This window comes from Nerophis lumbriciformis, linkage group LG12 (genome assembly GCF_033978685.3).
Source record: "Nerophis lumbriciformis linkage group LG12, RoL_Nlum_v2.1, whole genome shotgun sequence".
Classification (NCBI taxonomy): domain Eukaryota; kingdom Metazoa; phylum Chordata; class Actinopteri; order Syngnathiformes; family Syngnathidae; genus Nerophis; species Nerophis lumbriciformis.
In genome coordinates, this window is record NC_084559.2 from 24,633,917 (window position 1) to 24,706,005 (window position 72,089).

Sequence of the window (72,089 nt, forward strand, 5' to 3'; positions counted from 1 at the left end):
CTTCCGCGTCTGTGGGAACGCTTCCCGCCCACACTGCTTGGTGCCTCGTCTGAGCTGCTGTGACGTGGATGACCATAGTAACTAATTAGATGACCATAGTAACTAATTAGATTACCATAGTAACTAGTATATCAGCCATAAGCGCAGATTCCAACCATTGAAATACTTTGTATAGTTCAAGACTTACGGTCATTAGAAAACATCACTGCACATCATAATGGCAGCTACACTTTCCATCTTAAAGATCTAAAAAAATTATTTGGAAATGTCCGGCGGGCCAGATTGAAAAGCTTAACTGGCCGCATGTGGCCCCCGAGCCTTAATTTGCCAAGGTCTGCTGTAAATGATTTAAAAAAAAAAAGCACCATTATTTGTTATGGTAAAACAACTGACAGCTCAGTTGCCAGAATTGCATCCATCCATCCATTTTCTACCGCTTGTCCCTCTCGGGGTTGCGGGGGGTGCTGGAGCCTATCCTAGCTGCATTCGGGCGGAAGGCGGGGTACACCCTGGACAAGTCGCCACCCCGTCGCAGGGCCAACACAGATAGACAGACAACATTCACACTCACATTCACAAACTAGGGACAATGTAGTCTTGACAATCAGCCTATCAGTTGCCAGAATTGTACCGTAAAAAAAAAACAGTGGTTCTGTTTTTCCATTTACAGTAATATGCTGTAAAAACCTCTGCCAAACTTTACCATAAAATCTAGTAATTTTCATAGCGTACAATTTGATGGATAACTTGCTTTGAAATTATAAGTCAAGCAGATATATATATATATATATATATATATATATATATATATATATATATATATATATATATATATATATATATATATATATATATATATATATATATATATATATATATATATATATATATATTTATTTTATTTTATTTTTTATTTTTTTTAAACTTTATATTGTTTGCAATGTATGACATGTTGCATTATTCAATGTTAAAGTTGGAAAGGAATGCAATTGCATGCAATACATGTATTTTTTCCCGTCAAAATGGAAATACGTTTAATAAGAATAGATTAAGTACTTTATTGGCGCAAATGCGGCGACGTGGCTCGGTTGGTAGAGTGGCCATGCCAGCGACCCGATTCCGCCATCCTAGTCACTGCTTGGGCAAGATACTTTACCCACATGCTCCCAGTGCCACCCACACTAGTGGGTAATATGTAAAGCACTTTGAGTTTCTGGAGAAAAGCGCTATATAAATATTTACTTTCACATACAGTATTATTTGAAGGCGTTTGCGGCCCACATAAAATGTCCCCCGGGCTTTGAGTTGGATACATCTGGACTAGAATCTAACTAGACTGTCTTGTTTGTTTTTTTTAAAGATAAACAAATATACAGTAAGACATGCCAATTTGTTTTTTGTATATGTGAATGTGAGTGTGAATGTTGTCTGTCTATCTGTGTTGGCCCTGCGATGAGGTGGCGACTTGTCCAGAGTGTACCCCGCCTTCCGCCTGAATGCAGCTGAAATAGGCTCCAGCACCCCCCGCGACCCCACAAAAAAAAGGGACAAGCGGTAGAAAATGGATGGATATACCATATTTTGTACAGCCAAACATTTGCCTGCAATCGTGTGCCCCAAATGAACAATCCCATATGTTGGTGGCTCACTTTCTGTGCTCCTTTTACTGAGCGGGACAGCAAAACATTCCACCACGGGGCCAAAGAAAGTTGTGAGTGGCATCACTTGGATAAAGAGGGTGAGAAACGCTATTAATAAAAATAAAAAAAACTTGTAGCAAAATACGAATGTGGCGTTCGCTTGGCTCTCCCCTTTCCTTTCCTGATTGTGTAGATCAGTTGGTCTCAAATTATTTATTTTTTTTACCAAGTACCACCTCAAAAACACTTGGCTCTCCAAGTATCACCATAATGACCAAGATTAAAATCCAGTTGCGTAGTAGACCAAAGTATTAATTAAAAACAAAGGCAGACATTTTATTTAAAGGGGAACATTATCACCAGACCTATGTAAGCGTCAATATATACCTTGATGTTGCAGAAAAAAGACCATATATTTTTTAACCGATTTCCGAACTCTAAATGGGGGAATTTTGGCGAATTAAACGCCTTTCTATTATTCGCTCTCAAAGCAATCCGCCATTTTCTCACTTTCGTCGGTGTGTTGTCGGAGGGTGTAACAACACGAACAGGGACGGATTCAAGTTGCACCAGTGGCCCAAAGATGCGAAAGTGGCAAGAAATTGGACGAAATTTGTTCAAAATACGAGGCTGTGGGGAAAGCCGACGAAATGGTCAGTCGTTTGTTCCGCACACTTTACCGACGAAAGCTATGCTACGACAGAGATGGCAAGAATGTGTGGATATCCTGCGACACTCAAGGCAGATGCTGACATCAACTCCAAAACTGGACAGATCAGCTTTCAGGAAAAGAGAGCGGATGAGGGTATGTCTACAGAATATATTAATTGATGAAAACGTTATTCATTACTCGCGGTTTCACGTAAATTATTATACATAAACTGTGTTTACCAATAATTTAGCTTAAAAACATTTATTTTTTTCAATCATTCGAGTACATTCGGGTAGTCTTGTGTAATGCAGTATTTTGTGTCTATTTAGGTATGGTTAACCTGAGTGCTGAAATCGTGGAAAAAATATATGTTCTTAGCGCGCCTGAAATGGGCTGTCTGCACTCTCAAAGTGCATGTTGTTGCCAAATGTATTTCATATGCTGTAAACCTAGTTCATAGTTGTTAGTTTCCTTTAATGCCAAACAAACACATACCAATCGTTGGTTAGAAGGCGATCGCCAAATTCGTCCTCGCTTTCTCCCGTGTCGCTGGCTGTCGTGTCGTTTTCGTCGGTTTCGCTTGCATACGGTTCAAACCGATATGGCTCAATAGCTTCAGTTTCTTCTTCAATTTCGTTTTCGCTACCTGCCTCCACACTACAACCATCCGTTTCAATACATGCGTAATCTGTTGATTCGCTTAAGCCGCTGAAATCCGAGTCTGAATCCGAGCTAATGTCGCTATACCTTGCTGTTCTTTCCGCCATGTTTGTTCGTATTGGCATCACTATGTGACGTCACAGGAAAATGGACGGGTGTATATAACGATGGTTAAAATCAGGCACTTTGAAGCTTTTTTTAGGGATATTGCGTGATGGGTAAAATTTTGAAAAAAACTTCGAAAAATAAAATAAGCCACTGGGAACTGATTTTTAATGGTTTTAACCCTTCTGAAATTGTGATAATGTTCCCCTTTAACAAGTGTATTTTATATGTTTGTCCACTGTAACATTACACAGTTTGAGCAGTAACACTGTGTTTGAATATAAGATAATAAAACATTGTGCTTAAATAATGACTCAAATCTTTGGCGTACCACTCAATGGCGCCCACGTACCACTAGTAGTACACGTGCTACAGTTTGAGAATCCCTGGCGTAGATGGTTCGTTGTGTTCGATATAAATTGGTGAACTTAACTAAAATGTTCAATTGTGGTTTATATGTATTTTGTATTTTCTGCATGCAAATCTATTATTATTCTCTAGAAAATGTGTTTTGTGTGTCGAACAAATTAATCAGATTTACATTATTTTTGGTGGGGATAACAGCTATGTTTCTGACTTTTTGAAACGAAAACCGAGGCACATGTGATTGCTCATAACAGAATTATAATATCATAATAAATGCATTATGTTGTAATTAAATTGTTTTAGGCCAAATGTTCCGCCATCTGTATGAAGGAGAGGCCATAGCGGTGCTGCATGGTAATGAGCAGAGCTCCTGGTTATCATTTAGGCCAGAGATGCTGCTTCCGAAGACAGCGACGGCTTGGCCAGACCTGAATGTGCTGCCCTTGCATCCCTTCCGGATACGGTTGCTCTCGGGGCTCATCAGCCCTTAGGACACAAAGATCCTCTTCACGCGCTTCTCTATCCAGCCCATTGTGAGCTTCTCCTGCTTCAGGCCTAAATGCAGCATCTGTCACTATAGTTGGCCCTGGAGCCAGTTCAGCTGCTGGCTGGTGCACTCAGGTGCTCAGGTCTCCATGCTAAATCACCAGAGGTTAATAAAGCTGGATTAACTTTGCAGCACAGGCTGAGCCTTAAAGGGATGTATTATGACCCCCTCATGCATTGGCAGATACATGTTGTGATTCAAATGTCATATTAAGGGTCTTATACAATATATTTGGGGATAGTGAGGAAAATTTACAACGAAGAATGTTGTAGGTTGAAAGTAATGGTATTGTTTAACAAGAAAAGAAAGAAAGCAGAGTCTATCCATTTCATGTTTAACTGTGGAAAAAGGTGAATGTGCTCTACTTTCAGTGAATGGTCGGACCACAGCCAATAGTCTGCTGCCCTCTGTTGGCAAGACAGTAGAACTACATCAACATTGGGAAAATGAATTTCAGACAAAAAAGAAAATTGTCATTGGTAAATAATAAAATAGTCAATTGCAGGTTACAATTTAGGATAGATAACTGAGTCAGTAAACAGAGACTTCTTCAATACAGCTATGACTTAAACCTTTTTTCTTTTTTTTCTTTTTTTCATATAATGACCTTTTATTGCCTAATGAACAGGTATCAGATCTGGTCTGGCACATCATGGAAATTATGTGCCTCAATAAAGGACTTAATCTATTCTTCCTAAATGTATTCCTTCTTTCAATTTTGAAAAAAATACATGTATCGCATGCAGTTGCATATATCACCATTTTAATGCTATACAATAATGTAACAAATATTATCAAACCATTCCAAACATTTTTAAAATGAAAAATTAAGATTAAAATTCTCAAGACTCAAAGCGCTTTACATAATGAAACCCATCCATCCATCCATCCATTTTCTACCGCTTATTCCCTTTGGGGTCGCAGGGGGCGCTGGAGCCTATCTCAGCTACAATCGGGCGGAAGGCGGGGTACACCCTGGACAAGTCGCCACCTCATCGCAGATAATGAAACCCATTATCTACATATTTAAGCTGTATTTAAACCAGTGTAGGTGGCACTGAGAGCAGGTGGGTAAAGTGTCTTGCCCAAGGACACAACGGCAGTGACAAGGATGGCGGAAGCGGGGAATCGAACCTGGAACCCTCAAGTTGCTGGCACCAACCGAGCCATGCTGCCAAAATGTTGTTTAAATGTAGATAAGCACTTTGAGTCACTAGAGAAAAAGCGCTAAATAGATATAATTCACTTCACTAATCACCAGAATTGGAAGAATTCACAACAATATACCATAAAAACGGTATATTTTACAGTAAAAAAAAAAATGGCAGTTCAGTATAATAATAAACCTTAAAAAACTGTGGTGCCATTTTTCCATTTACAGTAAAACGCCGTAAAAATAACAACCATATATTTCATAGTAAAAAAAACAAATTGTCAGCTTAGTCACCATTTTACCTTAAAAAAAAACTGTGGTACCGTTTTTGGCTCCACAGTAATAATCTGTGAGGTTCAAGGTTTAAGGTGACTTTATTTGTACCCAAAGGTCGATTTGTTGTGGAGGAAGATATCTATACGTTAAAACTTTTTTTTTTTTATTATTAAAACCAAACAAACCACAACATAACAAAGTACTCAACAGGCTGCCTGGGACTAGGACCGGGAAAATAAGAAATTAAGTCACATTAGGATAAAACAGTAAGATAAAATGAGCATGAATAAATAAATATGTGCAATATAGCTATATTTGTTTAAAATAATAGCTGTTCCTATACCGAGATATTTTGCATCTTGGTACCCTAAGCCACCAACCAGACGGTACGAGCTAGAACTCACCATAAAGAGGGTGAGAGACTTCTGCTGTAATCGAGTTGGCATTCCATTGTACCTGCCTGGACTCCAAACTCCGCTGGGGGTTAGTCTGTTTCCGTCCTTCAGGGGCAGAACTCCAAACCTTGACACCAGACAAAAAGATCAAGCCGATTCAATAAAAGCACGATAAAGCAAAATCGTCACGGTTTCATCAACATGAAAGAAGGAAATTTTCACTGGTGACCTCTTTTGCATACCGCATCACAGTTATCCTTAAAATTCTTAGTACTGTCAATAAAATTGCACACATTTGACGGTTTGTCCCTTAATAATGGAGTCCTCATATGTAATTCCTGCCTGCCTTCTATAATCAATAATCATATTTGGTTTTGGAACTGTTCACTTGTGGATATGAACCTTCACACCATTTGATAAAGTCATTAATAATGTTTGCTCTCATTGCCCTGAAGGAGACTGACAATTACTGTGTCGTCTGCACACTTTAATATAGTCAGATTTTTAAAAGTGCTCTGTAAAGTGTCCTAAAACATTATGATTTAAAATGTGAGGTAGAATCATAATAAAAGCAGATGAAAAATCAATGAATAAAAACCAGGCATTACACCCATTTCCCTCCAGGTGTTTAAAAAGCAAATTAAGCAAACTACATTGGATCATATTTAATGTTTTTTAAAAGTTCTGATTTTTTCTGACCGTAAATTATGGGGTTCCCCAGGGATCCATCTTGGGGCCTCACCTTTTTATCCTATACATAAATGATTTTGTAAACTCCTCCGAAACTTTTCATAAAATAATTTTTGCTGACGATACAAATTTCTTTACCTCACACAGGAGCCTACACGATCTACAAGTAACTGTCAATTCAAAGCTTGTGAAAGTGGATTCCTGGTTCAAATGCAATAAGCTCTCACTTAATGTAAATAAAACACATTTTATTCTATTTCGTTCTAATAAAAACCGGACAAATACTGAGCACTGCCATATCAACATCAATGGGCAGGAAATACAGAGAGTGTACTCCACAAAATTCCTGGGGGTCATCATTGACGAATACCTCAATTTTAAATGTCACATTAGCCATCTGTTAAACAAATTATCCAAATATGTTGGCCTGTTCTTTCACCTTTGTCATTATCTTCCTTCAACTCTCTTTGAACCACATCTAAACTACTGTAATGTCATCTGGTGTAACACCTTCCCTACCTACCTTCACAAATTAGAATCCATGCAAAAGAAAATCATACGGACCCTGTCATGGTCCAAGTTTAATGCCCCCACTCGACATCTATTCCATAATTATCATCTCTTAAGACTTACAGAGTTCAATATTTATCAAAATGCTTGTTTAACCTATCAAGTCATTTACAGGCTGAATCTTAGGCTTTGTAGCTTGGTTCTTATCTACCATCCTCAGCATGCCCACAACACTCGTAACTTAGATCTGATATCAGGTAAACATTGTTTACTGGCTTGTACCGCTCGAAGTGTTGTATGCAGGGGACCAAAGATTTGGAACCGGCTTAATGAGAGCCTCAAGATGCTGTATCCATTCTCCAACTTCAAAAAGAAACTGAAAACTTACCTATTAACCACCTATCTTTAATGCCTCATGTGGGGTAGACTACTGTTGGGTTTTGCATGGTTGAATGAATGTATGTATGAATGTGTCTGCTAGCTTTAGTACTATTATCTTGTGTAGCGTGGTTGGGGGCGTGGTTGGGGGCGTGGCTAAGAGGGGAGGGGTATATTTACAGCTAGAATTCACCAAGTCAAGTATTTCATATATATATATATATATATATATATATATATATATATATATATACATATAGCTAGAATTCACTGAAAGTGAAGTATTTTCTTATATATATATATATATATATATATATATGTATGATTTTAAAATCTCCTGATGATTGAGGGAACCCCTCATGAAACAGGCCTGTAGAGATGAAGTAGTCTTGTGATTTTTTTCCCACACATACATACATTGCACTCTACCACGGTATCGAGCACTATTTTTTGGATAACCTTATTAAGACATATATATATATATATATATATATATATATATATATATATATATATATATATATATATATATATATATATATATATATATATATATATATATATATATCAAGAGGGACAGAGACAGCGCACAGTGCATGTGGATCACATGTTACCATGGCGAGAAAACATGGAGAGACTGGAATGTAATAGAGTGATCTATGTTTGTCTGTTGCCATCTCCTGGTGAATGTTGGCTATAGTGTACTGGGGTTACTTTTTGGTTGGCCAACGATTTACGTGGTGTTGCGCACCTGACGTCAAGTGTGTGAGTCTGTTCTGAAGTCTACAGTAAAGGAACATACTTCATCCCCTCGCCTGTTTATTGCCTACAACTCAATATATTACAACAACATTGCTCCATGCATGCGGACCTGGAGGGGGCGTGGAATTTTGGGAGATTTTCAGGAGAAAATGTGTCCCGGGAGGTTTTCGGGAGAGGCGCTGAATTTGGGGAGTCTCCCAGAAAATCCGGGAGGGTTGGCAAGTATGGTGGTAAGCTACATTTGTAGCCACAGCTGCCCTGGGGTAGACCGATGGAAGCGAGGCTGCCAGTTTGCGCCTACGGCCCCTCCGACCACCACCTATCATTCATTCATCACTCATTCACCAGTGTGAGCAGCACAGGGGGCAAGGGTGAAGTGTCCTGCCCCGATCTGGATGTCAAGAGGCGGGGATTGAACCTGCAATCCTCAGGTTTCTGACACGGCCGCCCTACCCACTACGCCATACCGCCCCAATAAACGTATATTTTACGGTAAAAACTGTCACCTATAAATTTACCTTAAAGAAAACATGGTATTGCTTTTGTGTAATATACTTGAAGCATGAGGCAAATCCTTATGTTGTTTGTCACAGCATATAGAATAGAAATAGATAGAATAGAAAGTACTTTATTGATCCCTGGGGGAAATTCAGCACCACAGTTTGCTCACAATAGACAAGAATAATAATAAATAATATGATATATATACCGTATTTTTCGGACTATAAGTCGCAGTTTTTTTCATAGTTTGGCCGGGCTCCAGTGCGATTTATATATGTTTTTTTCCTTCTTTATTATGCATTTTCGGCAGGTGCGACTTATACTCCGGTGCGACTTATACTCCGAAAAATGCGGTAATATATTATATATAATATATAAATAATATAAATATATTCTACATATACTACATATACTCTACATTTAATATTTAATATCAATATTTGGATAGATGTGGACAGGCTTTACACTATTAGTGGGAGCTAGGTCAGTGTTAATTACGTGACACTGGGAAGGTAAAACCTCACCGTTATTACAGAAAGTGATAGTTCTCACACTTTTTGAGAACTTCCAATAAAATGTCGACTCGGGACATGCCCCAGAAATGACCCTAAAAGTAGTCCATTTGCAGGACTGGTTACAGGTCTCCATTTGTTTTTAACTGTAAGAGCCTTGGCAAGGTGTACTCTTTAGGGGCCCACTCTTGGACTAGAGCTAGACCTTATAGACCTGTTGGCCTTCCTCTTCACAAAGTTTTTGAGAGTAGGTGGTGCTAGGTCATTAGGAATGTTATATACAAGAACTGAATTAGCATACTTAATAAAATGTTCCTAATTGAGGAGATTGTATTTCTCGAGTATTCTGGAATGGTGATACATGATGGGCCTTTTAATGCTTTTTTATAAATAACTTTCACCAGTTTTAGTGTGAATTCATTTGTCAGTGTCCAGCTGGTGATACAGTAATTTAAATATGTCACAATCATTGAATTAAAATACAATTGTGCGAAGTTCGTTGTTAAATTATTTTTTATATATATGAAAATGTATGTTATATTTGATTTAATTCACTGGTTTTTAACATGCTGCTTAAAAGATAATTGTGAATTCAGCACAACTCCTGGATACTTAAAATCTTGAATGACCCTTGAATGTTTTGTTTCATTTGTTTGATATGTTTACAGTTGGGTCATTTAGCACAGTGATTCCCAACCACTGTCCTGCAGTATCTTAAAATTGGGAAACATTGATGTAGTGGTTCACACAACCTATTTTCATATTATATTGGACTGATTCCATCTCAATGACAATCAGTGTGAATGGTAGTTTGTCTATTGATGCCAAGGTGTAGTCAGATTTTTACCCACAGTCAGCTGGGACATGCTCCAGCTTCCTCTAAACTTATCCTAAACCATCATTTAAATTTCAGCGCCTTGTAAAAGCTACCATATTTTTTATATTAATATCTGCCTGGGGCTGCTGGGAAAAGGCTGAATAGTCAATTATTAATAGTGTGCAAATTTACACACTTGGACACATTTTCTATTTTCTGTAGTCTTTCTACATTTTTAAGCGACTGCAAAAAGATAGATCTGTCTCAAATAGATCTGTTGCCATGAAACACTTCAGAATGTCCAAACCATTAAACCTCTAATTTTCCAATTAAGTATTGAAATAAAAAATGTGTCGTCATCGTTCTAATATTCTTATTCGCTATGAAAAATAACCCTCACCTAAGGGCATTACTGTACTTTGTTCATGCAAATTAATCCGCCAAAATTCATGAACTGAATTACAAAATGGAACACATTTATGTAATTAGTAGATTTTTATTGATTTTTCATGCACAACATTACCAGTGCTAACAAAATAATGTAGAACTTGATATTAGATCACAAAGCAGATAGTTACACTTGCATGCAATAACAAAAACAGGTCATTATTTCAGTAGTTTCTTTCTTATTATTTCCATGGACTGCTATCCAGTCCTTCTCCTACTTTAGGTTTTGGCCTGATGGTCTTGCTCTGGTGCCACGGAGGGCAAGCAGGTGGGAGGGGCTTGCGATTCTGGTAAGATTTGCTCCCTGTTGACGAAATCACAGATCCTGTCGGCAGAATTCGAGAGTTTTCCCCTTTTGAAGACGTTAGAGTCTCTGATCTGGCACGTGGGCCGACAATGATAGACGCACATGTCTTGGGGATGATGGTGGTCATCGTCCGAGTCAGAGCCCGCCCTCTCCTGGACAGAGTCGTTGCTGGAGGCTTCTGTTTCTTGTCGTGACTTTTCCCTTCATGTTCTTTGAGAGTCGCCATCTGCATTTTGCATTCCAATTCTTTCAAGGCATGGTCCGTGTAGGTCTGCATCTCTTTACGCACCTGTGAAAGCTGCTTTTCAAACTCATCTCTTAGAGACATTTTGGTGTCTTCTAACTTCTTTTCAAAGATAGCACGCAAAGTGTTCTCTCTGGGATCCGCTCCATTCTTGCTCTTGCCTTCTTCGTTCTTCTCCTCACCCACGTCCTCCTCCAAAGACTGTCTCTCTTTGAGTCGGTTCACTAGCTCCATTATGCTGCTCTTCGAAGTCCTCACGCCCACTTGCGTTCGGATCTGGCTCCGTACCTGCTGGAAGACAGATTGCACCTTTGCCTGTGTCTCCTTGTCTGCAGCATCGCATTCATCCACACTTTCACCATAAGTGTTGATGTGCTCTTCCTGCACCCTTCCTCCTTCTTGCTGTTCTTCATCATTCATCTGCATTTGTGGATACATCTCATTTGATGGTTCACTCATGTCTCTTTTGCTGATGTAATGCTTCTCCCAGCTGTACTACGATGATATGAGTACTGTGGGCTTGGGAGGAGCCCGACTGACTGCCTTATTCCCAATAGGCAGGCTGAACACTTAGGGATTTGACACTACAATTGAGTGTAGTACAATATGTATTAAGTCAAATCAAACAGACAATAAGTGTCAGTTATGTAAGATTCATACAAGCACGCCTTTAATCAAATTGAGCTCTGCTATGAATAAAACACATCCAATATATATATGATTCCATCCATCATGTAATGCTGTTTCACCTGCATGCGCATGCAGTTGTGTAGTCCTGCATCCCATGACAGCAGATGGCCCCCTGGTAACAACGGGAAAAACAAAGATCCCAAAGGGACAGTGGAAAGTGTACATTGTAGAGTGGTTTCAATAGTGGTTTGTGTTTGGCACTGGGGCCAACCCAAATATTGGTTCAGTCCTGTGTCTGTTTCAAATTAACATACATGCATATTGTCTTAAGTGTATCTGGAAGAGCACTTTGGAAACTTGCACTACGGGTTGTTGCAACAGTGAGGTTGGTGTAACTTCTTCCTTTTTCACTATTTTCTTTTCAGCCTGACGGATTTTTAGAATGTCATAATTTTTTTACTGCAAGGGATATGAAAACTTGGATTTGGCATTTGACAAGTTTTGCTCAAACTAAGCAGGTGAGCAGCACAAATAAGGAATTTAGTGTCAAATTCATGAGCAGCGCTGTAATAAAATAAAGTCGAAAGAAGAAACATAAGAATCACAGACCATCTCAACATCGAAAATCAAACTAACAAAGTTATGACCGATGTCATCGATCGGCAACAATTTGCAGCATCTAACAAAAGCATTTGATACGCTGAATTATTAATATTTGAATTAACATGTTATGACTTTATTGATGTGGTTCTCAACTTGGTAAAAAGCAGCTTACCAAACAGTAAGAACTTTGTTAGATTAAGAGACCACACATCTGCATGCCAACACATATCTTGCAGAGTGCACGGGTCGTTTCTGGGACCAAAACTGTTTAAGCCAGTGGTGCCCAAACATTTTACCTCCAAGGGCCAAAGTGAAAATGTGCCAATGGGCCTGATCGGGTACGGCAGCAGCCTGGAGCCTCCAGTGTCATGCATTTCCGTCTAATGTCTGGACATGTCCCACAGTAAGCTCAGAGGGTCAAAAAGAAGACATTGCGAATCATTTTATGATCGAGTCAGAGTTAAAGGGAAACTGCACTTTTATTTGGAATTTTGCATATCATTCACAATCATTATAATAGACAAGACGACAGATGTATTTTATTAAAATCATTTTAGCTTGTAAATACATGTAAATAGAAGTCCACTTACAATGGAGCCAATGGGAGGTCCTCTATTCCACCCTTAAAACCCAATAAATAACCATCCAAAATCTGCGATCAATACTCCATTTACATTTCACGACTTGAATATAAGTATTTGTGATATTGTTATTATAAGCGCTAATGCAGACAAATGATTTATAGCAGCGCCGTGATCACTAGCGTGTGTGCCTATGTTGACATTGTCAGCTGGTGAGCTGCTTTTTTGCCTTAGAGCTTGTGGAAGTTTATTGTAGATCATAAATAATGCCTCTCACCTAGATAGTAGAAGGATGAGGACGTAATCCGACAAGTTGGTACACTTTGACAACCAATTTATACCCGAGAAAAACGAGAAAGACTAAGACGCTTGGTTCAAACCCTTTTTCTTTGCGAGGATTATGAGTCATTCTTCGTCTAAACGGGGGTATAACAAGATTCTATCAGTCGGCATCCTAATGACAGCAGACTTTTAAGGATTCAAGTATTCAAGGAGCTTTATCGTACACATTTTCACATATACGGTACGAAATTTGGACTTAGGTCCCGGCAAGTATTAAGAAAAACAGTAATAAACAGGCAATACAGAAACATTGTTTTAATATGTTTGTTGGCTCTCAAGAAGTCTGCAGTGAGCAGTAATCAGTGATGCGAACGTTGTGATGCATTTTTTCATATTAATGCTTCGCATATGTTTAAAATGAGTAAAATACGTAAATATTACATGTTATTGTGTGTGCGCCTGTTACTACATTACATATATGCTTACAGCATGTATATAGAACCTTAATGGAGGTGTTTGGATGTTTATTAAGCATTTATAGGCAGAATATAGTAACTCCTATAGGCTCCATCGTAAGTGAACTTTTGATCGCATTTCTTTTCTATTTAGAATGCATTAAAAAAACAAAACATATGTGTTCTTGTCTTACATAAGGATTGTGAATGATGAGCAAAATTCCCCAAAAATGTGCTGTTCCCCTTTAAGTTAATTTGTTGCAATCAATTTAGACAGGTTTCAATTGTTATAATTAACAATTTTGGCCGTACATAATATATGTACATATGTAGCTAGTGTGACTATGGTTAAACAGCGCTTGTTGCTGGCATTATGTGGCATATGCAGGTTGCTTTAAGAAACGCAAAGAGCTCTGAAGAATGCTGCATAGTGTCATTGGCATGCAATGTAATTTGAATTGTCAAAGATACTTAATTATTAAATGTTCATAGGCTGTTTGTATATTTTATTTTTACCACGTAGTGTATGCATAACAATTCTCGCTAATTGTTGTGAGCCCAAAACATACTTCAAGTGACAGTTTATAGACAAATGTGCACTTTTTCTGTATTAAACTCACTTGTAATTTTTGATGTAGTAATTAGACTATGCCTACACCCTAACCTTAATCTAACCCAACTCTATTTTTACAGTATTTTACTCATTCGTATGTAGTTTGCATTTATTTTCAAGACAGATATTCTTTAAATATTTTATTCATTTTTATAATTGCAGTTACTGTTTAGTTAAAAAACACCACAAGAGGGAAAGAGACTTTTACTTTTACTTTGAAAAGTATAGAATCTTGCAGAAGGCCCGAGTGTGAGGCATGAGACTGTAGACGTGACACGGAAGGTCTCCAGGCTGCAGGCCAGAATGGGTCACGGGCAGAAACAGCAATTATAAGCATATATTTGCACTATGAGTGAGAAGTTTATATTTTATATTTTAAAGAGTTGGAGATCATTATGTTCAATAGACTGGTTAGCCTTGCGAATATGCCGACAATGGACCCCATTCAGCAATAAGTTCCTAACTTTTCCTCTTATCTTTCTTCCTAAGTGATTTCCTAAGAGGAGTCCATTCAAATTCATGACGTGTTCTTAAATGGCCAAATTGTTTCCACCTGCTGTTCTTAAGTTGCTGAATGCCAAATGATTAGCGCGTGCGTGTCTATCATAATTTGCAAATAAATACGACCTTATTTCCCCAATATGCATATGTAAACACCCTTAATTCCGTAATTTGCATAGGTAAACGTCCTTAATTCCCCATATAAGGGCACAAATCCGGCGGAAAAGCCGAACATCAAACACACGGAGAAAACACAAACAGATTACAGAAGAGAAATTGGTATTATCCCGCGGGGGAAATACATAATGTCAAAATGTAAGTTTAAGAAAGGGGGGATTTCTGAGGTAGCCTAAAGCGTTCAAATAAATATTTACTTCGGGCAAATAAGTATACATGGTCGTGAAATATGTGCTCCATCCCCAGGACACGATCTGCGGCATCTTGCAGTAGCAGCAAAAGCAATGCCATTGTGTGAGTTGAGTTGCAACAGGGTGTGAGAGGCCTGTTGGTCTTTTAAAGAGTCACCAATCACTAAATCAACGCCCCGGTAATTGATGATCGTGTGTGTGTGTGTGTGTGTGTGTGTGTGTGTGTGTGCGCACATAGTATTTTGAAATGTTTATATATTGCTCATTTTGCTGTATGTCTGTCTGTCTGTCTTATCTATCTATCTATCTATCTATCTATCTATCAATTACATTAATTTAACATTAGACAATAGAAGTAAGGGAACTTGTCACACTTAAGAACAAATAGGCCACTCTAAGAGTGCTCTGGAGCACTCGTAGATTTTGTTCTTACCTACAAACAAATCCCAGCTAAGAAAACATTGGTGAATACAAAAATCTCCTTAAAAACTTCGTAAGTGGGCCTAAGAACAAAATGTGTTCATAAGAACGGTTGCTGAATGGGGCTCATTGATTGTGTGAGCTTCAAAGTGGTTAGCATGAGTATTACATTTGGGAAGCCATCCATTGGCGGGCCAAATGAAAAGACTCGGTGGGCCAAATGTGGCCACTAGTTCCCAATTTGGGCAACCCTGGTTTAAGCTATATTATATTTTAACTTATATAACCCCTTGTCCAGCCTTCCCTCATCACTGGTTCCCTACAGCTTGAGGTTAAGGTGTGTGTCAGACAATGCCAATAACCCCCTTCTTCCTGAACACCTTTGACCTCACCGGCTCTTTGATGTTCCTGAGCTTCGCACAAACGTGCTGCAGTGGTTCCCCACTTTGGTCTAAGTTTGCCTGCCATCCTTCTGTTTCTTGTTTCCCACCACACCTCATCAAGCCGCATATGTTGCTGACAAGACACCCCGCCTCTTGTCGTGGATAGCTTTTCTAAGTTAACTCATTTCCAGCTCCCTTCCGCCATAGACACTGTCGGTCTAATTGTCCATGGCGTATCATGACGAGTGGCTGTCCGACAGTGGAAACCAATTCTTCTCTGTCCTCTGCAGCATTTTTATATTTTGTAACATTTTCCCTTTGTATGTGTTTTATGTTGTTTGTGTGTTTCTGTTTTTGGATCATTACTGAGTCTGGAGACTTTGGTAGTTGCTGCGGCTGCCACTATCGGCCACTGGAGCTTTGGGGTCCAAAGACAGGACGTTCCACTGACAGTTAAGCGTGTTTTATTGAGGAGTGAGCTGCCGGCGAGCCAATGAGAGTGCTGAAAGGGTGAGCCTCCTCTCACCGCTAAACACAAACATATGGACTTCTACAAAAACGTAGCTGTAATTCTAATCCTGTCTGTACACCTCCCACACACAATATACAATAAAACATTAGCTTTTTGTTTTATCATTATATTGATATTATATGTATAAGTGTCCAAGGGACACAAAATATGGAGAGGTAATCTGCAAAATGTGTTTTAATTAGCTCTTATTTGCATATGGACTTTTAAAAATGAGGTCTTAATAAGATGATGCTATAGGGTCTCCAATTGGCAACGAGTGTGTGTTGACACGATTTCTTATTGTCATCATTGTGTAACACAGAGTGTAGCACTAAGCACTCTTCCTCATCGCCACTCCTCCTCTTGTCAATCTCCTCCTCTCTTTCTGGGTATGGGTTTAAAAAGGTCAAATCAGCTAACCTAAATTCACAAGTGCATCCTGACAACCTGGAGTGATCAGCAGGAGAAACATGGTAAGGGATTTTAGAATTCTGGGTTTATTTACTGTATTGTGGGGTAGTTTTATTTTGATATTTCATTAATATATTGCATTTGATTTGCTTTTTGTTTGCAGACAACATATACTGACAAAGGCGAGAAGGTATATAATGGACATATGTGGAGTTTGACTTTGCTTTTAAGATTGATATAAAAATATTTGAGAATGCGTTTAAAAATACTTGCATTTATGTCTTCTTCTCTGTAGCATGAGCAGGGACAGATGCTCTGCTTTGATCACTTGAGATTCTGGGTTGGGAATGCAAAACAGGTATGTCATAGGTATCAGAATCATGTTGTCCCAATTTGTTTCTCTAGCTGGAAGAAAGTTTAGTTAAACTAACAAACCATTTTAGGGTACTGTACTTTATACATCCAGCAAGATTATTGGTTCTTTCAAGGGGCGGGGGAACCCAACATGTTAACTTATCCATATAATCATCTCACCTGTCGCCAGCAGATGGCGCAATATGTCAGTATAAAATCAACTCACTGCAATCTTCTCATAAATGAAATATCATTATTTTCTTTCAACAGGCAGCATCATATTACTGCAATAAAATGGGATTTGAGCCCTTCGCTTACCAGGGTTTGGAGACAGGCAGTCGAGATGTTGTGTCGCACGTCGTCAAACAAGGAAAGGTCAAGAAACTTGGAAGTGCACCATCCATCACACCTGGATACAAATATGATATACAATAATATTGATTTCTTGTCCACAAAGTTACACTAGTCAGTTGCATTTATGTTGTCCACATTTTTTTTTTATTTGTGAAAGTACCAAGGCAGCTTAATATACACAAATATTCATTATTAAGTGTGATAGTTTTTCAATTTGCCTTTGTATCCACAGATCATTTATGTGTTCTCATCTGCCCTGAATCCTGGAAACAAAGGTACAACAACTGACTTTAATAATATGAATCGCACAACTATGTTTTATTTATTTGGCTTTGTTTAATGTCTGAAGTTTTTATGCACTTTTTTATCCAACTTTGATGAGATTGTATTGTGTTGTATTATATTGTAAGTATTCATTTTGGACGTGTTTGATAAAAAAAAGAAAAGAAGTAGACCAAAAAACAACAAAAAGAGTAATGAAAATAAAATAATAACATTATAATGATGTGTTTTGAACATGTATACAGTTACATTGTGTACATGGCATGTTTACAGTTACACATTCTAACATGTCCAAAAAGGAATAGGGAGCTTATTTAAGCCTTACCCTTTTTCCGTCTAGAAATAATTTCCACCAAAATTTTTCACTTTTTTTTCAACCTTCGACACAACAACAAATAAATGAATAAATATTAGTACAGTTTACATGACTAGATGGTTAAATTACCGTATGGTTCACAAATTCCGCCATGACATGAGGTAGTTTTGTTTTTGTAACGGTCAATTCTCTCACAATTAATAATGTACATTGTTTACTGGTGTCCTTTTAACAATTTCTCAGAGATGGGAGCTCATTTAGTCAAGCATGGGGATGGAGTAAAAGACATTGCATTTACTGTGGAAAACTGTGACTTCTTAGTGCAGGTAATGCAACGTTTTTTTTGTTGCAAGAGCATATTTTAACAGCCTAAAATGTTAACCTCACTGATATTTTTGCAGAAAGCCAAAGAGCGAGGAGCAGTAGTAGTCAAAAAGCCCTACAGTCTGGAGGACAAGCATGGGAAAGTCAGACTTGCTGTGCTGCAAACAGTAAGAGAACAGTCGTTCATTAGGTTGAATGATTCGAAAGTCTTCTTCAAACATGATACACTTGCTTGTTCTGCAACAGTACGGCGACACCACACACACATTAGTGGAAAGAACAGGATACAGCGGTTTGTTTCTACCAGGCTTCCAACCGCCTCTATTCAAGGACCCCTCGTTAGTCAAATTGTGAGTAGGGTAGTTATTACAGTAGTGTTGGACACAAAATACGCTGTTATATGTGTGAATTGTTTACTTGAGTTTGCTTTCACTACAGACCAGAGGGAAAACTGAACTTTATCGATCATGTTGTGGGGAACCAACCAGACAATGAAATGGTTTCAGTGGTGGAATGGTAAGTGATTATTAGAAAGTAAGACTTGTGGCTGAAGAATTATGCTTTCAGATCTGCAACGGCTAAAACTTTTTTCAACACCTCAGAGATCAGCATCATATGGTGTTTAGTGTTAAGAGCCTCCAGTGGTTCTCAACATCTGGACCATGTTTAGACCGTAACAAGCAGGGCAGTTCTCTAAATGAAGCTGGTGATTGGCTGCTCTGTAAAGAGGTGGTGCCACAGAGGGAGGCAGTTTCTCACATATTAAAAAGCCACAACTGCAGCCGTTTGTTTTAATCAAGTTGCAGCCAGGGTGGAATTCAGCAAGTTCAAAGAACCAAAAAGGCCTGACCTTACCTTATATCACTTACCACCTAAAAAGGTACCAGAAGAACCTCCTCTTTCACCGCTTTTGGTCAGTGGATGACAAGCAGCTGCAGACTGAGTTCAGTGCTCTTCGCTCCATTGTTGTGGCCAACTATGAAGAGACTGTAAAGATGCCAATCAACGAACCTGCAATGGGCAAAAAAAAGTCTCAAATCCAGGTCTGATTCATGAACGTGGTTGATTTAGAACCACAATGAATTCATGAATGCATGTTCTCCTACCTTACAGGAGTATGTGGAGTACTATGGAGGTGCAGGAGTGCAGCATATTGCCATGAACACATCAGATATCATCACAGCAGTGAGTTCATTAAAACATAATTGTGTCGCATCCCAGAAAAAAATTATATGAATGACATTTTTGCAGATTAGAAACCTAAAAGAGCGTGGAACAGAGTTTATGTCTGTGCCGGACACCTACTACGACCAACTGCGGGAGAAGTTAAAACACTTCAAGGTGGAAATTGAAGAGGATTTGGATGTCCTGCAGGTAGGATCAAAACATTTGGAGGTAATCAAACAAAAAGGTCATGTTGCGAGTTGCGCTATCTATCCAGGAGCTGAAGATCCTGGTGGACTATGACGACAACGGCTACTTACTTCAGATCTTCACCAAGCCAGTTCAGGACCGACCCACTGTCTTCTTAGAAGTCATTCAAAGACATAATCACCAAGTAAGGACGGATGGGTTGCAAATCTCCAAAGCTTCCATTTACTCATGCCTAAAATACATTGTGTTGACCCACAGGGCTTTGGTGCGGGAAACTTCAAGTCTCTTTTTGAAGCCATTGAAGCTGACCAACAAGCCAGAGGAAATTTGACCATCCTGACACCCAATGGTGTGACCAATATCATGTGATCCATTAACAAACATGTTACCAGTGAGTGTATTTGTTTTTTTTGTGTAATATATGTCGACCTCATTTATGGTTTACCCTCGGATAGTATCCAGCTCACCTGTGAAACTAATGACAAGCCGTACAAGGTACATTGAATGTACAGGTAGCGTTGAGAAGCGCAATCCAAACACACAGCCAATGTACACTTAACTGATTCTGGTAGTTGTCATGATGTCTTCTTACAATTTATTTTTAATATCTGGGATTAAAATAACTTTTTGAAAACATTTCTGAGTCTTAAAAAGGGTGTGTTATGATATCAGATCATACAGTTTTGCATACAACATTTTTTTGTTTTTTTGTTTGAGGAATACAAAAATTAAAAAATGGCTACATTATACATACTGTGGTGTTTGCCTTTACAATGTCTGACTGTATTTACTTTGATTAAATCATTGACAAAAGTACTCATAGTACATTCTATGATACAATAGCTTATAAGTGCTGGTTAGAAAAGTTCCTGATTGGTGCCGCTCTCACCTTTTGTCCAAGTCCAGTGAGCGCCTGCCTGCTCATGTCTGAATATGATTAAAAAGGTAAATCTTCAGTGTCTGTGTTTATTTTAAACAGTACCTCAGGCAGCACAGGTTCCTTTCTGAGATATAAGCAGGGCCTCTCCAGCTGTTATTAGTTCAAAGATCCCCGGCAGCTTTCAGCTCCACACAAACAAGGAATCTTTGTGTCTTCAATGGGAAACTTGTAATCGTACGTTATTTCTTCGTTGATGCGTATCGGCTGTCGCGAGTAAATCACTATCTTCTTCTGAGACTCTACCGTGATGATCTTTGCATAGCAATTGGGCTGCAGGACACATATACACAGTTTTGAAATGGATTTATACAATAATAAATAAAAACATGTCTTACTCACATTACAGCTGTGGTTGATGAATCTGGCTAAATTCCCGCATTTAGTGGCATCAATAATGGTGTCTTGATCGACCCGAAACAAATAGCTGCTGCCAATGCCCTGCTCCTCGTATCTGTGCTCTCTCATGTCAGCGATGTTCTGAGGAGAAAGATAGTACACACATTCCTCAGTACACACAGGGGTCACAAATCAACAGCCACTGTGCACGTTCATAACTGATAACCACTCTTTACAGCATTATGAAAGGTGACATTTGTAGGGGGTAGTAGTGCAGTGTTGTGAGTACACCTTGTTTTTGTCTCACCTGTCTGATAATTTGGCCTACGTATTCAATCACCATTTCATCAGCTGCTATTTGCTCCATGGCAAACAGACCCCAATCGTGGATGTGACTTCGAGTGAAGCGAATCCTCTTCTTTCGGAACTGAAAGAAGAAAAAAGAAAAAAGATACCATAATGTGGTCAGTATGTAAAGCCCATTCAGTGGTCCCATGGTTTTTGTTAGTAATCCATTTCAATAGGTCAGATAAAACTGAATCAGAGGAAAACCTATATAGGGTAATGATTTTCCAGAATAAATCTAATTAAACCGTTCCAGACAGACAGACAGACAAAAATATCAACAGAAATACTGTAGCACCAACCAAAACATGGTAAGAATGACACGGTGATTGATGACCAACTTGGAGGGCCAGATGGGACTAAATCAAATAACTAAATCGTTAAATGATTGGTTAAATGTGCCATCAATCAATTATAATTGGAATTAAATACATCAATGTATTATTAAATGTGTCATTAATGTATTTAATGTAAAATTACAATAAATTATCTTATCATTTAATTAATTATACATTTTGTTATTTCATTATTGAATTAATTATTGATTTCATTATTTATGATTATATGCTAAACTCACCTGTCAAAGTCAGTGGCCGGGACTAACACAAATCTGCAGTAGTGCAATCATTGCTTTGGTCTTAAAGTGGAACTGCACTTTTTTTTTTAACTTTTCCTATCGTTCAGAATCATTATGAGAGACAAGAACACAGACATCTTTTTTTTGGTGGGGGATTTTAAAGATGATCAAATATGCTTGGAAGATGCGGCAAATGGGAGTCACCGTTGTAGCCTTCAAAGCCCTCTAAAACAACTTCAAAACCCTCCATCAACGTTTTGTATACACACTGCAAGTATATATGTAATGTAGTAACAGACACGTTCATACCTATATGTAATATGTACAATATTTACCGTATTTTGGTCATTTTAATCATTGCCGGAACTAATTCTTCGCCATATTTATTTCCGTTTCCATTGCAGCGCAAGTCCGACAATGTGTGTTCCTACTTCCGGATACAGAATACTTGTGTGTGTTGTCATCATGTCAGACTTGGTAACAAACAACAAAGATGACTATTTTTGGACAATTATCTTTTTGAATCTGAATTTATGGAGGATCAACTACTGCTTCCGGAAGCCAGCACAAAGGAAGAGTGAGACGTTGGAGCAGACACAAGCAGACAGACTGAGGTGAAAGTGAATCAAAGCTGCAAAATGTGGAACTTGAAGCCAAGCTATTTCAACATAAATGCAGTGCTTACCCAAAGTTAACCAGAAAAAACGTCCCTGGCCAGTTGGATCAAAGAGACAACTGTCCATCGAGTGAGTCACACTTTATATTGATCATGATACATGCAGCACGTCATGCGTGTATCATGACAGACAGCATACAGGTTGGTTATTATACAGGTTACGGAATGTATATTAGGTATTGTTTATGGTTTTTGAATGGATTTTAAAAAAAAATGATTTAGTGGTATTTGTATTTTGCAACACATTCTTCCCTGAAGTGTATCTCACCTTTTTATCAAAGTGCTGACACTTGCATAGTTCTATAGCACTATGGCAGCTTATTTTGCAGGTGCACTCAATAGAAAAAAATACAGAATTTTTGTTCGGGCACTCAATTCCACAGAATGATATGGTATAACCGAAGCAGTATACAAAACTGGAGCATTAAAAAACAATCATACGAAAAACGATTTACTGCATATAAAAACAAATCATACAAAAAACGATTTACTGCAACTGTCTAATTCTCATTTTCCAATTAACACATCAAAATCCATCAATCCATCCATTTTCTACCGCTTATTCCCTTTGGGGTCGCGGAGGGCGCTGGAGCCTATCTCAGCTGCACTCGGGCGGAAGGCGGGGTACACCCTGGACAAGTCACCACCTCATCGCAGGGCCAACACAGATAGACAGACAACATTCACACTCACATTCACACACTATCAACTTATCCCCAGGTGCATGTTTTTGGAAGTGGGAGGAAGCCGGAGTACCCGGAGGGAACCCACGCAGTCACGGGGAGAACATGCAAACTCCACACAGAAAGATCCCGAGCCCGGGATTGAACCCAAGACTACTCAGGACCTTCGTATTGTGAGGCAGATGCACTAACCCCTCTCCCACCGTGCTGCCCCACATCAAAATCATTTATATATTTTTATCCACAAAATAAACAAACACCAATCACAAACAGTAAAGTCTGTTGAGATTTAGGGTAAACTTTGACCTCAAAAGATGCATCTTGTTTCAAACTTGGTGTTGGAATCAGCTCTTGCTTTATCTTCATATTAATGTGTGTTCACTAACTTTCAGCTGGTTAAACTTGACCAGGTCACTATCGCAGCTGAAAGATGACAGCAGACGACGCTGTTCCGACCTGAAGTCTGATCCAGAGCGAAGTGAGGTGGGCTGTGTCAAAAGTTCCTGCTGGGACAAGACCCGCACTTATGTTACATACATATACAGTAGTACTGAATGGCACACATACGGCACTGCTGTAGTTAATACCTGAGAGACTGCAGAAGGAAGCTCACTGCTTCTGGCTTTGCTGAGGTATTCAAGTTTTTCCCTCCAGTGGATTTTGTAGAAGCCTTCACTGCGGGCTGAGCCGGTTTTGTGTTTATGTTGCCATAATTGTAGTCCTTCATTCTTTTCTACAACTTTAGTCAGTGAGTGGCAGTTAAGCGTGTCAACACAAAAAATGTAACCATGACTAATCTGTTAAAATATTTCATGTGAAAACTGAGATTAACATGCAAAAGAAAAATTACTATATTGCTACGGTTTTCACGTGGAGGGCAAACACTTCAATAGAGCCACCAGTATTTCAGGTCAAAGCATAAGAATTTCGTGAATGTAGCAATTAGTGCTTTGAGTACATTATGCTAGTACAAGGTACTTTTTTGGAACCGTTGTTTTCTTAGCGCAGTCAGACAGGATGTGGTGCACCACGCTATTATTGTGAAGGGGAAGTGTGCTGTGCTGTTCTCAGCTTGACGAGTAAAGCGGCAACTCACTTTATGCTGTGCAGTGAACGCAGAAATCATATGCTAATCATATTGATTAGGCATACTAGGGTTGTCTCAAATAAAGAGTAGCAACCATGGTGCGATCCCAAACTTATAATAGACATGCTCTTTTTTCACTCATTTGCTCCTTATCTGTTTCACTGTCACAAGCTCCGGAATTTGCGTGCATGTTACCCATTAATCGTTTTCTTTTTTCTATTATCATATTTTCATAATCGTGAGAAGCCATAATCAATATAGAAATTATAATTTAATTAACTGTCCAGCCCTATATTATAAAGATTTAGAAGCAAATATTCCAGCCATATGGGAGTGGATCCATACACTCTTAAAGAGGAACTGCACTTTTTTGTAATTTTGCCTATTGTTCACAATCATTGTGAGAGACAAGAACACACATGTCCTTTTCTTTTAAGATTTTAAAGATTACAAAAAATTGCTTGGAAGATGTGGCTAATAGGAGTCATCGTTGTAGCCTTCAAAGCCCTCTAAAACAACTTCAAGACCCTCCATCAATGTTTTATATACACACTGCAAGTATATATATAATGTAGTAACAGACACGTTCATACCAATATTTAATATGTACAATATTTACCGTATTTTGGTCATTTTAAGTATTGCCGAAACTAATTCCTCACCGCATTTATTTCCATTTCGATAGCAACACACTTTCAACGTCCTGCAACAAATGTGTGTTCCTACTTCCGGAAACAAACGTGAGTGTTTTTTTAATCCTGGCAGACTTTGTAACAGACAACAAAGACAACTATTTTTGGACAAATGAGGATTCACAACCTTATCTTTTTAAAGCTGAATATACGGCGGATGAAGAAGCGAGCGCGAAGAGAGCGTGAAACGTTGGAGCAGACGGAAGACAAGATAGTGAGGTCGGCGTCACTTTGACGCTCCAAATGTGGAACTTCGAGCCAAGCTGTGCCGAAATAAATAGCTTGCTTACCCAAATACACTGGAAACGTCCCCGGCCAGCTGGACCAAAAGGAACTGTCGATCCAGTGACTCACTATAATATTGATCACGATACATGAAGCATGTCATGCTTGTTATTACAACTACATACGCTGTCGAGCTAGATGTGTACAAACAAAACTTGAAATGTGGGCTAATACTATTCAGATACTGTAATATGATTGTTTATGTTCTTCAGTCAATACAGATTGGTGCCCTATCGCATTGTGTTGTGCATTACAAAAGCTATTTGGGTGCTGATGTAGAAGCTACCTTACCTCTCACCGTAGCTAGCTCACGGCTAATATCGTAGCACGCCGATGTGTTAGTACGCTGGAAAAAAAGTTCCTCAGCGTTCGCTCTTACAATAACAATGTCCTTACAGCTTGGTTATTATACAGAATGAAGTATTGTTGCCGTTTTAAAGTGATTTAGAGGCCGAATGGATTTCGCCAATTAGCTGCATTGCTAGCCACCTAGAACGAGCCGATTTTTACATGTTAGAATGTAAAAAAACATAAGAATTGTGAACGATAAGCAAAATAGAATTTAAAAAAGTGCAGTTCCCCTTAAAAAAAAAATACTTTACACAAAATGTTCAAACGTCATCAAAGTGGACTTTTCAAACTAGCTGGTGGACCACACTTCCTTCTACACTCGCAAGGAGTTCAAGACATAATTTATTTACATCTGGTTGGGTCCGTAAATTAAGCACTTAGCCATGAAAGACAAGGTTGGACTATATCAGGGGTGTCCAAATAATTGCCGCATACAGAAAGATTGAAGGATCGGGGGACACTTTGATACATTTTGTACATTATACTAAGACACTAAGACTATTACAATGTGGGTTAAGCAATAAATGGTAAACTGAACATCATCCATGTTTTAGCAAATGTGTGTTATTTACTTTTTTTAATCTATTTTCTTGTATTATTAGTCCACCGACTAAAACCTTTTTGAGAGCTTAAGCACACTCACACACAAAGACTCACAGAACTCACCAAGACGCACAGGTTAATGGACATTTTGGATTTTAGATCCCATTTTGGGGGGGAATTTGGCGGGTTTCATTTTTATTTTTCGTGTGTGTAATGTTCTAAGTGGGGTCCGTAGAATGTGTCATGGACTATATCACACTAGAATAGTCAAACTCTCATAGTCTGCCTAGCCAATTGTAACGACATACTGTATGTTGATATCGCTAAACGTTTACACACACTGTAACTTTTACATCTAACAGAAACATGCAAGAACAGTGCATATACAGTATGCGCCGTTTTCCGTCTGCTTTAACTTGACTTCTTTCTTTGAATACGTTTGTTTGCCCACCAATTGCTTGAGACCGAGACGACTGAAACCGAATGTGACATCACTTTCGGCTGCAACGCTTACAAGGACATTGAAGAAGAAAAGGATATAAGGATGAGGTATCCAGAGGGTGTCACTTATCCAGCTGCGACCATCATCTTCCTCTTGCAATCTTTCATAAGTGCACTGCAGCAGCTTTGCATCCTCTTCATCGAGGCCGTCCTTCCATACACTGTGAAGTATCCTGTTCTGCTCACGCACTGAACGCTGCCTCGGAGACCGATGAAAAATGCGGCGGCTCTTTCTCCACCTCCTTTTTCGTCTCTTCCACTGTTTTCGCCTCACTGTCGTGTCACTTGAACGTCCCTCAAGGAGAAGATCCGGCATGTTCTCCAGTCCTTGCAGGGGTATCGCTCTCACACCTAAACATGTTTGCACTCCTCTGCCATCAGATGAAGACTCCGAGATGCCACATGGAGATGATGTTCCAAGGAATTTGTCATCTAAGATGGTTTGTGAGGTGTGAGTCTTTCTTCTGTGCACTACTGCTCTCCGTGGTATAAAAAAATCTCTCCCAGGAGTCTTTGGTGCTGATAAAAATGGATTGCTAAACAGTGATGAATTAGTTAATGGGTTTCTTAGGTGAGGGGATGTTTGACTGGGATCCTCTGGTGCAAATTCCTCGCATCCTGCTGACCCTGGTGCCCTAACTTTATTGTTACAGGTCCACGATCTTGTGTCTTCTCTACCGGGGGTTTTGGGTCTTTCCTGGAATAACTGGGCTGGTGACATAGAGTGTGAAAAATGGAACTCACTGTTGGTTAGCAAGAGCTCATCTGCCGATTCTTCGCTTCCTAATTGAGCTGCTATCCCCTTGCCTGGGGTTTGTGGCCGTTCTACCTCCTCAACAGCTGGAGATGTTGGTTTGCTTCTGATCACCAGGTCTGAGTCACTGTCAATCAAGCAGCCAGTAGGAGTGAGAGGTCTCATGATGTTCTTCGGAGACCCCAAGGTCCATGCATTGCGCTCGAATTCTGCATCAAGTTCAATGTCAACTGCTACAGAGATGATTGACAAGAGCACATCACACAAATGTATGCTGATATCAATAACTGTTTAAATCTGCAGGAAAATGTATCCACTCCCTGATTCTTTCACACATTGAATTCTCTCTCTCGCCTGTTCCTCAACCCTCAAAGCAGTTGAAAGACTCTATAAGGAAGCAGTCAGTTTTGATTAAAATAAATAAATGTCAGATTCTTATAAAGTATAAGCTCCTAAATTTTAAAAACTAAACTACTTCATTCATAAGGCACTTCACAATCTTGCCTCTCCTCCTCTGATGGATTTTTTAAATATAACAAGAATAAAGTCTTGCATAGAGTCACCAGTGCCTCAACCAGAGGAGACGTGGTAATACTGCACAAGTGCATCACTTTTGGTCAATCTGTTTTGTCAGTCCGGGGTGGGAACCTGTGGAACGACCTACCTCACATATTATGTGAATATCCCACTGGAATGTAAAAATGTATGTAAAAAATGGCTATGGACAAATCAGAAATGTAATTGTAAGTAATTGTCAAACTAAGTGAATTTGCAGGTGACTTTGCAGGGTTTTTTTTGTGATTGCTGTGGCCTAAAAATTTGCAGCAGCTTTTTGGAACGTTGCAGCAAAAGTTGCAATGTTTTGAGGATTTTTTGTTATCAAACTTTTAAGTGGTCCGTGTAATCTGAACCTATTTACAGAAATTGGAAAAAAAATACTGTATTGATGTTTTACTCGTTTCATACACCTCACGACTCAAAAGTAGACACGGGATGGCAGTAAAAGCACACATTGAAATAGTAAAATAATGATACTATTTTCAATAATTATAAATAATAACAGTAATAACTAATTAGAATTACAAACACCACCAAATGCTTTGTTATTGTACATTCTCTGCTCAGTCATGCACAAGTTGCAGACATTCTCTTTGTATGTTTTATGCAAACCAATATATGAAATTGTGTTTGCGGTACTTCAGTGTGATTGCGAGGCATTATTTAGTAAGGTTATGTTCTACCTATCTGTTTTATATTATGTATCCCGGTGTTTTCATGTATTTGTAATGTTGTAACCCTGTCTGCTTGCATGTGCAGGGACCACGGATGGAAATTAGCTTTTGGCTAGAATCCGATGTGTTTAAATTTGAATCCTAATGGAGAGAAATGTTCATCGACATGCTATGTCCCTCACAAATAAAACTTAATTGAATTGAAATTACCTGGAAGATCAATAGGAAACTGGGGCTCTAACTCCTGAGGCTTGTTGATATGCAGCTCCATCATTACCGGTACATCGTGTTGGCTCATGCTGTGGTTCACCTCTGCTTCCTCCCTATTGTCTGACCAGTCCTCTGGGGTCAGTTCCAGCTGAGCGCCGGGAGTGAGGGGGGTTGAAGGGGTAACAGGGGGGTCAAGCTCCATGGACTCCTCATCTGACGATAGTACAATACATTCCTCAGCTTCAGTGTTCATTAAATTATCTTCCATATCGTCATCCTCAGTGTACGAGGAATCCTCATAGCTCTCTGTGGTAAAAGAGTCGGAGGAGTCCAAGTTGGACGAGCAGTCGGTGTCCTCTGAAGAGCTGCACTCTGAATACGTCTCTACAAAGACACAACAAAAATAAACCCTACTGAAAGCAATGCATTTATTTGTGAGCTCTCAGTAGCATGTGTTATACTTAAATAACATACCACTGCTGGAGTGCATCACTTCACAAGAAGCCTGACACAAGTCTTCAACCTGCATGTGTTTTTCCGTTTTCTCTCTCTCGTCTTCATTTTCTACATGATCTCTTGTGCCAAACTGAAATACAAAAACATTACCGTCATCAATTTCTGTTAAAATTTGTTAAGGTTGCACTGCAACCTAAACTAATAAATGTTTAGTTGTGCTGAATGTATGTAACTGTTGTGTTTTACACAGGATCTGAACAAAACTCTTGGGACACACTTCTTCATCTTTGTATTACTAAGTCAAGTTTAAATTAATTAATTATTTTCTTCCGGACAATTTTACACTTCCAACATATTTGAGGAAGGCCTTTTTCTATTCTAGCCTTACACTCAGCAAAGCCAATAAAGACATGTTGGATGAGTTTGGGGTGAAAAACTTTGACAACCCTGACCTCAAACCCATCAAACATCTCAAAGATTATAACCAGCAAGTCCTCTCTTGGTTCCAAATTTAGTGACCTCTAACCCCACAAATGTTCTTTTGAATGAATTAATTGGAAGTGTTCTATAGCATGTTTTCACAGAATATAACCTGTTATTAATATAATATTGTTCCTTTACATTCTCTTGTTTTTTCTAAATAAAAAATGACCAATTACAGCATTCATTAATAGTTACTTCTCATGCAACACATATTTACCATAAAGTGGACATTATCAACTGTGGACCCTGTCAGTTTCTCTTTGTCTGATATAGTTTCCCTTTCCTCCTCTTGATGAGTCTTACATTCTTTGTCTTCATTATCATCCTCATCACTATCAAGCTCAAGTGGTCTTGCGTGTCTGTGTTTACGCTTCTCACATGTTGGCTTTACCGTAATGTCACCTTCAGTCATACCTAAAAAACACACATGAAACATATATCATGAAACACATCAAGAACAGTACAAAACCAGTAGTGGAAATACCTGAACTTACCAATGTGGTTACTTTCAATTGCTTCTGGTATTACAGGGTTGTTTTCATTTTTCTTCTTCACCTGCATTGCAAGACATTTTGCATCATGTTAACGTTCAGTTCCGCATTTTTTCAGTTCCATTAATGATCTTATTTTGCTTACCTTAAATGAGGGGAGTGGAGGTTTTTTGCCCTCACCCATAATGTCATTCAGATTATTTTTAAGTTTGTTTTTTTTATCCATCAAAGGCAAAACTGGTGGCTTTGGTAGATCAAAAATGAATAATGAGTCAAAAGAGGTGTATCTCTTTCCAAAGTGGCAAAAGTTACCACTCACAATGAAAAAAAAATAAGGATGAAGTATTTACCTTTGTTTTCTTCTCTTGATTGTCCCACCAGTACTCAAACGCTTTGAATGCAACACCCTCAATCATTCTTCGTGTGATGTCCTTCTTGAGGATTGACTTCAGTTCTTCTACAAGCACATCTAAAACTTTTTCAACTGTAACTTTATGAAGGTTGTCTGTTATGTGAGGGTAGTCTGGTGAGGGCAGCAAAGGATTGAAACAAGGGAAAGGTGGAGCGGTCCAGGTTGGTGGACAAGGAGTTAAGGGTACACTTTCAAGCCTTGGTATATTGCCCCTGGTACTTGCGGGTTGTAAGGATAAGGGGTATGTGTGCACAGAGGGTAGCATCAAAGGAGGTGGGGGTACCAGGAAACTAGAAGGTGGTGGAATTGAGACTGGACGTGTGATGTCATTATGATGACCTGGAGGTTGGATCCAGGCTGGAGGTGGAATAGAAATTATGCCATTTGGGAGGCGAGGTGGCGCAGGGAGTAAAGACGGAATGGAGAAAGATAAAGGTGTAAATGGTGAACAGAACTCTCCAGATTTATTGCCAAATGATGGTTTGGCTTGGTGAGCGTTGCAGGAAGCCTGAGGAAGAGATTGCGTTGATTGTACTTCGCCTTTATTTGATGAGTGAAGCTCCTAAAAAGAGACATGATCTGTGTGAACTCACAATTTAAGGAAATAAGCCAGATAATACAACAACTTAATACCACTACTTTTGCTCCTGAAACTGAAATATTACCTTTGAATATGATGCCAGATACCTCTCTGAATGTGTTGTTCTGTTTACATCCTCCAGTCCTTCAGAATATGTCAAATCAAATGCAGAGGAAGCCTCTGTATCTCTTTGGGATGAAAGACAGAGCACAGGTTGGGACATTCCCTCATCTTCAGAGAGCGGTGCTGGACTGACATCTTCCAAACCAGAGTATGGGGAGTTCTGGGGTGAACAGGGTGAAGTTGGACTGTCCTGAGAGTAGATATCAGCCTTCAGGGTATTCCCAAATAAACTGTCAGAATTTTGGATGTTTGTCAACAAACTTTGAATGCGGGAGTCCAAAGTCTCTGCCTCTGGTTGGGGATTTCTGGTTATACAAGTGTCAAATGACTGAAGTAACGCTGCCCTGCTGGCTTGTGTGTCAGGTGGGAAGGTCACTTCAGCCTTCTTGTTGGTTGCTAAGCCAACGCTCAAGATGCTCAAAGAGTTTATAGGTAAATCTTTTGTGGTAGTGTCAACCCCATTCCTGGACTTTGGAGCAGAGGATATAACTTGAAAGGAATGTTTTTTGTCATTGGGCCCAGATGTGTTTCCATTGGTAGTCCTTTGTGGAAGAAGCTGCTTGTTACTTTGGGTAAACAGCGGGAGGGAAGGCTGTGGTTGGCAGTTCTTTAAAACAGACTTTACATCAGAGACTTCACCAGATCCCCCTTGAAACCTTGAGAATTTACGACAATAGAGCTCTTTTCTCAAAGGTTTGTGAATACTGTAAGTCAAGGGTTCCCCCTGGAAGATTGGAGTGCCCTGAAGACTTGAGTAGCATGAGTCCTGCGAGAGAGGAGTCGCAGTAAAGCAAGGAGTGACTGGGGTTCCTTGCGAACGAGGCGTCAACCCAAAGCTACAAGGCGTATCCTGACACATACTGGAATATGCTGTGTCTAGAGAGAGTGGGGAAGCAATGCTGTTTGGGCTCCCTTGTCCCTGTGTGGCTGCATTGCACTGAAACAAATACGTAAATATGCTCAACAATACAAAAAGATTTTATACTTAGAGATAATGTAGATTAATACAAATAATATTATCCCCATGTCCCAAAAAGGCAAATTACAGACTTGCAGTCAACCTTGAAGATGTTTTTATGAATAAGTTGCTGAGAGAGACGGGCTAGATGGGCTCATATTTGTATATTTTATTTGTAAAAAAGCTTAAAAAAAATGTGATACATAGTTAAAAACAAAGCTTTGTGGTATTAAATATTAATATAAACATTTCAGCTTTTTTCTCATAACATGGGGACTTTTGCTCTATTTTCCCATTTTTAGTTGGTTTAATTAGAATTTTTTACAATGTGCCGTGGGCCAATACTGTCATGGACCATTGTCATGTCATGTCTTGTGTTGTATTTTCATTATTATTTGCAGTTTAGTGTTCTGTTTTGTCCTCAGTGCTCATTTCTCTGTTTTCTTTTCTTATTGGCATGGGCACTTAATGAACACACCTGTCTTAATTTTATGATTACTAGTTCCACCTATCTCCTTGGTTAATCATTAATTTTATATTCTTTGGTCAGCCAGCTTTACTTGCTGGATCAATGTTTGCTACTCGCGACAGTTGTGTTTTCTTGTTTTCGCCACGCTTAAGTGTTTTTCCACGCTTAAAGACTTTCATGCTGTTTGCCCTGTTTGTGTTTTTGGCTCCACGCTATGCTCGCGTCTAAGTTTTTGTATTTTTTTCCTTGCCTTGTAGAATTAAAATACATTCTTACCAGCTCGCTGTTCCTGCTGCTTCCTGCTTTGTTTTTTTGGCGTCCGTTAGAACACAACCCTCGCAGCTATGCAACTTGCGAACGCAACATATAACAAACGGACCATTGGCCACAGATGGCCTCTGCACCACATTCTGGACACACCTGCTTTTATAGTTCACCATCAATTTTGGGTGCGTGACATGATGTCAATTTCATCAGTTATTTTGATTGTTATTTACATTCGTAGCTGGTGAATGATTGTAATTAAACAGATAAGTTGAGTGTTAATGCACCTGGAACTAATTGATGCGTTCTAACATTCACTTTATAATATTACAACAGTTGGGGGTAAAGGTGTCTGCCCTCTAAACTACTCGTGTACAGGCAGGAAATCATGTGCTACAAGCCAAACAGACACAGCCATTCTGCGTCGCCTGAACGTGAGGAATCTTTCTTCTTTTGGTATTTAATGGTCAAAATGTGTATGACAGCAGGTCTGCTACAACAAATAGTTAAATAATTAAAATGCTACTGTACATGTGGTCTTTAGTTTTCAATGATTCGAGTTACGATGTTTGGTGGTTATAAACACACTCCCATAAATTATTTCTAAATTAAATTTCGGCTCCGTAAACATGAAACTAGCTTGAGAACTAGTCACAGCACTCACATGCCGCACAAGTATACACTATGTGCTCAATGTTGGCCACACTTGTCTCAACCGCTACTATTGTATTTTGTATTGGTTGTGTTAGGATGACGGAGAGATGGTTGATCAACAATTTCTTTATTGCATATTGAAAACACAGGCTAATGTTAACTGCAACCACACCAAAACAACATCAGCAAGCTCAACTGTCCTCTCTGCACGCACACAGACGCATGCCAGTTTCATGGCCTTACAGAGAAAACATAACACAAACACATAACTGCCAGGTCGCTATAAACCTATGGTTAAAGGATCTGCTCCTGTGAAAGCGGCATTCATAACGAAACAGCATAGTGGTTTTATTATTGAATTGAAAAGAATGCAAGTGCCGGAGGACCAGAATCAACGCTTTCTCCTACAACTTCTTTTGCCGCTGCTACTTCCTCTTCTCAATAAGCAACAAGGATAAAGAGTTTTCTGATTTCAGTGTAAGGATGGGCCCTCATAACACCATTAACGTAGCAGCACTAGGCTAGCCAGTATCCACAACAACAACAACACAGCACTTCCACATTATACACCAATGACAGCTATGGCGAGCGAGATTGCAAACATTCCAATTCACTAAAGTTTTTTTTTTTTATGTTCTCTATTTTTGTAGGACACTTTTTGTAGATTATATTTCTTACTTTTGAGTGTAATACTTAGTTAATATTTCAATTACTAGTCTGTTGAACTTCAATGACACAAAATTCCATAAAAATAAAAAGCCATTGTTTTTTGTTTTGTTTTTAATTTTAATGTTTTTCATTTAGTATTGGCACCGTTTTTAAACTTATGATTTGATATTAGTATTGGTGAAAAAGTAAACGATCCCCATCTCTTTTTGCAGCATCATATTTTCTTTAAGTTGAGCTTCTTGCATAAGAAAGGTTTAATATTTCTTAGAGCAGAGAAAAATAACAGCAGTAAAAGCAAATATTAGTTTCTGATTACCAGTAAATTGTCAATTAGGTTTTGCAGACTTTGCTCACTGTTGCCCAGTGGTAGGGTCCATGGAGTGTAGAAGCCGCTATAGAGGAGCTGTAGGTAGCGCACCCTGTTTTCACCTGTGGAGAAATAAGTCAATCCACCTAAAAATTGGTAACATTTATTAATCATTAATCACAATAAAACGGGCAAACCACAACTTTCATTACCTTTTGGATCGATTTCCACGTGAATGATGTTGCCCATCACTGATGTCTGATCGAGGTGATGAACGGAGTCCTTTGCAGCACTCACAGTATCAAAAACAACTTTCGCGATGCCTAAATGTTTCTTGTTCTTTGGGTTATAGAAAATCTCCACTTCTTCAGTGTGACCATATTTCATGCACATATTAGTCAGGAAGGCCTTGCTTATATTGTCATTCAACCTGGAAAATGTCACTTCTTTGTGAAGAATAGGCCCAACGTAGTACTCGTCTATCTAAAGGGACAAATGTAAGTAACAACATGTGTTATTATCATGGATCGGGACGTAACTCTTTCCGGTGTTAATAATAAACAACCAACAGTTAGTATTACCATTTCAAATGACAATTATTGTAAAACTGTAATTGATAAATGCACTTCGATAAACTTATGGGCAGATGATCCTGCTCATTTCCTGGAAAGCTAGTGCCCTGATCTCGGTTATTGTGACCAAAACTATTACGGTCATCATTAATATCACGGAATTGTTGACAGTGCTCAAAAAGTACTCATAAACACACTTTGAAATCTTTCAAACAACCTTTATTTAAAAAAACTAAATAAACAGACACACACTATATATATATATATATATATGAGTGATTATTCATGATCATGAATAATCACGGGTTATTATTTGCTTGCATAAATAAATTTTTTCTGTAGAAAATAACCCAATGAAAACATATTTCAACTGTATATTATTATATATATATATATATATATGCAGTTAAGTTATGTGTTATGTGTATATATATATATATATATATATATATATATATATATACATATATATAGCCATCCATCAATCCATACATCCATCTTCTTCCGCTTATCCGAGGTCCAGTTGCGGGGGCAGCAGCCTAAGCAGGGAAGCCCAGACTTCCCACTCCCCAGCCACTTTGTCTAGCTCCTCCCGGGGGATCCCGAGATATTCCAAGGCCAGCCGAGAGACATAGTCTCCCCAACGTGTCCTGGGTCTTCCTCATGGCCTCCTACCAATCGAACGTGCCCTAAACTACTCCCCAGGGAGGCGGCCTGGGTACATCCTGACCAGATGCCAAAACCACCTCATCTGTCTCCTCTTGATGTGGAGGAGCAGGGGCTTTTCTTTGAGCTCCTCCCAAATGACAGAGTTTCTCACCCTGCCAACCCACGGCGGAAACTCTTTTCGGTCGCTTGTACCCATGATCCTGTCCTTTGGGTCATAACCCAAAGCTCATGACTATCGGTGAGGATGGGAACGTAGATCGAACGGTAAATTGAGAGCTTTGCCTTCTGGTTCAGCTCCTTCTTCACCACAACGGATCGATGCGGGATCCGCATCACTGCAGACGCCTGTCGATCTCACAATCCACTCTTCCCTCACTCGTGAACAAGACTCCGAGGTAATTGAACTCCTCCACTTGGAGCAAGATCTCCTCCCCAACCCGCAGATGGCACCCATTTCCGGGCACGAATCATGGACTTGGACTTGGAGGTGCTGATTCCCATGCCAGTCATTTCACACTCAGCTGCGAACCGATCCAGTGAGAGCTGAAGATCCTGGCCAGATAAAGCCATCAGGACCACATCATCTGCAAAAAGCAGAGACCTAATCTTACAGCCAACGCCCTGACTGCGCCTAGACATTATGTCCATAAAAACTATGAACAGAATTGGTGACCAAGGAGTCCAACCCTCACTGGAAACGGATCTGACATACTGCCAGCAATGCAGACCAAGTTCTGACACTGATCATACAGGGAGCGGACCGCCACAATCAGACGGTCCGATACCCCATACTGGCTGAGCAGTCCCCACGGTCGAAGGCCTTCTCCAAGTCCAAAAAGCACATGTAGACTGGTTGGGCAAACTCCCATGCACCCTCAAGACCTCTGCTGAGAGTTTAGAGCTGGTCCACAGTTCCACGACCAAGACGAAAACCACACTGTTCCTCCTGAATCCAAGGTTCAACTATCCGGCGTAGCATCCTCTTCAGTACATCTAAAAAGACCTTACCGGGAAGGCTGAGGAGTGTGATCCCACGATAGCTAGAACACACCCTCTGGTTCCCCTTCTTAAAGAGAGGAACCACCACCCCAGTCTGCCAATCCAGAGGCACCGCCCCCGGTGTCCATGCAATGCTGCAGAGTCTTGTCAACCAAGACAACCCCACAGCATCCAGAGCCTTAAGGAACTACGGGCGGGTCTAATCCACCCTTGGAGCACTGCCACCGAGGAGTTTTTTAACTACCTCGGCAACCTCAGCTCCAGATTCCCCAGGCACTGCTTCCTCATAGGAAAACTTGTAGGTGTGATTGAGGAGGTCTTCGAAGTAGTCCCTCCACCAATCTACAATGTCCTGAGTCGAGGTCAACAGCGCACCATTCCCACCATATACGGTGTTCACAGTGCACTGCTTCCCCCTCCTGTGGTGGCGGATGGTGGTCCAGAATCCCTTCAAAGCCGTCTGGAAGTAGTTTTCCATGGCTTCGCCGAACTCCTCCCATGTCCGAGTTCTTGCCTCTGCGACCACCACAGCCGCGCGCCGCTTGGCCTGTCAGTCCCTGTCCGCTGCCTCCGGGGTCCCATGAGCCAAAATGACCCGATAGGACTCCTTCTTCAGCTTGACGGCATCCTTCTGGGATCACTGCTACGACAGGCACCAACCACCTTGTGGCCACAGCTCCAATCGTCCGCCTCGACATTAGAGGTACGGAACATCGTCCACTCTGACTTTTTATCGCTAGTTAGCGCCGCCAATTGCTATCTGGTGGCGCAAATCGCCAGCTGGCAACTAGCGCCGCTAATCGCTAGCTAACTTACAGTATGTGTTAACATGAACACAAGACACAGTAACGTCATACTCCAATCTAAATTTGTATAAACCTAATAATAAGCAATCGGTAGCTTGCGCTGCTAATCGCTAGCTGGCAACCAGTGCTGCTAATCGCTGGATATCTTAAATGCTAACATGAATACAAGAACCATTAACGCCACGGTTAATTGCCAGCTAGCGCCGCTAATTATTAGCTTGCACCTTGATTGCAAGCATACTTGCCAACCCTCCCGATTTTCCCGGGAGACTCCCGAATTACAATGCCCCTCACGAAAATCTCCCGGGGCAACCATTCTCCCGAATTTCTCCTGATTCCCACCCGGTCAACAATATTGGGGGCGTGCCTTAAAGGCACTGCCTTTAACGTCCTCTACAACCTGTCGTCACGTCCGCTTTTCCTCCATACAAACAGCGTGCCGGCCCAGTCACTTAATATATGCGGCTTTTACACACACATAAGTGAATGCAATGCATACTTGATCAATAGCCAAACAGGTCACACTGAGAGTGGCCGTATAAACAACTTTAACACTGTTACAAATATGCGCCACACTGTGAACCCACACCAAACAAGAATGACAAACACATTTCGGGAGAACATCCGCACCCGTAACACAACATAATCACAACAGAACAAATACCCAGAACCCCTTGCAGCACTAACTCTTCCGGGACGCTACAATATACACCCCCGTTACCATTTAGTGATCAATTGTACGGAATATGTACTGTACTGTGCAATCTACTAATAAAAGTTTCAATCAATCAATCAATCAAAAACAAGGTTTTCCAAAATAAGAGAACAACTTCAACTCCAGTTATGTAAAAAAGTGTCAACATGGCACTGCCATATTTATTATTGAAGTCACAAAGTGCATTATTTTTTTTAACATGCCTCAAAACAGCAGCTTGGAATTTGGGACATGCTCTCCCTGAGATAATCCTAATACCCACTACAACTATGAGAAATACTATACTTTGACTTTCACAAAGTGCATTTTTTATTTATTTTTTTAAACATGCCTCAAAACAACAGCTACAAAAACAATGAAGGCACACAGCTTCAGTCCATAGTATACTAGAGCATACTTGCCAACCTTGAGACCTCCGAATTCGGGAGATGGGGGGGTTTGGTGGTAGCGGGGGTGTATATTGTAGCATCCCGGAAGAGTTAGTGCTGCAAGGGCTTCTCGTATTTGTTCTGTTGTGTTTGTTGTGTTACGGTGCGGATGTTCTCCCGAAATGTGTTTGTCATTCTTGTTTGGTGTGGGTTCACAGTGTGGCGCATATTTGTAACAGCGTTAAAGTTGTTTATACGGCCACCCTCAGTGTGACCTGTATGGCTGTTGATCAAGTATGCCTTGCATTCACTTAAGTGTGTGTAAAAGCCGCATATATTATGTGACGGTGACGGCACGCTGTTTCTTTGGAGGAAAAGCGGACGTGACGACAGGTTGTAGAGGACGCTAAAGGCAGTGCCTTTAAGGCTTTAAGGCACGCTCCCAATAATGTTGTCCGGGTGTAAATCGGAAGAATGGTTGCCCCGGAACATTTTCGGGAGGGGCACTGAAATTCGGTAGTCTCCCAGGAAAATCGGGAGGTTGAAACCGATACCAATAATTTTTGATATTACAAACCCCGTTTCCATATGAGTTGGGAAATTGTGTGGGATGTAAATATAAACGGAATACAATGATTTGCAAATCCTTTTCAACCCATATTCAATTGAATGCACTACAAAGACAACATATTTGATGTTCAAACTCATAAACTTTATTTTTTTTTTGCAAATAATAATTAACTTAGAATTTCATGGCTGCAACACGTGCCAAAGTAGTTGGGAAAGGGCATGTTCACCACTGTGTTACATGGCCTTTCCTTTAAACAACACTCAGTAAACGTTTGGGAACTGAGGAGACACATTTTTTAAGCTTCTCAGGTGGAATTCTTTCCCATTCTTGCTTGATGTACAGCTTAAGTTGTTCAACAGTCTGGGGGTCTCCGTTGTGGTATTTTAGGCTTCATAATGCGCCACACATTTTCAATGGGAGACAGGTCGGGACTACAGGCAGGCCAGTCTAGTACCTGCACTCTTTTACTATGAAGCTACGTTGCTGTAACACGTGGCTTGGCATTGTCTTGCTGAAATAAGCAGGGGCGTCCATGGTAACGTTGCTTGGATGGCAACATATGTTGCTCCAAAACCTGTATGTACCTTTCAGCATTAATGGCGCCTTCACAGATGTGTAAGTTACCCATGTCTTGGGCACTAATGCACCCCCATACCATCACAGATGCTGCGTTTTCAACTTTAACAATCCGGATGTTTCTTTTCCTCTTTGGTCCGGAGGACACGACGTCCACAGTTTCCAAAAACAATTTGAAATGTGGACTTGTCAGACCACAAAACACTTTTCCACTTTGTATCAGTCCATCTTAGATGAGCTCAGGCCCAGCGAAGCCGACGGCGTTTCTGGGTGTTGTTGATAAACGGCTTTCGCCTTGCATAGGAGAGTTTTAACTTGCACTTACAGATGTAGCGACCAACTGTAGTTACTGACAGTGGGTTTCTGAAGTGTTCCTGAGCCCATGTGGTGATATCCTTTACACACTGATGTCGCTTGTTGATGCAGTACAGCCTGAGGGATCGAAGGTCACGGGCTTAGCTGCTTACGTGCAGTGATTTCTCCAGATTCTCTGAACCCTTTGATGATATTACGGACCGTAGATGGTGAAATCCCTAAATTCCATGCAATAGCTGGTTGAGAAAGGTTTTTCTTAAACTGTTCAACGATTTGCTCACGCATTTGTTGACAAAGTGGTGGCCCTCGCCCCATCCTTGTTTGTGAATGACTGAGCATTTCATGGAATCTACTTTTATACCCAATTATGGCACCCACCTGTTCCCAATTTGCCTGTTCACCTGTGGGATGTTCCAAATAAGTGTTTGATGAGCATTCCTCAACTTTATCAGTATTTATTGCCACCTTTCCCAACTTCTTTGTCACGTGTTGCTGGCATCAAATTCTAAAGTTAATGATTATTTGCAAAAAAAATATTTTTTTATCAGTTTGAACATCAAATATGTTGTCTTTGTAGCATATTCAACTGAATATGGGTTGAAAATGAATTGCAAATCATTGTATTCCGTTTATATTTACATCTAACACAATTTCCCAACTCATATGGAAACGGGGTTTGTACATTTTAAAGCATTTATCGGCCGATAATATCGGACATCTCTAGTTAAATCCCTATATGTGTAAGATGTTTACCATGACTGTAATTAGGCTGCCATACCTTATATCTAGGAACTGCAAGGTTCGTTTGGGTGCATTTGCTCCACAGGCGGCAGATGCGTGGATCCCTCACAGACTCCACTGGAAACAAGCCTATGTCGTCAACCTGAAATTATAAAAAAAAAACGTCCGTTATATGTTTTTGTGGAGAGCCAGTAGACTTATAATGAATAAACGTGTATGTTATATAACGCTCACGGGTATGTTAAAGTAGTGCCCATCGTAGCGGTACACTTTGTACAGTCCTTTTGTCAGAGTGGGATCAATCATCAACTTGAAACTTCTCCAGGGATGATGCGGCGGGTCTCTCTCTGAAACGTTTGTTTCGCTTTCCATTACATTCGTCAAAACCTGCAAATATGAGAAAAAAACACGCCATAGGCTGTTATTTGAACGGGGATAATTAGCGGTTAGCTATAGCCATACACGCCCCAACAGGTGACGTGCTGATGCTGAGAGCATCACCTGTAATGTTGTTTCACCAGAATACCTCTTTAAAGACAAAAATCGACACCCTTAAAAAAACAAAATGAAGTACATTACCAGACTTACCTAAACAGACATTGTATCCTTTCATGGACCAACATTATTTTCCAGGCGTTGTTTTTTTTTCGGTAGCTTTTCTGTTGCCAGGTTGTTTACAGATCCATCCGCCAAGAATACTGTCGCTGTCACCCCGGCGGAGGAACACACAATAAACTAGAGGCGCTAATAGGTGAAAGGTGTGACTACTAAAGTGTAAGGCAAGGCACACACACCTGTAATAACCACAAACAGAGTGTCTGATTGTACAGTAGTTTGCAGTGTTTGTGTTATTGTCTAATATGGGAATATTATATCTGCATACAACTTTAACAATCTTATTACAACCAAGTTGAAGGTGATTGTTGTACACTGATTTGTTGATGCAAACATTACATAACAGCATTCATGTAATAGTAGACCTTATATATGAACAATGCATGCATAATAATGCTTATGGACTTAATTAATCATTATAAAACATTTCTTAAAAACTTTACCTCAACTTACAAACTAAATTGGTTCTGTGACAGAGCTCTTATCTCAAAAACGCTTGTATCTCAAATACCATTGAAATTAATTAACAAAAAAAACAAAACATTTTAAGTAACAAATATTGTATACAAATAATACAATGAAATGTATTACAAACTACTACAACAGTTTTATGAAGTATTGCATAAATAATGTATTTAAGTGCACAAGTCACAAGTATTTAAGTTACAATATTTGTTTTTAACATTTTTTTAATTACATTTTTTACAAAAATAAAAAAAATATCAAAATGGACTTTTCAGTATGCGGCCATTAGTGGGAACAGTTTGGACACCCTTTGCTTTAGTTACAATAGTTTTCAAATACTCATATTGCTGTAATACAAATTCCTCTTAAACATACAAATATAAGAACATCCTGGTATCGTTTTCCTATTTTTGTTCAAATATTCACATTTACTCACAGAACTGTATGAATAAGACTAAAACTAAATTAAACAAATATCAAATAATATACATTTATGTATGTACAGTACATCATTTGTATTGTCACTTTTCTTTAAAAAACAGTTTTGTTTTAAATCCTGTACTTTCGGACAATAAACATATCTCATGTCTTTTTTTTTTTTTTTACTTTTATTTATGAATTTCAACATTTACAAACAGACGAGAAACAATAATCAAAATAAGTACAAAACAGTACAAAACAGTGCCAGGTGGTTATAAATTCAAAGTAACTAAAATAGAATGCAAATATATATATATATATATATATATATATATATATATATATATATATATATATATATATATATATATATATATATATATATATATAAAATAATATATCTCATGTCGGACGCGGAAGTTCATTTTCCAATGACGTTCTTCCTGGGCGTGTACGTGTAATAAAAAAGATATATATACAAAACACTTTTTTGACAACCGTCTGAGTGTTTCTGGACCACCTGAGGACCTAAATAAACGTATGTTAGTAAGTAATTAATTTATCGACGTATAAGAGTATATGGGCGTACTTGTAATGTTTTATGTGGTACAGGAATTACATTTTGATTATGGCTCAATTCCAATGCGATATCAAATATCACGCTGTCGTGAACGAAATCCAATTGCATATAGTGAGTGCTATCAGCATGTTATTTATTCATTCCAAGTGTTTAGTTCTCCGAAAATATATGTATTTCGTGAGAATTCATTCTGAATTGTATGTAAATGGATTTGTTTTTTTTCCAGACAAAATGGCGTCATCAGCAGACATTCTAGCCAAAGCTAACACCTCCTTCTGCTTGGATCTGCTGAGAAGATTGAGCGACAATGACAAGACTGCAAATGTCTTCTTCTCCCCTTTCAGCATCTCTTCAGCCCTCGCCATGGTGATGTTGGGGGCTGCTGGCAACACAGCCTCACAGATGGCAGAGGTACACTTTCAAATCAACTCTAAGCAACATGTGTGTGTTCACAACTGCAACCTTAATGTTCTAGGAGTTGGTGATTGAGAATTATGACATACTGTAAGTTAAATTGCTGACTGCAGCTCAAGGGGTAAAGTGCAAGGTGCATGCGTGTGTGTGTGTTCTTTTATTTCTACCCTTCTTGAGACATCAACACGGAAAAGTACCTCCCATATGAGGACCGGTGAACAAGTAATGACCGAAATCAATACGGAAAACCATTGCATCTAATAGAGAGCCAAATACCAGAGTCCGTGAACATTGCTCCAAAGTCAGGATTTTTTTTGTTGATTTAATGGGCACACAGGCAAAGGCAGCAATATATGATAAAACAAGACGGCAGCTAAAGAAGGACTTCCCTATTCATCCCCGAAAAAACCCGCCAGGTGAACAGTTGATTTTACGACTTCCGGTGCTGACGTAAGACAACCAGCGTCCCATATTAGACCATGGGATGAAAAAGTACACTACGGCAGTGGTTCTCAACCTTTTTTCAGTGATGTACCCCCCTGTGAACATTTTTTTAATTCAAGTACCCCCTAATCAGAGCAAAGCATTTTTGGTTGAAAAAAAAAGATAAAAAAGTAAAATACAGCACTATGTCATCAGTTTCTGATTTATTAAATTGTATAACAGTGCAAAATATTGCTCATTTGTAGTGGTCTTTCTTGAACTATTTGGAAAAAAAGATATAAAATAACTAAAAACTTGTTGAAAAATAAACAAGTGATTAAATTATAAATAAAGATTTCTACACATAGAAGTAATCATCAACTTAAAGTGCCCTCTTTGGGGATTGTAATAGAGATCCATCTGGATTCATGAACTTAATTCTAAACATTTCTTCACAAAAAAAAAAATCTTTAACATCAATATTTATGGAACATGTCCACAAAAAATCGAGCTGTCATCACTGAATATTGCATTGTTGCATTTCTTTTCACAGTTCTTTTTGACAGACATTTTAGTCAGAAACCTGAGCTTGTGCTTCACTGAGTTTATGAACTTACATTCATATTTTGTTGAAGTGTTATGCAATAAATATATTTATAAAGGATTTTTGAATTGTTGCTATTTTTAGAATATTTAAAAAAAATCTCACGTACCCCTTGGCATACCTTCAAGTACCCCCAGGGGTACGCGTACCCCCATTTGAGAACCACTGCACTACGGTACTAAGACTATAGTGGCCATTAACAGTTAGCTTCTACAGCTGGGTTGCCCAAAGTGCGGCACAGGGGCCATCTGTGGTCCGTGACTCGTTGGTCATCGGCCTTAAGCACATTACAAAAAACAAAAAATAGAGATCTCATTTGCACCCCTGGTGGTGAAATCTATCAAAATTAGGGTGGTCCCAAAAAGGAGGGATTTTTAAAATTGATATATATCTATATATATATATATATATATATATATATATATATACATGTGTATATATTTATATACATACACCAACCCAACATGTTATTTTTAACTTAATAAAACCCTAACATGATTCCATCTTAACGACTGTGGTTGTGCTGGCAGAGGTCTCGTCTTTGCATCTTAACAGCTGCTGTTTTTGCACCACAATGAAGCGCCACCATTCTTGTCTGAGCATGTCTCCTTTTGCAAATGATATCACCACAATACTGTAGTATCAATTTAATACCGATACAACCCTGAGTATGTACAAACCCCGTTTCCATATGAGTTGGGAAATTGTGTTAGATGTAAATATAAACGGAATACAATGATTTGCAAATGCTTTTCAACCCATATTCAATTGAATGCACTACAAAGACAAGATATTTCATGTTCAAACTCATAAACTTTTTTTTTTTTTTGCAAATAATACTTAACTTAGAATTTCATGGCTGCAACACGTGCCAAAGTAGTTGGGAAAGGGCATGTTCACCACTGTGTTACATGACCTTTCCTTTTAACAACACTCAGTAAATGTTTGGGAACTGAGGAGACACATATTTTAAGCTTCTCAGGTGGAATTCTTTCCCATTCTTGCTTGATGTACAGCTGAAGTTGTTCAACAGTCCGGGGTCTCCGTTGTGGTATTTTAGGCTTCATAATGCGCCACACATTTTCAATGGGGGACAGGTCTGGACTACAGGCAGGCCAGTCTAGTACCCGCACTCTTTTACTGTGAAGCCACGTTGATGTAACACTTGGCTTGGCATTGTCTTGCTGAAATAAGCAGGGGCGTCCATGGTAACGTTGCTTGGATGGCAACATATTGTAACGATCTGGTGTGGTGGATCCCAAGGATGCAGAGACGTTTTAGTGTGCTGTCAATAGTCTTTCTCTTTATTCAAGAGGTAGCACACAATAGCAAAAACAAAGGCGATGGTGGCAAACACACATCATGTAAAAACTACCAATATAAATTACCTACAAAAAAACAAAAGCGCTAGACAAGGCTAGGAGATATACTTCATGAAAGAAGTAATACTGAAAAAACAAAGTACAAAATAAAAGCGCTAGACAAGGCTAGGAAAAATACAAGCAAACCTGAGATGTTTCACAAGACGAACTAGTGAGTCCGCTGGCGAGTCAAAATACAAATGTGCCTGAAGGAAGCAGTCGACAAAGTTCCGGCGCTCACAGGCCGTCAGCAGCCAGGTTAAATAGGCTGCCCCTAATCAATGTCAGGTGTGTGCTGCTGCCTCGCACCAGCTGCACTCCATACTGAGGATGAGAGAGAGAGTGAACATTGTGTGCAAACAACAACAGAAATGAACAGGGAAATTTCAGATTACCACACATATGTTACTCCAAAACCTGTATGTACCTTTCAGCATTAATGGCGCCTTCACAGATGTGTAAGTTACCCATGTCTTGGCACTAATACACCCCCATACCACCACAGATGCTGGCTTTTCAACTTTGTGCCTATAACAATCCAGATGGTTCTTTTCCTCTTTGGTCCAGAGGACACAACGTCCACAGTTTCCAAAAACAATTTGAAATGTGGACTCGTCAGACCACAGAACACTTCTCCACTTTGTATCAGTCCATCTTAGATGAGCTCAGGCCCAGCGAAGCCGACGGCGTTTCTGGGTGTTGTTGATAAACGGTTTTCGCCTTGCATAGGAGAGTTTTAACTTGCACTTACAGATGTAGCGACCAACTGTAGTTACTGACAGTGGGTTTCTGAAGTGTTCCTAAGCCCATGTGGTGATATCCTTTACACACTGATGTCGCTTGTTGATGCAGTACAGCCTGAGGGATCGAAGGTCACGAGCTTAGCTGCTTACGTGGAGTGATTTCTCCAGATTCTCTGAACCCTTTGATGATATTACGGACCGTAGATGGTGAAATCCCTAAATTCCATGCAATAGCTGGTTGAGAAAGGTTTTTCTTAAACTCTTCAACAATTTGCTCACGCATTTGTTGACAAAGTGGTGACCCTCGCCCCATCCTTGTTTGTGAATGACTGAGCATTTCATGGAATCTACTTTTATACCCAATCATGGCACCCACCTGTGAGATGTTCCAAATAAGTGTTTGATGAACATTCCTCAACTTTATCAGTATTTATTGCCACCTTTCCCAACTTCTTTGTCACGTGTTGCTGGCATCAAATTCAAAAGTTAATGATTATTTGCAAAAAAAAAAAAAATGTTTATCAGTTTGAACATCAAATATGTTGTCTTTGTAGCATATTCAACTGAATATGGGTTGAAAATGATTTGCAAATCATTGTATTCCGTTTATATTTACATCTAACACAATTTCCCAACTCATATGGAAACGGGGTTTGTACATACACCAACCCAACATGTTCTTTTTAACTTAATGAAACCCTAACATGATTCCATCTTAACGACTGTTGTTGTGCTGGCAGAGGTCTCGTCTTTGCATCTTAACAGCTGCTGTTTTTGCACTACAATGAAGCGCCACCATTCTTGTCTGAGCATGTCTCCTCTTGCAAATGATATCACCACACTACTGTAGTATCAATTTAATACCGACACAACCCTGAGTATATAGAAAATTGATCATTGGATGGATGTGTTCAACCCAAACGGGAAATTGAGTAAAACCATGCAATTGCTACGCCAACCCCTTCGGCACTGGCATTGAAACAGGGATTCAGAACATCCTCGCATCCTGTTACTATCTTATTAACAGATAAACTGATCATTTTGTTTGCCCAAAGTCTGTTCAGGAAATTGAAGTGCTCATCCCTCTTAAATACTTCTTTAAACATTATAACTTACTAAATATAAAGTTAAAGTCCATAACATAAGACATTATAAATAGCAAACAGAGCAAGTTTATGGTTGCATGCGTCTTAAAGGGTACAAGTTGTGGTGTTCATGTCAACTCGCCCTATTGACTTAATGTAAATGCTATTTGCAGGTGAATGTCTGCAACTGTGCACTAATTATTCACTTATTGGTGTCAGCACAGCTTGAATCAATCTGCTTGCTGTGTAACTTCTCGTTTTCTCGATCCACAGTGTCTGAAAATTGAAGCCCATGATGAAATCCATGCCAGCTTTGCCAAAGTGCTGCTGGAGCTGAACAATCCAAAATCACTTTATGCCCTCAGTGTTGCCAACAGGCTGTATGGGGAGAAGTCTTACAAGTTTGTTAAGGTTTGTGTTGTTCTATCTTTTATTTTGTTCCAGCTAATAAGAAGACAAAGATAAAAATCTTGAGAGTCTTGCATAAGCAATGAGGACAATGACAGCACTTTTGTGATAAACCCGATACACTCCATAAAAGGATCCAAGAGTTGCCGCACAAATTCAGGCTTTGCCGTAAAAGTGGGCGATACAGCGAATATTGAAATATATCCAATATCAAATATTACAGGACCCAATATAAAGACAGATATTTTTTACTTGAATGTTTTTCAAGATTATTGAATGATTTGGTGATGTTTGCCTTGAAGTTGTTGTTTGAATCAGAATAAAACACAAAACAAAAGATTTAGGCAAACATAAAACAAAAACTTATACCGGTATGTGGTAGATGTAGTAGGTAGGACAATATCAGCAAAACAAAACATTTTATTACATTCAATTGTTTGAGCAATATAACGTCAACAGTGCAAGATAAAAATTAGATATTCATATTGTATATTGTGAATTACATTATATGTATGTATGTATGTGTGTGTGTGTATATATATATATATATATATATATATATATATATATATATATATATATATATATATAACTCTAAGTTGTTGTGATTAATCGCAGATAGATATAATTTAGATCGATTATTTTTAAGTTTTTAAAACTATGACTGGACAATTTGTTTGCTTCAATTACATGTTTATTAAACTTCATGCTTTTTTAAACAGCTCAAGACAAAATTGACATAAACATGCTTTAAATGACCCCAAAAAAATTACCTACAGAATCCCAGACAGAATTTCAATTCCTGCTGTAGGAACTCTTGCATTCAGAGGAAAGAAGCTACACTTCTGTGTTTAGATACCAGTTTTGCGCATTAATAACACAAAATGTGGATTGTTACAATCATGGTTTGATATTCGAAGATGTTTGGTAATGTAATCTGTGATATTCTTACCTGAATAAGTGCTTCTGATATTCTGTACATTACATGTTGTACAAGTTAATGGTATTCATATTACTGCATGACAATGTCTTAACTTCCTCTATTTATTAATGTAATATTCAGCCTGCTAAACATTCTGTAACTGTTATAAAACATGTAATAAAATAATATACATAATATTTAAAACTGCCAGAAAATTCCCCCACCATAATCCTCAATTGATGTACTGGCATTTATTTAGGGAGAACTATCACAGATTACATTATAAAACATCTTTGACAATCAAAGCATGATGGGAAATGTAAGCCATTTTTCCATTTTGGTTAGTGTATGTGGACCGGCTGTAACTCGTAGCGCTTTTATTTTGTAGCCGGAAGTGTGTGTATTGGCATGTTTTGACGACAAACCTAAATGTTGGCAATAAAAAAAAGTGCCTCTTGACTTCCTGCCTACCATCTTTCATTTTCTGCTGAGCTTTTATCCCATCTTACTAAACCAGTTACAGTAACATTCTATAATTTTATGTTATCAATGCTCTTAACTGTAATCTAAACACCTAAGTAAAGCTCCACCTCTTTGAATGCAAGCAAGCCAGCATTTGTATTTGCATTTGCTGCAGTGATGACGGCTCACGGCGATCGAAGCTAAAATGGTCTTGTCTTGTTGGTAGAACAACTTGCCATGGCTTTGGACCTGGGCTTTCCATAATGTACCCTTCTTTTTGTCCATATATTAGGGTAGCGGTATGTTCCTTGGCTAGATAATGGTTGGGAAACACTGGTGTAGAGTTCTAAGTGTGTATTTAATGCAGTCAGAATGATTATTTTCACCTCTACTTGTTATGGATGTTCAACAATGATGTGTTTGTTCTGGTTTTAGAATTTTCTAGCACAAACTAAGACACACTACAGAGCAAAGCTGGAGTCTGTGGACTTTATAAGAGGATATGAGGCAGCAAGGGTCAACATCAACAAATGGGTAGAGAATGAGACACAAGGTAGACGTCTTACCATCAATACACAATGTTAACACAAGGGTAACACAATGTTAACACAATGTTGATGTGTGCCACTGCTGCTTTTAAACCAGGTAAGATTACGGACATACTGATCCCAGGTGTGTTGAACAACAAGACCAGGCTGGTGCTGGTCAATGCCATCTACTTTAAAGGCGACTGGATCCAAAAATTTGAGGAGAGTTCAACACGTGGCGCTCAATTTAGGATTAACAAGGTAACACTGCAGTAAAAGTACTTTTTATGCTCATCATTACACTTCCATTCCTAACCAAAATGCTAAACAACAAAAATAAGCAATGTCATCAAACCACAACATTAACTAAATTCAGTCAGTCTGATTCACAATAAAAACTAACTGTTAAAAAAAACCAACTATGTTTTTTCCCTCATCACGAAGTGGGTTTCGGATTTCATTTCATATTTCATATTGCTGAATTGTCGACCTTGCTCGTGCAATAACTTGGACATTTTAACTTTGACATCGGTTACCTGTGGGTAGCTATGTTTAATTGTACTGTCCCTGTCAAATAAATAGAATTATAACAGTTGTGGGGGAAATGAGAGTAAACTAAACTCTGCTTATAATGAGAGGAACAGAAAAAGAGGGATACATTGATTGTTATTTATGGACCACACACATGTTGTGTTCATGGCATTGGATCATCCATCTAATCATACATACCGGTACTTGATTTATGTTGTCTTAGTGACCTGTTCTGTCCCAGCACATACTACATTCATAACACTTCATTTGCAGATCATCTGCAAACTGTTTTTTTATTCAATTAATTAATTTGTTTTGTGTTCTGATTATTGTTAGAATGTTGCTGCACTTTCAATATGATCGGGATTCAGCAGCATTTACAATGAGAAGAGCCACTAAAGAAAATATACCACAGCTGATAAACTTTAAAAAATGATGGTAGCTTTTTTAATTAACAGGCAAAGGAATATTTCCGTGCAGAATTTAAATGTATTACCTTCTTCTGACATTGGTCTTGCTTTGGGTTATATTGTGACTGATGGGAGCCTCCCTTTTGCAGGAAGGAAAGTCTTTCTTTAGTTTTAAAGCTGTCTAAATAATGAGAGGTGACTAGAATTGAAGAAGAACATTTGATTCTATACAAAGGAGTAAATACAAACAATAAATACCAGCGCTGCAGAGGAGACTGAGCTGTCTAAAGTCCAGAGCCTTCTCTAAAATGGTTGCGTGCCACATATGCTTTTGTCCATGTTGGCGAAGATCGAAACGGAAAGTTATCTTGGTTTATGTGTTGAGAAATCATTGTTTTTATTCTCTTTTATCAGAACCAAGGCGAAAGGTAGTACAAAGGGTGTCAAAATGTTTTTCATTGAGGACCACATCATAGTTATGGCTGCCCATCAGATGGCCGCCTCTGACACTGAATATATATATATTTATATAAATATAAATGTAAAAAGATTTATCTTGTGATATTATTACACAATTGTTTTACTTACAATGCAAAAATGTGTAGATTTCGCTCAGTCATCTAAACTTTATCGTAAAAATTAAGATGGTGTTTCTACAGCATATTACTGTAAATTAATACAAAGTACCACTGTTGTTTATGGTATAATTCTGACAAATGAGCTGCCAGTTTTTTTTTTACTGTAAAATCTATGGTTGTTGTTTTTACAGTGTATTACTGTAAATGGAAAAACAGCAACACAGTTTTTCTTATGTGAAAAAATTGTCAGCTCAGCTGCCATAACTGTACCGTAAAAAAACAGTGGTTCTGTTTTTCCATTCATAAATGCTGTGAAAACTTTTACCCCAAAAGGGACGAGCGGTACAAAATGGATGAATGGATCACAGCCACACACACACACACACACACACACACACACACACGCACCAACCCTGTTTCTTGCTTTCCTCACGCTCATCCAATCACCAGGAGTCATCAGGACACATTCATGGCCTCACAGACTCCATCCATCCATTTCGTACAGCTTGTCCCTTTCGGGGTGGCGGGGGGTGCTGGAGCCTATCTCTCAGACTGTTGTAAATAATACAATTATTTTCAAAAAGGAACGTTTCTCAGTCTTTTTCTCAAACCACATTGTTCAGGAGTGTGAGTAGCTGACGTGTATATTCAATTTAATATACAATATTCTACTGTACCATCCTTCTGAAGGAGCCACTTCCAGTTAAACTTCATACCAAGGAATTGGAGTGATGGGAACTTGTGGTGTTTGCAACATTATAATAAGGGAAAAATCATTTAATAATTTGATGATCATGTTTAATGTATTTTAATTCATTCATCATGTTATGAGCTCCTATGTTGTTGTTTTTAGAATGCAACCAAACCAGTGAAGATGATGTATCAACAATCCGAATTTCCTTTGACTTTCATATCTGAAGCCAACTGTCAGGTAAAGACAGGAATAAGATGACAAGTTGTCTTTTTGGGGGTGTGAAGAAACAACAAGTTGTCTTTTTGTGGTGCATCAAATGTGTTGTGGTAAGAAGATCTGCTTCTGTTGGACAGATCTTGGAGCTGCCTTACAAAGGGAAGGATCTCAGCATGCTCATCTTTCTCCCCATGCATATAGTGGGTGACTCAACTGGTCTGGAAATGGTATGGGACATGTATTATAGACACACAAAACAACCCACACAAACTTTGGATTGTGTGTCTGCCACAGATAGAGACGCAACTGACCTATGAGAACTTCCTGGAGTGGACTCGTCCAGATATGATGGATATAGTTACGGTCAAGGTGGGCCTGCCTCGGTTTAAGATGGAAGAGAAGTACAACATGAAGAATGTCTTGGTCAGCATGGGGATGTCAGATGCCTTCAATATATCAAACAGTGATTTTTCTGGTAGGACATTTGCCTGATTATTCTTTGCTTACAATTCATTCCAGAGGAAAAGAAGGGAACTACCGTATTTTTCGGACCAGAAGTCACTCCGGAGTATACGTCGCACCGGCCGAAAATGCACAATAAAAAAGGAAAAAAACATATACGTTGCACTGGAGTATAAGTCGCATTTTTGGGGGAAATTTATTTGATAAAATCCAACACCAAGAATAGACATTTGAAAGGCAATTTAAAATAAATAAAGAATAGTGAACAACAGGCTGAATAAGTGTACGTTATATGAGGCATAAATAACCAACTGAGAACGTGTCTGGTATGTTAACGCAACAGATCATGGCAAGAGTCATTCAAATAACTATAACATATAGAACATGCTATACGTTTACCAAACAATCCGATCGCTAAATCCAATGAAATCTTCCTCCCCGGTGTCGCCTCTGGCATGTCCTTTCTTTCTGCTGCTCGATTGCCGTTCTCTGCTGCATATTTCACTACGTCGAGTTTGTAATCTGCAGTATATGATTTCCTTTTCGGTGCCATTTTTGTTCAGTCCTTCTCAGTTTTTATAAGTTACCGCCAATGTTGATGTGATCCATTTGAATAGCTACGGCAGTAGCATATAGCAGTTAGCATCCCATGACCCACAATTCACTTCTGCCATGACCCTCCCCCGCCGAATTCTTATTGGTTGACGTGTGAGTGACGATTGCTGACGTGTGTGTGACCATTGCTGCCATTTGCTTCGTCTCTTACGCGAATGAGATAAATAATATCATTTGATATTTTACGGTAATGTGTTAATAATTTCACACATAAGTCGCTCCGGAGTATAAGTCGCACCCACGGCCAAACTATGAAAAAAACTGCGATTTATAATCCGAAAAATACGGTAACAATGATCCGTTCCAAGGTCAAACTTTTCACACAATTCATAGCTCTCAAGTAGATCTATTAAGTAGAAACGTAACAAAAATCAATACTATTGATCATGTAGTGCGTGCATCCGTAAAGTATTCACAGAACTTCACTTTTTCCACATTTTGTTATGGAATAAACTAATTTTTGTCCTCAAAATTCTACAGACAATAAACCCATAATGACAATGTGAAACGTATTTTTTTATTATTTTAATTTTTAAAAAAAAATATATTATTACATCTACATAAGTATTCACAGCCTTTGTTCAATACTTTGATGAATCCCCTTAGGCAGCAACTCATAGCCTCAAGTGTTTTTGAATATGATGCCACAAGCTTGGCACACCTATCTTTGGGCAATTTCGCCCAGCACCTCTCAAGCACCATCAAGTTAGGTGGTAAGCATTGGTTTTCGTCTAGAAGGCATTGTACATTTCTGCATTTATCTAAGTCGAGTCAGGGAGGTGACCAAGAACCCGATGGTCACTGTCAGAGCTACAGCATGCCTCTGTGGAGAGAGGAGAACCTTCCTGAAGGTGCATCTCTGCAGCAATCCACCAATCAAGTCTGTATTTCTTAGTAAAATGTAAAAAGTGCAGTTCCTCTTTTAATAGTATCCTGAGTTGAACAACAAATGTTGTAATTGTGAATGGGGTCAGATATTATAGGTTTATACTTTTTTCTGCTACTTTTCTTTCATGATTTTGTTTTAATGTTATGTTGACTGTTTTTTTTTGTTTGACCTTGAATGAATGAAAACAAATGGAAATAGGGATTAAAAACCTAATTATAGCTATTCTCTTACATTTTTAGTAATTACTTCAAAGTAATGCGACAACAGTTGACTCATGTCATGTGTATGTTGATCTCTGAGAGGCTCGCTAGAAGTTACACGTTACTGTCTTTTTAAGAGAATGTATCTTTGTTCAAACTGGTGCAGAGGAGAGCTCATGAAAGGTTGAAGCACACACTTTTCATTTAAATTGGTCGGTCACGTCATTTAAAGTGGTCGGTCACGACATTCAATGTGGTCTGTCACATCATTTAATGTGGTCTGTCACGTCATTTAATGTAGTCCGCAATGGCATTCAATGTGGTCTGTCACGTCATTTAATGTAGTGCGCAATGGCGTTCAATGTGGTCTGCCACATCATTAAAGTGGTCGGTCACGTCATTTAATGTAGTCCGCAATGGCGTTCAATGTGGTCTGCCACATCATTTAATGTGGTCTGTCACTTCATTTAATGTAGTCTGTCACTTCATTTAATGTGGTCTGCCACATCATTTAATGTCATCCGTCACATCATTCAATGTGGTCTGTCACTTCATTTAAAGTGACTCGCCACTGTATTTAATTTGGTCCACCACATTAATTAATTTGGTCTGCCACATCATTTAAAGTGGTCGGTCACGTCATTTAATGTAGTCCGCAATGGCATTCAATGTGGTCTGCCACATCATTTAATGTGGTCTGTCACTTCATTTAATGTAGTCTGTCACTTAATTTAATGTAGTCCGCAATGGCATTCAATGTGGTCTGCCACATCATTTAATGTGGTCTGTCACTTCATTTAATGTAGTCTGCCACATCATTTAATGTCATCCGTCACATCATTCAAGTGGTCTGCCAGTTCATTTAAAGTGACTCGCCACTGTATTTAATTTGGTCCACCACATTAATTAATTTGGTCTGCCACATCATTTAAAGTGGTCGGTCACGTCATTTAATGTAGTCCGCAATGGCATTCAATGTGGTTTGCCACATCATTTAATGTGGTCTGTCACTTCATTTAATGTAGTCTGTCACTTCATTTAATGTGGTCTGCCACATCATTTAATGTCATCCGTCACATCATTCAATGTGGTCTGCCACGTCATTTAAAGTGACTCGCCACTGTATTTAATTTGGTCCACCACATTAATTAATTTGGTCTGCCACATCATTTAACGTGGTCGGTCACGTCATTTAATGTAGTCCGCAATGGCATTCAATGTGGTCTGCCACATCATTTAATGTGGTCTGTCACTTCATTTAATGTAGTCTGTTACTTAATTTAATGTAGTCCGCAATGGCATTTAATGTGGTCTGCCACATCATTTTGTGTCGTCCGTATCATCATTTAATGTCGTCTGTCACATCATTCAATGTGGTCTGCCACATCATTCAATGTGGTCTGTCACCTCATCTAATGTAGTCAGCAATGTCATGTCATTAGGTCTGCCACATACTTTAATGTGGCCCGCCATTTCATTCAAAGAGGTCTGCCACATCAAAAATGCGGCCCTCTGAAGGCAGCCATATTTTTAACGTGGCCCTGTTTGAAAATCTGTGAGGTAAAACTACTTCTTTCTGTCTCAGTCCTGTGGAAGTGTTTTTACTAAAGCACACCAGTAAGTCTATAAGACTTTTTATGAAACTTGTCTCCCGAAACCGTGACTCGACTCACTATGAAGAAACCATGAGAGACGTTCTGTAGTGGCAAAAAAAAAAAACAATACTGAAAAGAGCATATTGCTAATTGTATTGTAAGGGTATGGGCAGCACGGTGGCACAGGGGTTAGTGCATGTGCCTCACAATACGAAGGTCCTGAGTACAATCCCGGGCTCGGGATCTTTCTGTGTGGAGTTTGCATGTTCTCCCGTGACTGCGTGGGTTCCCTCCGGGTACTCCGGCTTCCTCCCACCTCCAAAGACATGCACCTGGGGATAGGTTGATTGGCAACACTAAATTGGCCCTAGCGTGTGAATGTGAGTGTGAATGTTGTCTGTCTATCTGTGTTGGCCCTGCGATGAGGTGGCGACTTGTCCAGGGTGTACCCCGCCTTCCCCCCGAATGCAGCTGAGATAGGCTCCAGCTGCCAGCACCCCCGCGACCCCAAAAGGGACAAGCCGTAGAAAATGGGTAAACATTATGATAGTTTGCAATATCGATATACTGTCACACTCCTAATACAAGTACAAGTATTAACAATGGAACAACAAAACACAAATTTGTGAAAATAAACATAGAAGAGAATTGAAAAGTAAAGATCTCATCATGCAAGTATCGTTCTGTTACTGGTTCTACACTCGATACACTACCACTCCTACTTGGTACAGTGTACTAGTACGAGTTTACAGAGCATACAGCTCACCTTCTCCAAAATCCTTCCCTCTGATTTTGGATCAGCAATTTGATTTAAAGTAAGTGTTGTAATAATTTGGTGACTTCCAATAACACTCCGGGTCACAGTCGTCAACATCACACATAGCATCTGATTAATTACACAAAGTGCTTAACCCCGATAATAGAATAGATTAAATATGACCTATACATTTTTGTCAGAATTTCACCTTCTTCATTCATCCTTATTGCATTTACTAAATGATCCTATTCATTTGTTCTGTTAATTGTTATTTCAAACTTATTTCATGCACAAGCGATATTCTTGCTACTCCTTGTTAATATTTGATTTTGTGTCACTTCTTTTCTTTGACACTTGCTGTATGTTCGCAGGCATGTCTCCTGCCAAGGACCTGGTCTTGTCAAAGGTGATCCACAAGGCTTTTGTGGAGGTGAATGAGGAAGGAACCGAGGCTGCTGCCGCCTGCGCCTTCGAGAGTGCCTTTCAGTTTCGCTGTGTCTCGCGAACACATGTCTTCATCGCTGACCATCCCTTCCTCTTCTTCATCCGCCATAACCCGTCCATGAGCGTGCTTTTTGCAGGCAGATATTGCTGCCCCGTGTGAGCTTATGTTCCTCTCCTTCATATTAACCACTTAAAGGGGAACATTATCACCAGACCTATGTAAGCATCAATATATGCCTTGATGTTGCAGAAAAAAGACCATATATTTTTTTAACCGATTTCTGAACTCTAAATGGGTGAATTTTGGCGAATTAAACGTCTTTCTAATATTCGCTGTCGGAGCGATGACGTCACGTTGTGACGTCACATCGGGAAGCAATCCGCCATTTTCTCAAACACATTACAAACACCGAGTCAAATCAGCTCTGTTATTTTCCGTTTTTTCGACTGTTTTCCGTACCTTGGAGACATCATGCCTCGTCGGTGTGTTGTCGGAGGGTGTAACAACACGAACAGGGACGGACTCAAGTTGCACCAGTGGCCCAAAGATGCGAAAGTGGCAAGAAATTGGACGTTTGTTCCGCACATTTTACCGACGAAAGCTATGCTACGACAGAGATGGCAAGAATGTGTGGATATCCTGCGACACTCAAAGCAGATGCATTTCCAACGATAAAGTCAAAGAAATCTGCCGCCAGACCCCCATTGAATCTGCCGGAGTATGTGAGCAATTCAGGGACAAAGGACCTCTGTAGCACGGCAAGCAATGGCGGCAGTTTGTTCCTGCAGACGAGCGAGCTAAACCTCCTGGATGTCTTGGCTCACACCGTCCCTTATGCCACCAAAGATGATAAAGAGAAGAATATCGACCCTAGCTTCCCTGGCCTGCTGACATCAACTCCAAAACTGGACAGATCAGCTTTCAGGAAAAGAGAGCGGATGAGGGTATGTCTACAGAATATATTAATTGATGAAAATTGGGCTGTCTGCACTCTCACAGTGCATGTAGTTGCCAAATGTATTTCATATGCTGTAAACCTAGTTCATGGTTGTTAGTTTCCTTTAATGCCAAACAAACACATACCAATCGTTGGTTAGAAGGCGATCGCCGAATTCGTCCTCGCTTTCTCCCGTGTTGCTGGCTGTCGTGTCGTTTTCGTCGGTTTCGCTTGCATACGGTTCAAACCGATATGGCTCAATAGCTTCAGTTTCTTCTTCAATTTCGTTTTCGCTACCTGCCTCCACACTACAACCATCCGTTTCAATACATGCGTAATCTGTTGAATCGCTTAAACCACTGAAATCCGAGTCTGAATCCGAGCTAATGTCGCTATAGCTTGCTGTTCTATGCGCCATGTTTGTTTGTGTTGGCATCACTGTGTGACGTCACAGGAAAATGGACGGGTGTATATAACGATGGTTAATATCAGGCACTTTGAAGCTTTTTTTAGGGATATTGCGTGATGGGTAAAATTTTGAAAAAAACTTCGAAAAATAAAATAAGCTACTGGGATCTGATTGGTTTTAACCCTTCTGAAATTGTGATAATGTTCCCCTTTAAGGAGGGAATCACCACTTGAGTGTGCTGCTAATGAGTGATTCCAGGATGCTTCTGCTTTTAACCACTGGTGTTCAACTACTGCAGGAACTCTTTCACACTATTAGAGGTGAGTAATTGTTAATTATGGCGCTTTAATGGAGGTTAATTTGTGTCTTTATTACGAAAGCTTTTAATTTTTTTTAGACTGAATTTATATAACTGAATTTTTTGTGTTAACATTTTGTAAACTTAATTTTTTACATCAAATTATACAGACAATTTTATTGAATGAAAGTTTTTTTAGTGCTTTAAAATCCTGGTAATAAAAATTCAGTGTATAAAAATCCAGTGCAGAAAAAATTGCTGCCTCAAACCTACTTTAGGTAAATTAAGATAAAAACAAAACATTCTGTCTCAGAAATAGGCAATGAGGGGTCAAGTTTGAAGTCACAGGTTTTGCAAGGCAGCAGAAAGGCAGTTAACTGGGCTACATGGGCATAATACTACATAATGAACTTTTAAATGATTACAATGGTTAAAATCGTATCAGTCATTATTGTGTGATCAACATTTATTCTTCCTTTAGGTATAAACAAACGTAACGTGTTGCTTACAGCAAACAAGTTACATTTGTGTATACCTTTCTTCTGGTGCCTATGCCTGTTTATCTTTTGATTCCTGTGCTAAGTTTCGCCTTAGCTCCCCATGCTATCGGCACGCTTGTTTGTATTTTTGTATTTTTAAATGATTTATGAGTATAAATCATCGTCTTACCTGCACATTGCCTCCAGAGTTCCTGCATCTTGGGAGAATAATCCGCGCAGTAAAATGCGACCCAAGCGTAACAGAAGACAGCCAGCCCGAGTGTGGCGATAGACAGGAATAAATAGCTCTCTGATTAGTGCCCGGGAGCAGGTGAGCGTCCCGAACACCAATCAGAGACAGGTGAAAATAATCAGCACCCATGACAATCAAGAAACGCAAACCCACGGGTGCTGAAACAGAACTAAGGGAGTCTTAAACTAAAACAGGGGTCGGCAACTCGCGGCTCTAGAGCCGCATGCGGCTCTTTAGCGCCGCCCTAGTGGCTCCTGGAGCTTTTTCAAAAATGGATCAAAAATGGAAAAAGATGAGGGGAAAAAAATATATTTTTTGTTTTAATATGGTTTCTGTAGGAGGACAAACATGACACAAACCTCCCTAATTGTTATAAAGCACACTGTTTATATTAAATATGCTTCACTGATTCGAGTATTTGGCGAGCGCCGTTTTGTCCTACTAATTTTGGCGGTCCTTGAACTCACCATAGTTTGTTTACATGGAACATTTCTCCGACTTTCTAGGACGTGTTTTATGCCACTTCTTTTTCTGTCTCATTTTGTCCATCAAACTTTTAACGTTGTGCGTGAAGGCACAAAGGTGAGTTTTGTTGATGTTATTGACTTTTGTGGAGTGCTAATCAGGCATATTTGGTCACTGCATGACTGCAAGCTAATCGATGCTAACATGCTATTTAGGCTAGCTATATGTACATATTGCATCATTATGCCTCATTTGTAGGTATATTTGAACTCATTTAGTTTCCTTTAAGTCCTCTTAATTCAATTTATATCTCATGACACACTATCTGTATGTAATATGGCTTTTAATTTTTTGCGGCTCCAGACAGATTTGTTTTTGTATTTTTGGTCCAATATGGCTCTTTCAACATTTTGGGTTGCCGACCCCTGAACTAAAACAAAAACATGATCCGGGCAACGGATCATCAATCTATGTGTGTGTGTGTGTGTGTGTGTGTGTGTGTGTGTGTGTGTGTGTGTTTGGTAATTAACCCTTGCAAATTAGTTGTGAAAATTTAAATTACAAGTTTTGTGGGGGGTTTCTGTCTTGCCCATATCCCTAAAAACACTCTTTGGTTAATGACTTGTTGACTGATGTTTATCAACCGATCTTAATCAAATTTGACAGACATGTGCATGTTAGTCCCCTGAAGGTGTGTACCAAATTTTGTGGTGATTTGTATAAATAACCTGAAGTCACAAGAGGTGTTTTGTAAAGCGCACTGCGCTGGTTGAGAAATTTCAAGCCATTCCACATTTGGTTTCAAACTTCACAGGGTTTGATAACAGTGCACAGCAGGTTAAAACTGTCGTTTAATTTTGTGCGCATGGGTTCTAGTTGAAGGGTTGGAACACTCAAACACATTAGAACCGTGTTTCTTAACCATAGAGCCTTGTTGGGCCGCGAGCGCCCCCAACAGGGCCACCAAAAAAAATCTGTTTCTTAGCAGTGGTTCGTACAGGCGGAGAAGTACTCAGTTGTAATACACTTTTCCACCACTTGTGGCAGTAATCACAATATCAAACAAACAGAAGAAGCTTGTAGCTAAAGTCATAGACAAGTTTCCTAAGCGCAATAATAATGACTTTAATTTTATTGACAGTTCAGTTATTCATTAATATTTCAGTTTATTTATTTTAGTACAAGTCTCTTCTTATGCATTTTTCTAATCAGCCTGACTTGCTAAGCCTAAGGGTTACGGGTTAAATAAATAATATTCTTTGAGTAACCCAGCAGGCGAAAGACATTAAAACAACATTGAGAACTTGTTGAATTAGGTCCTCCTGACGTTGAGCAACTCAAACCAAACGTTGGAACGACAAGCTTTTTAAACAATGTTTAGTCAATGTTGGGTTCTGACCATTCAATTTGAAGAATTTTCCAACCGATATTTTACAACACAAATACAACATTGAAACAACATGCTTTTTGACGACATTTATTCAATGTCACGTTGTGACCTCGATTTTACCATTGAATTTGAATAATTTTCCAACCGATATTTTACAACACAAATACAACATTGAAACAACATGCTTTTTGATGACATTTATTCAATGTCTCGTTGTGACCTCGATTTTACCATTGAATTTGAATAATTTTCCAACCGATCTTTTACATTACAAATACAACATGCCTTTTAAAAAATGTATTCAATGTCACGTTGTGACGTCGATTTTTTGAAACGACATGTTTTTTGACATTTTTTTATTCATTGTCAGGTTGTGACCTTGATTTGACCATTGAAATTTAATAATTTCCCAACCGATATTTTACAACACAATTACAACATTGAAACAACATGCTTTTTGACGACATTTATTCAGTGTCATGTTGTGACGTCGATTTTACCATTGAATTTGAATAATTTCCCAACCGATATTTTACAACACAAATACAACATTGAAACAACATGCTTTTTGACGACATTTTTTCAATGTTTGGTTTAGTTTATTATTATTCTTCGGTCAATGGTCAACAAAATAAACAAACAGTTGTACATTCATAGATTGAAAAAGGAAATGTTGCAGACCGAAAGGGTTTAGGCTGAAATTGAACACTTATTGCACCTAACCCTATAAACAATGTCAAGTACAAGATGAACTTCCGAAAATTATTAAATGTCCTTTGTACAACATATTATAAATACACATTATACACAACATAAACACAGTTCAATTATATACACAGTAAAGGCATGTGAAATATCCTTGTACACGTGTTAAACCTTTGCACCAATTATATACTATATACAAACAATTATACTTCCATTATTATTTATATCTCATATTTAGTTTTTAATTACCATTGATCATAGTATTAACTACAGTGTTGATTCAAGAGTGATATATGTTTTCAAGACATTGGTCTTAAAGTGTTTTTTAAATGTGTGAATGGAACTGGAACATTTTAAGGAATCATCCAAGCTGTTCCACAGTTGAACCCCCCTGACAGAAACACATCTACTTTTTAAGCTCTTTCATATGTTTGCTTTCTGAAAGACAGCTGAACCTCTGAGGTCATAGGGATTCTCTCTGGGTTTGAACCTCTCCTGTAGACACAGAGGCAGCATGTGGTTATGAGCTTTGTACGTCACAATAGCAGTGTTGAGGTCAACAAGATCGTGCAGTTTTAATATGATAATCCGCATAATTTACAATTCTAATCGCTTTCTTTTGAAGTAAGGATATAGAGTTTATGTTTGATTTGTAATTGTTACCCCAGATTTCAACACAATAATTAAGATAAGGGAATTAGAAATAATTATATAACATGTTAAGAGCCTTTTGATTTACAGAGTTTTTGATTTTATGTAACATAGCAATAATTTTTGCCATCTTTGTCTTAAGTATTTTTATGTACAGTTTCCAATTTAATTTATCATCTTTATAGATTCCCAAAAATGTTGTTGAATACACCCTTTCTATCTCCATATCATCAATTCTTATATGACACTGTATGTTATTTTTTCCTATTTCCAAAAACTATATATTTTGTTTTATTTAGGTTGATTGATAGTTTATTGGCATCAAACCATTGTTTTAGTATGTGGAGTTCACTCTCTACAGCAGGGGTGCTCACACTTTTTCTGCAGGCTAGCTACTTTTCAATTGATCAAGTCGTGGGGATCTACCTCATTCATATATATAATTTATATTTACTTATTTATGAAATATTTGTTTTTGTTAACAAGTTAAAGGTGTTTAATGATAATACAAGCATGTTTAACACATATAGTTAATATTGTTAACAACTTAAAGGTGGTTAAAGATAATACAAGCATGTTTAACACATATAGTTAATATTGTTAACAAGTTAAAGGTGTTTAATGATAATACAAGCATGTTTAACACATATAGTTAATATTGTTAATAAGTTAAAGGTGTTTCAAGATAATGCAAGCATGTTTAACACATAGTTAATATTGTTAACAAGTTAAAGATGTTTAATGATAATGCAAGCATGTTTGACACATATAGTTAATATTGTTAATAAATTAAAGGTGTTTAATGATAATACAAGAATGTTTAACACATAGTTAATATTGTTAACAAGTTAAAGGTGTTTAAAGATAATACAAGCATGTTTAACACTTATAGTTAATATTGTTAACAAGTTAAAGGTGTTTAAAGATAATACAAGCATGTTTAACACATATAGTTAATATTGTTAACTTAAAGGTGGTTAAAGATAATACAAGCATGTTTAACACATAGGTAATATTGTTAACAACTTAAAGGTGGTTAAAGATAATACAAGCATGTTTAACACATAGTTAATATTGTTAACAAGTTAAAGGTGTTTAAAGATAATACAAGCATGTTTAACACATATAGTTAATATTGTTAACAAGTTAAAGGTGTTTAATGATAATACAAGCATGTTTAACACATATAGTTAATATTGTTAATACGTTAAAGGTGGTTAAAGATAATACAAGCATGTTTAACACATATAGCTAATATTGTTAATAAGTTAAAAGTGTTTAAAGATAATACAAGCATGTTTAACACATATAGATTCATTTCTTTCATGAAGACAAGAATATAAGTTGGTGTATTACCTGATTCTGATGACTTGCATTGATTGGAATCAGACAGTGGTGCTGATAATGTCCGCATTTTCGAATGGAGGAGAAAAAAAGTCCTCCTTTCTGTCCAATATCACATGAAAGTGGTTGGTTTTTGGCATCTTATTTATCCAGCTTCCGTACTCCTTTGTATACACTTTACAAGAATACATTGTCGGCAAACTCCGTAGCTTGCTAGCTTGTGCACGCCAGCTTTCTGAGACTCTTATTTTGTTAGCGCAGGCAGGATGAAGCAGAGCTTTTATTGTGCAACTGTGCAGTCGGTCTTTGGAGTTTTGACGACAGGTACGGCGCCAGAGTCTGTTGAAATAAAGTGTTTCTCGCCTTCCTGTCGACAATTTTAATGAGCTGGCAGCAGCCAGCGTCATCTCAGAAGACCCTCGGGTGCCGTGAATGTCAATCAAGTGACGAAAGTGACGTCATAGTGAAGATTTAAGATCGCTCATTTTTAGGACTATTTTTTTAATGCCTGGCTGGTGATCGACTGACACACCCTCCACGATCGACCAGTAGCTCGCAATCGACATAATGAGCACCCCTGCTCTACAGTCTCTAGGAGTTGGCCAAGGTCTTGCCCAGAACAGTACAGACTTGTATCATCAGCAAAGACAACTTGTGACGTCGGTTTTACCATTGAATTTTAATAATTTCCCAACCGATATTTTACAACACAAATACAACATTGAAACAACATGCTTTTTGACGACATTTATTCAATGTCAGGTTGTGACCTTATTTTGACCATTGAAATGTAATCATTTCCCAACCGATCTTTTACAACAAAAATACAATATTGAAACAACATGCTTTTTAAAAAATGTATTCAATGTCACTTTGTGACGTCGATTTTCCCATTACATTTGAATAATTTCCCAACCGTTATTTAACAACACAAATACAAAATTGAAACAACATGCTTTTTAACAACATTCATTATATTTGTCGTGGAAAAGTTGGGCCATGATGTCAAAAAGGTTGAGAACCCCTCCATTAGAACACAATATTATGTAATGTAATATTCTTGGGTAATAATAGCAACGTTATGAGGTGGTGAAAGTGAACATGTACTCTCCTTTTAAGACTGTGGTCCTCTGCGTTGAGGTCCTTGAATATGCAGGACAATAAACTGAATCGAGTCTGCACAGTGTCTTCAATGGGCTGCATTGTCTTGTTTATCTCCGGATCAGTACAGAATATACAATGGCAGGACCAGCAATGTGTTTAAAGCTCTGACAAGCAGTCTTCCTCCAGCCAGAAAGAATGTAAATCTAACAGCAAGAACAACGTTTTGTTATTGTATACCAGGGACGCCCGAGGCCTGGCCTCTTTTTTTTGTAAAAATTGCAGAAATATAAAAAAACACAAACTGGAAAATGGGGGGAAATAGGTCAAAAAGGCACATAATAGGTAGAAAATGCTTTCTGAACTTTTTATGTTTTACACCCATTAAAAAAGTTCTGTGCTAAAAAGTAGGGGTGTAACGGTACACAAAAATTTCGGTTCGGTACGGTTCGGTTCATTTTCGGTACAGTAAGAAAACAACAAAATATACATTTTTTGGTTATTTATTTACCAAATTTGTAAACAATGGCTTTATCCTTTTAACATTGGGAACACTAATAATTATGCCCACATTAATCAACATTAAACTGCCTCAATTTGTTGCTCAGATTAAATAAAATGACAAAACATTTCTTCTACATATAAAAAGTGCAACATTAAACAGTTTCAAGTCAACTCATGTTTAATTTATTACAGCATTTGGGAAGCCTGTAGTTGATGTTTATTATGTAAATGTTATATTTTTATCAACATGTGATAGCAGGGACCCTGCCATTCAAAACTAGGCTGCTGCATTACTAACGATTAATGTACCTATAGCTGAAAAAATAGTACAATAGCAATAGGAGAGACTATTCATCCCTGAACACCATGGAGTTCATGTAGGCTTAATGATGCAGTTACATTATTATATCAACTATCAGAGACAGAAACTCTTCATTTAACATAATGTCCTTTTTTGCTGCTTCAACACAGCTCAATCAACACAGAAAAAGGTAAAGTGAAATAACAGACAGACAGGGCTTTGCTGTCCGTAACACACACACACACACACACACACACACACACACCGCAAAATGAGCGTTACGCTAAAAAGCGAATTAGCCTTCACCTCAAGCCAGGACTGCGAGCGAGCTGAGCTGCCTTTTATATTTCTAGAAGGTCAACGGGCTCATAGTGATGTTACTAGTAGTTGACTGGGAGGTGTATATTATAATTTGGGGAGAGTCCGCTGCCTGATGCTTATCTGCTAAACGCTAAGCACTGACTACATGCGCTCTGAATATGCACTGCTGATTGGCTGTTACCGCTCTGAATATGCACTGCTGATTGGCTGTTACCGCTCTGTGTGTAACCAATCAGATGGTTGTGTGGGTGGGACAATGCTGGGTGCTGTGTAGAGGACTGACAGAAACAGAGGCAGAAGGAAGCGGAGCAGCTTGTTAAGACTTTATCTTAGGCGGCTACTTAATATGTTCATGTGGAAACTGGTTCAGTACATCTCCTAACCGAACCGGAACCCCCGTACCGAAATGGTACAATACAAAATACATGTACCGTTACACCCCTACTAAAAACATATTAAAGTGGCTTCCGGGATTTTTTGATTTTTATGGTATTTTGCATTTGGACTCACAGTGGAACATGTTTGGACATCCGTTATATACTGGATACTAAATCAAATATAACAATAGATTGTTTTAATGCAGAGAGGCAAATACAGTGGTACCTCAACTTGAGAGTGTCCCAACTTAAAGAGTGTTTTGAGATAAGAGCTGTCTCGTAGCTAATTGTTAGGCTTTAAGTTGCAAGCAGAAATGTGGGTAACACTTTAGTATGGGGAACATATTCACTAGGGATGTCCGATAATGGCTTTTTGCCGATATCCGATATTCCGATATTGTCCAACTCGTTAGTTACCGATACCGATATCAACCGATACCGATATCAACAGTCGTGGAATTAACACATTATTATGCCTAATTTGGACAACCAGGTATGATGAAGATAAAGTACTTTTTTTTTTAAATTAATAAAATAAAACAAGATAAATAAATTAAAAAAATTTCTTGAATAAAAAAAGAAAGTAAAACAATATAAAAACAGTTACATAGAAACTAGTAATTAATGAAAATTAGTGAAATTAACTGTTAAAGGTTAGTACTATTAGTGGACCAGCAGCACGCACAATCATGTGTGCTTACAGACTGTATCCCTTGCAGACTGTATTGATATATATTGATATATAATGTAGGAATCAGAATATTAACAACAGAAAGAAACAACCCTTTTGTGTGAATGAGTGTGAATGGTTTTTTTGTAAGTGTATCTTGTGTTTTTTATGTTGATTTAATAAAATAAAATAAAAACAATTTAAAAAAAACGATACCCATAATAAAAAAAACGATACCGATAATTTCCGATATTACATTTTAACGCATTTATCGGCGGCAGGCCGATATTATCGGACATCTCTAATATTCACCATTAATTAGTTGCTTATTAAAGTAACAAAGACTTAATTTAGAGTTATTTGGACACTAGGGTAACATATAAGGGTTAGGGTTAGGGTTACTAATAAGCAAAAATTCTGAGGTTATTGAGGGAAGACTCTTAGTTAATGGTTTACTGGTTGTATAATAAGGCCATGCAGAATAAGGCATTAATAAGTACTTAATAATGACTAATTAAGAGCCAATATGATACTAATTTGCATGTTAATAAGCAACTAATTAATGGTGAATATGTGTTCTCCATACTAAAGCATTACCAAAATTTGAGTTACAAGCATCTCCGCCATTAGTTGGTGTAGCAAATGTCACTTATAATCAGTGTTGGGACTAACGCGTTACAAAGTAACGCGTTACTGTAACGCCGTTAGTTTCGGCGGTAACTAGTAATCTAACGCGTTATTTTTTTGTATTCAGTAATTTAGTTACCGTTACTACATGATACGTTACTGCGTTATTTTACGTTACTTTTGATGTAGTATCGGCTAGAAACAGAAGCGCTGCGGTGTCGTTCTTCTGAATCTTCCTCTGTCACAAACCGGAGAGAAGAAAAGAGGCGCGGTCTATGTGTGTGTGGGGGGGCGGGTGGGGGAGGGGAGGTTTGATCCGCGGTTTGATATATGAAACAAAAAAAAATAATTGTTGTCACGTTCAGTCCACACACAGCGTGGTCATGGCGAGCGCAATAACGGAGGAGCTTGAACGCCCCCGCCATTGAATCAGTGTGTTTATAAGTGCAGATTCGGTTGTGCAAAACGAGGGTTTTAAACACATGCTGAACGTGCTTGAACCACGTTACGACATCCCGTCGTGCACCCACTTCAGCAATAAGATTGTGCCAGATCTTTATGAGCAGGAGAAGAAAAAAGTTGTGGATGAACTATCCCGAGCATCAGCTGTTGCGCTCATGACAGACGGCTGGACGTCCAGCGGAACTATAAGCGCTCACTTCATCACAGCAGACTGGGAGATGAGAAGACACGCCCCCTCTACGAGAGTCACCTTGCGCAGGTACTGACACAAGCAGTGGAGGAATGGAAGATAAAGATATCCCAGTCACACGTGATAATGCCAAAAATCAAATAATTACAGAGAATGAGGCAGGACTGGGACCACAGATAGGTGCTTTGCACATGTAGTGAATTTGGCATCACAGAAGGGAATCTCAGTCAATAGGATGGAGCGCCTCTTTGGGAGGATCAGGAAGGTTTCTTACTTCCACCCAAGCACAACAGCTGCTCATGTGCTTAAGACAAAGCAAGAAATGCTAAAGCTGCCTGCTCATACATGATGTCCCAACGAGGTGGAACTCCACTTATGATATGTTGGAGCAGCAGGCAGCTATATACTCTGCATTGACCCACAACACCCTGAAGACAAATGTCACCCTGTCTGATGATGATGTGAGAGTGGCAGATGAGGTCCTCCAGGTGCTTAAACCCCTCAAAAGTGTTACATCTCTACTGAGCACTGAAACTTCACCATCTGTGTCAATGATCCTGCCACTGAAAACAAGTATTCTACAATCCATGGCTCCAAGTGTGGAAGACAGCAGCATCACTCCAGATGTCAGCCTTTATTTCACTACCTATGTTTCAAGGAAGATGATGTTTCTTCTTATGTTGCACTTAAACTTGTTTTTTATTCATGGTCATTGGTCCAAGTTTAAAGAAAGGAGGAATGCCTTTTTATGTTGCACTGTTTTTCATTAATTATGTTAAAAGGAAAATAAAAATGCATGTCAAGTTGATCAACAGATTGTATTATTCTCCAGTGCAATTACAGTACTGAAATGAAGGCAAAAAGGGCATTAATGGGAGCTTTAAAAAAAAAAGAAGAAAAAAAGAAGTAACTAAATAGTTACTTTTCACAGTAACGCATTACTTTTTGGTGTAAGTAACTGAGTTAGTAACTGAGTTACTTTTGAAATAAAGTAACTAGTAACTGTAACTAGTTACTGGTTTTCAGTAACTAACCCAACACTGCTTATAATGATAGTATATATCTGATAGTATATATCTGTATCATGAATCAATTTACCGGTAAGTGGACCCCGACTTAAACAAGTTGAAAAACTTATTCGGGTGTTACCATTTAGTGGTCAATTGTACGGAATATGTACTTCACTGTGCAATTTACTAATAAAAAGTCTCACAGTGAACCCTGTAAGATCCCCCCAAAACATCCAGTTTTACTGGCTAGCATTGGCTTAGAGCTGGAGATGGGCATAACTTTGTTTTCTAACCATGGGAGGGACGGAAGTGAGCGTGAGGGACAGTGCTGAGAAGAAGTGGATGATATTCAATAAAATAAAAACTTGATGCAATTCGAGCGTGTCACTGCTGAAACAAGTAGTCTAATCCCAACCAAGAATGTTGAATACAATCCAAAAAGTGGATTTTTAACCACGAAAATAGGGAAAAGCTGCTGATGGTGTGTTTGACGGAAAAGCAGCTGGAAAAATATACCATAGAAGTCCACTCTCCAAGGTAAATGCTGAACATTATTATCACACTAATTAAAAAACAACTGTAGTTTGTAGTTGTAATCTATAAAATATTTATTATCTAAAAGTGTGTTTTTATTTTTAAATGACATGTTGAAAAGGTGCTGTTTTGGGGGGACAAGCGCCAATTAAATTACAAAACCCAAGTTGGCACGTTGTGTAATTCGTAAATAAAAACAGAATACAATGATTTGCAAATCCTTTTCAACTTCTATTCAATTGAATAGACTGCAAAGACAAGATATGTAATGTTCAAACTGAGAAACTGAACTTTTTTTTGCAAATAATCATTAACTTAGACTTTAATGGCAGCAACACATTGCAAAAAAGTTGGCACAGGGGCATTTTTACCACTGTGTTACATGGCCTTTTCTTTTAACAACACTCAGTAAACGTTTGGGAACTGAGGAGACCAATTTTTTAAGTTTTTCCAGGTGGAATTCTTTCCCATTCTTGCTTGATGTACAGCTTAAGTTGTTCAACAATCCGTGGTCTCCGTTGTGGTATTTTAGGCTTCATAATGCGCCACACATTTTCAATGGGAGACAGGTCTGGACTACAGGCAGGCCAGTCTAGTACCCGCACTCTTTTACTATGAAGCCTTGCTGTTGTAACACGTGGCTTGGCATTGTCTTGCTGAAATAAGCAGGAGCGTCCATGATAACGTTGCTTGGATGGCAACATATGTTGCTCTAAAACCTGTATGTACCTTTCAGCATTAATGGCGCCTTCACAGATGTGTAAGTTACCCATGTCTTGGGCACAAATACACCCCCATACCATCACAGATGCTGACTTTTCAACTGTGCGCCTGTAACAATCCGGATGGTTCTTTTCCTCTTTGTTCCGGAGGACACGACGTCCAGTTTCTAAAAACAATTTGAAATGTGGACTCGTCAGACCACAGAACACTTGTACACTTTGCATCAGTCCATCGTAGATGAGCTCGGGCCCAGCGAAACCGGCGGCGTTTTTGGGTGTTGTTGATAAATGGCTTTCACTTTGCATAGTAGATTTTTAACTTGCACTTACAGATGTAGCGACCAACTGTAGTTACTGACAATGGTTTTCTGAAGTGTTCCTGAGCCCATGTGGTGATATCCTTTACACACTGACGTCGCTTTTTGATGCATTACCGCCGGTCCGTAATATCCTCGCTTACGTGCAGTGATTTCTTGGAACCTTTTGATGACATTACGGACCGTAGATGGTGAAATCCTTAAATTCCTTGCAATAGCTGGTTGAGAAATTGTTTGTTTATTGAATGGATCCCCATTAGCCGACGCCAAGGCGACCGCTAGTCTTCCTGGGGTCCAGAAATGAGAGAAATGTTGTTCTTAAAGTGTTCGACAATTTGCTCTCGCATTTGTTCACAAAGTGGTGACCCTCGCCCCATCCTTGTTTGTGAATGACTGAGCATTTCACGGAAGCTGCTTTTATACCCAATCATGGCATCCACCTGTTCCTAATTAGCCTGTTCACCTGT

At 38.8% G+C, this 72,089-nt stretch overlaps 3 protein-coding genes across 5 annotated transcripts; 2 read left to right on the plus strand and 1 right to left on the minus strand.

The window, feature by feature from the left end:
• Nucleotides 1-16,707: 16,707 nt before the first annotated feature.
• On the plus strand, nt 16,708-20,680 carry hpdb (4-hydroxyphenylpyruvate dioxygenase b). Its single transcript, XM_061986146.2, has 14 exons — nt 16,708-16,782; nt 16,884-16,910; nt 17,016-17,078; nt 17,345-17,449; nt 17,661-17,703; nt 18,270-18,352; nt 18,428-18,517; nt 18,597-18,700; nt 18,789-18,866; nt 19,231-19,393; nt 19,464-19,535; nt 19,602-19,724; nt 19,792-19,908; nt 19,983-20,680. Exons 1-14 carry the CDS (start codon nt 16,780-16,782, stop codon nt 20,091-20,093), a joined length of 1,182 nt encoding a protein of 393 aa, XP_061842130.1. The 5' UTR covers nt 16,708-16,779; the 3' UTR covers nt 20,094-20,680.
• LOC133623125 (histone-lysine N-methyltransferase SETD1B-A-like) lies at nt 20,651-41,815 on the minus strand. Its single transcript, XM_061986143.1, has 18 exons — nt 41,723-41,815; nt 41,369-41,521; nt 41,172-41,276; nt 35,015-35,285; nt 34,812-34,924; nt 31,444-32,418; nt 30,717-31,340; nt 30,512-30,610; nt 30,370-30,430; nt 30,093-30,289; nt 29,411-29,522; nt 28,937-29,320; nt 26,780-27,727; nt 23,869-24,029; nt 23,668-23,787; nt 21,308-21,427; nt 21,004-21,141; nt 20,651-20,934 (listed from the first exon to the last, which is right to left on the minus strand). Exons 2-18 carry the CDS (start codon nt 41,504-41,506, stop codon nt 20,761-20,763), a joined length of 4,740 nt encoding a protein of 1,579 aa, XP_061842127.1. The 5' UTR covers nt 41,507-41,521; nt 41,723-41,815; the 3' UTR covers nt 20,651-20,760.
• Nucleotides 41,816-43,048: 1,233 nt separating this feature from the next.
• LOC133623128 (leukocyte elastase inhibitor-like) lies at nt 43,049-60,145 on the plus strand. Of its 3 annotated transcripts, none has more exons than XM_061986148.2 (9): nt 43,049-43,180; nt 43,441-43,625; nt 48,118-48,255; nt 50,072-50,189; nt 50,282-50,424; nt 52,536-52,613; nt 52,730-52,819; nt 52,887-53,067; nt 57,482-60,145. In XM_061986148.2, exons 2-9 carry the CDS (start codon nt 43,446-43,448, stop codon nt 57,712-57,714), a joined length of 1,161 nt encoding a protein of 386 aa, XP_061842132.1. In that variant the 5' UTR covers nt 43,049-43,180; nt 43,441-43,445; the 3' UTR covers nt 57,715-60,145. The 3 variants fall into 3 exon arrangements, with proteins under 3 accessions (XP_061842132.1, XP_061842131.1, XP_061842133.1); XM_061986147.2 differs by having other exon boundaries at nt 43,085-43,172; XM_061986149.2 differs by lacking the exons at nt 50,072-50,189; nt 50,282-50,424 and having other exon boundaries at nt 43,085-43,172.
• The last annotated feature ends 11,944 nt before the right edge of the window (nt 60,146-72,089 follow it).

Bases quoted from the DNA above. Each gene is read 5' to 3' on its own strand.
- LOC133623128 (XM_061986148.2), top strand. From the start codon at position 43,446: ATGGCGTCATCAGCAGACATTCTAGCCAAAGCTAACACCTCCTTCTGC. The intron at 50,425-52,535 runs GTAACACTGCAG...TGTTGTTTTTAG, and splicing joins CTCAATTTAGGATTAACAAG to AATGCAACCAAACCAGTGAA. The intron at 53,068-57,481 runs GTAGGACATTTG...GTATGTTCGCAG, and splicing joins ATCAAACAGTGATTTTTCTG to GCATGTCTCCTGCCAAGGAC.
- LOC133623125 (XM_061986143.1), bottom strand. From the start codon at position 41,506: ATGGAAAGCGAAACAAACGTTTCAGAGAGAGACCCGCCGCATCATCCC. The intron at 29,523-30,092 runs GTAAATATGTGT...TTTGTATTTCAG, and splicing joins TTGATAATGTCCACTTTATG to TTTGGCACAAGAGATCATGT. The intron at 24,030-26,779 runs ATATCCTTTTCT...ACTGCCACTCAC, and splicing joins CCTCTGGATACCTCATCCTT to TGACTAAAGTTGTAGAAAAG.
- hpdb (XM_061986146.2), top strand. The intron at 18,353-18,427 runs GTAATGCAACGT...ATATTTTTGCAG, and splicing joins ACTGTGACTTCTTAGTGCAG to AAAGCCAAAGAGCGAGGAGC. The intron at 19,725-19,791 runs GTAGGATCAAAA...CTATCTATCCAG, and splicing joins AGGATTTGGATGTCCTGCAG to GAGCTGAAGATCCTGGTGGA.